Here is a 69,917-nt window from a genome sequence, read left to right as displayed (position 1 = left end):
TTCTTGGCTTGTATCATTTGTGTTCTCCTTGTGTGCACCTGAAACCCCTAGGGATCAAAATATCTATGTGTGCTTCTGTGCCTTGAGTCAAGAGAATTACATCACCTCTAACAGGAACCAATATCTAGGAATAGACAGTGGCAGATTTGAGAGAAACTCAGATAATTACTGCCTAATTGAACCTTGCACTGGTAACTTGATAAAGGCTATGATAAATGACAGATGTGAGACCGGCCTTAGGGTATAGAGAGAAAATGAGAAAACAAACGGCAGTCACACCAGGAAGTAGAGAATGAGGTGGTGGCTGGTATCTATCTGCAGATCAGGTGTAAACAGGTGACTTGGTCTAGGTCATTTGTAATAACTCATGCCCCCTGCCCTAAAGTCATTGACTCGGTGGGTAGGGACTTAACTCACGACAGGAACTCAGTCCTTCCATAAAAATTTTCCAAGCTGGAGTTGGGAGACAAAGATTCCTTTTCTCCCTGGTCAGGGAATTAGTAAGAATGAGCCCAGAATGGAAAGGGGCCACAGTGTAAAGCATCATATGCCCAGTAGACACACCCAGCATGCAAGACAAGCAGAGATGAGAACCAGCAAAGATTCTGGTGACATCCATGGTCCTGGTTTCCATTGTCTCTAGAGTCAGTCCCACCTCTGCCCATCTTGTGTTTTGGTTGTATACTCACCTTTTATGGTCAAACTAGCTAGAGTTGAATTATAGCACTTGGAAACAAGAGTCCTAACTAACATAGGTTCAGAGAGAAGCTGCTATTTGTTGCCCAGTTTATTTAATTCAGGAGAAAACAACAAGAAGAGTTGGGATAGGTTTTTATCATAACCTGCAATGACCATTTTTTCTTGTTATGTTTATTATTTTTGCTTTGCATTCAAACTGGTGAAGTATTGGGTCATTTGGGAGTTCTTCCCAAGGGGCTAGCTTGTACTTGTCTTTCTCAGATGATCTACCAATGTTGTTGTGCTTACTAGATGCAGCCATGTGGCCTGGGGTGGAGTGTCTTCATTACGACGATTAAACACCTCACTTAAGTAGTCCCTGTTGGCTTGTGAGCCTTTTCATTTGCTTAATATCCCAGAAGGTCCAGCTTCACATTGGGTTAGGCATGTAAGCTGCCTATTATCTTAATGAGATATTCTCCTGAGGCAGCCACAGACTGACATTATTGGCCCAAGGAAGAAGTATCTTGGCTGTGCTTTATATAAAATAGGGTTTTTAGTGGCCCACATCCATATGTTGTGGTGGATGATAGTCCCATCTATGGTACCCATTGAAAGATGATATCCGTGGCATCTCCACACAGACATATTTGGGGTTGTCTCAGGGAATGACATAACCGTGTGCATCTGACCCTGTCGGTCAGTGAATAAAAAGTGGTTAGAGTACTACTGAGTACTTTCCATTTAGGAGGAAAGTCAAGATGCTCACTCACTCATGCAGACTCTTGGCTATGGATGACAAGAACTCTGAGCTTTTGGATCAAACTGCTATTTTGAACAGAAGAGCAAGAGGTAGGCTGATAGTTCCTTTGGAGAGCAGAGAAGGGAAAGTGGGGAGTAGAATGGGAGGATTGGTCACATATAAGCCAGGGAGAGTGGATGAGGATTTCTCAGAGCTTGGGTTAGGCATGTGCTGAAGGAAGCTCCCACAACCATGCAGGGAGAGTCTTGCATAGGCTGCCTGTGAGCCTCGAGGGAGGACTAGTCGTGCTTAGTTACCTTCAGCTTCCGGGTACTGGTTCTTCCTAGTGGGGATGTGGCTCCACTTTTACCACTTTTGGATGCTACATTAGGAAAGTTTGGGGGCTGTGCCTGACCACAGCCCTTTCTCAGGGTGTCTTCTCTTCATACAGCCATGATTAACTGGCAGCGGGCCTTGTCATCCCACCATGCTCACCTTGGTGCATTTATTAGATGAAATGTGGATGCCTGGGCCAAGTGGTGAGGCAGCCTAGCGATGGGTTGCTCGAAGCCAGTCAGCCGGCTCTAAGAATTTGAATTGAGAGACACAGAAACGTTCCAGCTGGTGCTGGCCTTCAGTCTGTGAGACGAGGAAGCTGAGCGGGGACTGGTGGTCACCTTGCAGTATGAGTACACAGACGAAGTGGGTTGAGAAAGAAATGCAGTGAGCATACAGAAATGGCGCTCCACTTCCTGGTTCCGGTTTCCAGGGGGCCTGAATGCACTGTTTCCGGTTCCTGATTCCCTGAAGTCTTTGTGTCCTTGCAGTCATGCCCCCTTTTGAGACCAAAGACGACTGATGAGAACAGACGTTAAGAACATGATCAGTGTGACAGCTACGAAGCACAGAATTCAGCCTGATGAACCACTTGGCAGGCCTGGGTGAACATAATTTGGTATGTGTGGGTTTGGGGAGAGGGGTTTTAATTTGCTAGAGATGAAAGGACCCCTCCCAACTCTGCTATCTTTCCCATCGGGGCTCCTTGATTATTCTCTATCTCTTAGCCCCAGCTACCGAGAGCTATTTCTGTCTCTAAGACTCTGAGCCCAATGTCCTCAGGAATGTCCCCTTTGTCCCCAGCCCTTCTTTCTCCCTTCCTCTGTACCACCTATCCACCTTGTGGAGTTGTTTGATTCCCCAGGTCCTTGACATTCTGAGATACTGAAGTTGAACATTAAACTGTGGCAGTGACTCTCTGGTGGGGCTGGGCCGGGGAGTGCAGCTTCCTGCAGGGGTTTTGACGTCCCCTCTGCTATCAAGCCCCCTAACTCTAGCAGGTCAGGTCTCTTCCCTGCATTTAGGGCAAGCTCTTTGTAACGCCAGGGTCTTCCCATGTTCAGAAAACTCACCTCAGGGTCACACAGTCTGTGACTGTGTGTGGCAATAGTAAAATGGGGACATGGGGTTAGAAGGTAGCAGAGGACTGGATTTCCTCACCTCGGCTAACACCCAGGAAATGTCCACTGTAATCCACTTCATTAGCTCATTAAACATTCTCAAATATTTTACAAAAACAAACTTTTGGAGGTTTACTAGGTACAGTCACATGCATCTTTTTAGGGGGCACAGTTTGATAAATTTTGGCAAATTTTCACCTATTTATGCAATGTATAGAACATTTCCAGCACCCTTCCCCCAGATCTGCAATTAATCCTCGTCTCTTGCCCTCAGCAATCGATTAGTCTTTTACAGAATTTCAGGTGGACAATATCATACATTACATATTCTTTTGTGTCTGGCTTCTTTTGCTCAGAAAAATTGTTTTTGAGATTCGTGGGCATCATGGTGTGTCAGTAGTTCATTCATTTTTATTACTGAGTAGCATTCCATTGCATGTGTGATCACAGTTGGTTTATTCATTCACCTGTCAGTAAAAATGGTTGTTTCTCACATTTTAAAAAATGCTTTTATTAGTGCATTATAGTTATAAATAATAGTTAGGTTCGTTCTGACATAAACCTACATGCGTGGGATTTATTTATTTCACTTAAAAATTTTTTTTTGTAGTTGTAGATGGACAGAATGCCTCTTTTTTTGTTGTTGTTTATTTTTTTAATGTGCTAAGGATGGAACCTGGTGCCTCACACATGCTAGGCAAGTGTTTTGCCACTGAGCTACAGCCCCAGGCCCTGCATGGGATTTAATTTGCTCTATTTCAGTCCTTAATCCCCTTCTTTCCCCCCTGTCCTCCCTTCTTCTAGCCCTCTCCCTCTACTCTATTGGTGTTTCTAGTTTTTGACTATTATAAATAAAGCTTCTCTGAACACTTGTGGACAGTGAGTGCACACATACTTTTATTTCTCTTAGGAAAATACCTAGAAGTGGAAATGCTGGGTCATATGTGGTCCCTTGGTATCCACAGGGGATCAATACCAGGTTTCTCCTTAGACACCCAAATTTGTGGATGCCCAGGTCCCTTATGTAAAATGGAACCGTATTTGCGTGACCTATGAACAATCTCCCATATACTTTTCTTTTTTTGATAATGATGCTATTTATTATTTATTCATTTATTTTAGTTTTCTCTCATATATTTTAAGTCATCTCATCTCTAGATGACTTAAAATGCCCAATACAAAGTAAATTGTATATTATATTATTTAGGGAATAATGGCACAGAAAAAAGTCTACACTTGTTCAGCATAGACACAATTTTTTTTCCACAATTTTATTTGAATATTTATGGTTTGTGGCTGGTTGAATCCCTATGGCAGAACCCATGGATGCAGAGGGTTGACTATACTTATGTTTATTAGAAACTGTCAAATTGCTTTCCAAAGTGTTTCCAGATTTTACACTTCAATCAGTAATGTATGAGTGTTTCCCTTACTCCACATTCTTGCCAACACCTTGATAGGATCAGTCTTTAATTTTATTTTTTAGTTGGGGAAGGAATTTATTGACAGCCCATTGGGTAGTTGGGGAAATTCTAGGGATGACTGGTGTTATGGTTTGGATGTGAGTTGTCCCCCAAAAGCTCACATGAGAGATAATACAGGAAGGTTCAGAGGAGAAATGATTGGGTTGTAAGAGTCTTAACCCAATCAGTCAATTAATCCCTGATGGGACTAATTGAAGTGGTAGGGTGCGGCTGGAGGAGGTGGGAATTGCGGCGTGGCTATGAGGTATATATTTTGTATCTGGAGAGTGGAGTCTCTCCTTCTCTCTGCTTCCTGATAATGCAAGCTGCTTCCCTCTGCCACAGTCTTCCGCCATGATGTTCTGCCTCACCTCGAGTCCCCAAGAATGCAGCCAGCCTTCTATAGACTAAGACCTCTGAAACCATAAGCCCTCTAATAAGCCTTTCCTCCTTTGTAATTGTGCTGGTCAGATCATTTAATCAAAGCAGTGAAAAAGCCAAATAAAACAACTGGCAAACCTGGCTTTGAATGGTGTGACCCACCAACTTGTCTGGTGAAGACACTTGTCTACAGCTGAACTGTGGACCCATTGCCATGGGGATTCTCTGCTGGGCCTCATCTGTGAATCACTGACTCCTAGGTGAAGTCCGGGGTGGTTATGTCTCTCTGGCCGAGCCTTGGTATGTGCCTGCATCTTGGTCACATGGAATTCTAGACCGGAAGTCCAAAGTCAAGGGTTATATCTGGTGAGAGTCTTTTTGCTGCTGGGGACTCTGTAGAGTCCCAAGGTGGCACAGGGCATCACAATGTGAGATAGAACTAGGTCTTTTAAGTTTTAGCCATTTGCACGGATATGAAGTGGTATCTCATTGTGGTTAATTTGCATTTTTCTGATGACTAATGACTGAGCGTCTTTTCTTATGCTTATTGGATAGTCATGTATCTTCTGCAGTGAAGTGTGTGTTCAAAATTTTTGCCTAGTTTTAAATTGACTTCTTTTTATTGAGTGGTAGGGGTTCTTTTTATGTTCTACAGACTTGTGGACCTCCATGCTTGCATAGATTTCTCCTTTGTAGAAATTTTACATATCTCTTTTTTGTTCTGTAAATTCTATTTGCCTTGGCCACTCTGAACTTCTCTTTTGTTCTCTTCTGCTCCATGAGATTGCCAGGCTCTGTTTGGCTCTCACTTCTGAACTGTAGGATCCAAAAAGAGCCAAGCTGCTCCCAGGAAGAAAGTGTGGGCAGTGGTAGGACTCACCTAGTTTGTTTCTCTTCTCTCAGAAATTAGTCCTGTACTGCCAGTTGTCTGAAAGTTGTTTCCCACATTTCATTCAGTTTTCTAGTTGTTTGTAGTGGGGGAGTTACTTTGGACCCTGTTATTCCCTGAAAATTGTTTTTTTTTTTTTTTTTTTTAAATTGTGAATTGAACCCAGGGATGCTCAATTACTGAACCACGTACCCAGCCCTTTTTATATTTTATTTAGAGACAGGGTCTCACTGAGTTGCTTTAAAACCTCCCTAAGTTGTTGAGGCTGGTTTTGAACTTGCCATTCTCCTGCCTCAGCTTCTAAAGCTGCTGGGATTGCAGGTGTGTATCACCATGGCTGACTGATAACTGGAAATTTTTCTTTTCCATTCTTAAAGGTTTTAAAACAACATGCCTCCTTCTGTAACTGAAAGTAGACAACTAGAATAGATGTAGGTAGCTCTGAGATTGGTTAGATTAGTGCCTCAATGACATCATCAAACCCAGAGGAAAGTCCATCTTTTCTTTCTTGTGTGTGTTTGTAGCACTGGGGATTGAACCTAGGAGTATTCTACCTCTGAGCTACATCCCGAGTCCTTTTAAATTAAAAAGAAAATTTGGAACAGGGTTTAAGTTGTCCAGGCTGACCTCTTTTTTTTCAGTGCTGGGGTTTAGAACCCAAGGTCTTGTGCTTGGGAGGCAAATACTCTACCAACTAAGCCATATCCCCAGCCCTTGGGCTGGCCTTGAACTTGTGATCTTTCTGCCTCAGCTCCTGAGATGCTGGGATTATAGGTATGTACCACCATGCCTGGCCACCCAGTCCACTCCATTTTTAAATTTAATAACACCAAATGTGTTTATTTGGTTGAAAATGATCAGAAGTTATTTTAGCTTGTCAACAGTTAACTGAGGTTTATGGTATTGATCCTGACTTGAACTTATTGTGGTTCCTCATGGCATTATTCCAGCCTCTTGCTTCTGTTGCCACATCTCCAACTGCCCACTCTGATCTGCCTCTCTCTTAAAAGTACTTAGAATCACGATTCCATCGGGCCAACCCAGATAGTCCAGGATAGTCTCCTCATCTCAAAATCCTTAATTTAATCATATCTGCAAAATTCCTTTTATCACGGAAGGTATCCTGGGATGAGGCTGTGGACATCTTGAAGGTCCATTGTTCAGCCTACCGCATGATGTGAAAGCCTACCTGGTGGGACATTTGCTCTCTAAGGGGTCCCACGAGAAGGGGGATAAAAGAACCCAAGGGTGGGCTTTGGAGTAGACTGAAGCCTGGGTTGTAGAGGTGGGACCTGGTGAGCACTCTACCAGATCTGGTGAGGATCTCTTCTTGAGGATCCTCTTAAGTGCTTTCTCCTGGTCAGGAAACAGAGTGGTCACAAAGTCCCTGCCACACTGGCTGAGAGTAGGACCTTGTGGTTCAGACTGGGGATAACGTCTATGGCCCTGGGGTTGGGGCAGGACAATGTCAGAACTCAGGTTCAGGGCCAAGGCTGGAGAATGGGATCTGAGCCTGTATTCAGATGTGTGTGTGTGTGTGTGTGTGTGTGTGTGTGTGTGTGTGTGTGTGACTTCTTGGGGAGGCAGGGTCAGAAGTCACCTCCTAGTGACATAGAAGTGGGAGGAAGGCCGGGTTCTACTGTGCTTTGTATATAGCTTGAGTGTATTCCCCAAGAATTCATGTGTTGAAGTTTAATTTCCACTGTGCAGTATTAGGAGGGTGAAGACTTAATTTGACGATGGTGTTTAGAGGTGGGACCTTTGGGAGGTCTCAAACTGTGACCAGATCAGCTATCATAAGGTCATTATGATTGAATACTGTCAGCTGTCTCTTACTGTCAGGAAGAGAGAAGGCTGAAGGAGACATATGTGCTCCCTGTCTCTTGCCACGTGATGTCCCGTGTTGTCCCGTGTTGTCAGTAAGAGGGCCATCACCAACCAGATACAGGCCTTCAACCTTTGAACGAACCGTGAGCGAAAATAAACATCTATGTTTTATAAAGTTAGCCTGCCTCAAGTTTTGCATTATAGCAGTTAAAACCAGACTAATACAGGCTCTATTTACTCAGGGGTACAGGATGAGTATAGGTCAGGAGCTAGGGGAGTATATTCTGTATACATGGTCTGAACTATCTAAGTCAGCATCCACGACTTGTACCAGTGAGGAAGCAGCTAGGCAGGCCAGGGGCTAGCTCCGGGCAGCCTCATTGAGGACAGTGCAGTACCAGGTGATCTGAGCACAGAGATGAGAGACCCATAGGAGGAATCAGAGCATGTCAGAGTTGTTGACAGGATTTTGAGGGGTAGGGAAACCGACTGGTCTCAAGAATCCCAGATCTGTAGAAGCATGGCTAGATCCAGGTGTCTCGTCAGGTGTCTACCTCCCAGTCTCAGTCCCAGCTCCCTGCTCCAGGCTGGTGAAGACTCCTGGTGCCCCATGGGGCTCAGAGCTGTCTGAGAAATCTCAGCAAGCATGGGATCAATGGTCCTCAGCCATCTAGCGGGACCATGATGACCACAATATCCTCAGGGAGCCTGGGATTGGCAGCACCATGGGCCATGCCAAGTCTCCAGAGGCTCCAGGAGGAGTGGGTGAGGAGGACTTCAGGTCTACCAGATTTGTCCTGAGAGTCCTGCTGTGAGCTCTCCCACAGCCTTGGGATTTTCCAGGCCTCCTGTCCGCTTCAGATGGCTCAGACTCCACTTGAACCCCAGGGTCTCAATCAGTGTGTATGGCCCGAGGCATGTGGACTTTCCCTGGGGGATGAGGGTCTGGGTTGTCTTCTGGGGAAGGGGTCACAGGCAGTGTGCCACCAGAGAGCATGGCTGAGCAAGCACATTTATGGCAGGGCATTGTACGTCCCCTCACTACTGCCACCGAAAGGGCTGCCTTTCCCCATGCCACCCCAGGCTCTCCTGAAGCAGGGTCCCTTGCTGACACAGATGTGGCACATCCTGGTATTTTCCTGACTGTAGACTCTAAATTGCTTTCCATTGCTCCCTTCGCATGGTTTCTCCCATGATCCCCTCCATCCTTCCCCTTCTCCTTCTCTTTTTCTTTTCATCCTACGGGGAAGGAGGAGAAACTAGGCCTTGTGGGTGGAAAGCTAGAGTCTCAGTGCCTCATGGCTCCAGGCCGTAGAAGGATTAAGCAGACATATTCTGGTGCAATCGTCTGGATTCTAATCCTGACTCCACGATTAGTTACTTGGTCTCTCTGTGCCTTGATTTCCTTATCTGTAAAGTGGGGAATATAAAGGAATCTACCTCCTGGGAGGAGGAAATGAGGTAGTATATGCAAATTGATTAGGACAGTGCCTGGCACATAATTAACAGTCCTACTGGTTCTCCCTGCTGGAAATCTAGACTCTTCCTCCCTCCTCTTTCCCCTCCATCTGCCCTGGGCCCACAGGAGGCAGAACAATAAAGAGAGACCAGCAAGTGCAGGGGGAAAGATCAGGTTAGCTAGGGTGCTAAACTTCTAACCTCGGCACTGGGAGAGGCTGACTGGTGTTGTCTGGACACGCTGCGGTAATCTAGAGAATTCCGGCATCTGACCGTGCTCCTGGAAGGTCTGTCCCCTTTCTCCTCCTTTGCAGCTAGAAGTTCCCACCTGAGCTCACAGAGAGGGGAGGAGCTTGAGACAAACCCTCTGATTGGCTGCTTTCATTTCAACTTCTTGTCAAATTCTGGGAGGGGGTGGGGCATAAGATAGTCTCTAAACCTCACAGGTTAGAGCAGGAGGGAAGGAGGGAGAAGAGAGTGAGCGGGGCCGAGGTAGGAGGAGAGAGTCTTGTCTAATCACCCGAGCTCGTCCGTGAAGTCCTGGGGGTAGAAGAGGTGGCGGTGGAGGGGCGCCGTGAGACCCCGGGGGCTAGAAGCTGGCGGTCGTGGATTGGCGATTCCATTCGAGATGCTGCACACAGTCAGACCGTTTAATGATGTGGTCTTAGTGTGGTCTACTTGGGGAGGGGGACCCCTGGGAGGTGCTTCTCTGAACCACAGTCCCCACACTCAGGCTGTCACCCCCTCCCCCTCCTTGTGTGGGGAGCTGGAGGGACCATGGGACCCTCACTCCATTTAGGGCTGTGTGAGGCCTTTTTGGTCCTCAGAGTCCGTTCTGTGCTGAGGCCTGGAGTGGCACCATCTGCTTCTGCTGCTCTTGCTGCTGTTGTCGCGGCTTCCTTCTTCTCCTGGGGGCAGGAAAAGGAATCTCTGTGTATTCAGCCTCCAGGCCTGCACTGGGAAGTCAGGGTGGGCTCTCCACTGGGCTTGCCTACCCATCTTCTCTCTGCCCCATGTGTCTACTGCCCCCTGGAGCTGGGAGCCCCAGGGATTCCAGGAGAATCTTTGGAGACAAAGGGACAAAGAGCCCTATGCCACCCCAGTGTGGGCGTGTGACCTGGGTAAGTCCCTGTTCCTCTGAGAGAGGACCCACCTGCCCTCCAGGTCCTGCACAGTATCTGGCAGTGGCTGGCCCAGGGTCTCTGGCAGGAGTGCAGTGGCAGCACTGGCAACCACAGGGACAGCGCCGTAGATGAAGAGAGGAATGGTGGGGGAGAGCTCCGCTGTCATGCTCACCAGGGGGCTCACGATGCTGCCCACTCGGGCCATTGTGCTGCCCATTCCCAAGCCTGTCTGCCTGTGGGATCCGGGTAGGACATTTGTTAGCGTAAGTGCTGAAATGCTGGCCACATCTGGAACAGGGCAGCTCAGGCCCAGCCCAGGGCCAGCCCCGGGTGTCTCCTCTGTTCCTCAGCAGATTAGCAAAGGAATTTGACAGTTCTTTTGGTGATTTTTTTTTTTTTTTTTTTTTTTGAAGGGAAGTTGGGAGACCTCTGGCCAGAGAATCAGGAGACTTGTGATTAAATTTTACCTCCGCCCTTAACTTTCTGTGTGACCTTGGGCAGGTCCCTGTTCTCTCTGGTCCTCAGTTTCCTTATTTGTCAAATGAGACAGTTGCATTAGACTAGCGATTCTCAGATGACTTGAAGAAGTTTTGAGTTACCGTGGCCTTGGTCCCATCCAGATCTTTTGGAGTAGGATCCCCAGGGAAGGGACCTGGACTCTGCATATTTAAGAATGTGCTAAGAAAATTCTCTCTGAGAAAAGAGCTTAAAAACATTGACTCAGAAGGCAGACTGCTTGGGGATGAAATTTAAATGAAAGCTCCATTTCTTACTTGCTGTGTGATCTTGGAGCAACAACTTCTCTGTGCCTGTTTTCATTTTTTTTTTTTTTTTTTTGTGGTGCTGGGGATTAAACCCAGGGCCTTGTGCATGGGAGGCAAGCACTCTACCAACTGAGCTATATCCACAGCCCTGTTTTCATCTTGTAAAATGGAAATAATGATCATACCAGCCTCAGTGACTTGCTATGAGGATTGAGTTAATATTTGTAAAAAGTTTAAGACAGTGCCTGGCACAGAGTAGAGCTTTGTGCTATGTTCTTTTCACTGAAGTCCCATAAGGGCACAGATGGTATCTATGATCCCTCCAGTTTCTCATCTCAAGTGGCCAAGGGAAGCCAGAAATTTCTCTGACATCTGGTGATGTCTATTCTGGAAATAGATAGGTATTTCTTGTTTCTTAAGGAAACAATACCCTTCTTGCCTAATCTTGGCACTCGAAAAAGCAGTGCTTGTTTATGTGTGCTGCTGGCATGTCATCAGGTGTAACTACTAGGGCAGGAAATGACCTTCAAGTGTCATTTTTGGTTTCAGATGGGCCACTTCGTTTTTAGGTGGGATTTAGATTTAATGGCAGCTTCTAACTCGTGTTTTGAAGATTCTTCAATTCATTCAGTCTTTCTTCCTTCATGAGTCTCTAGGGCTCCCTATCCTGCCCATGCGGCTGACTCTTTTGAGATCTTCTTCTAGGGTCAGGTCAGGGTTGGGCAGCCACACTAAGTGTGAGTGAGACTGCAGAGGTGTTTTGAGTGACTACTCTGTGCCTTGACCTGAGAGCGCTGGAGGGGGATTGGACTGATTGTGGACTGTGTGCAGGAGAATGTCCTTCCCCAAGCCCTCCCTGCATGAGGCTCCCACTCACCGGATCACTGTGGGGTACAGCTCCCCAGTGTACAGGAAGATGCAGTTGAAGGAAGCAGCCAGGCAGCCTTTCCCCAGCACAGCAAGGGAGGTACGGACAATTGTCTGGTCTGGAGAGAAAGGGGGAGGGGAACAGCGGAAGCTTGGAAGTGGGGGATTGGAGGAATTGGCCTCTCCTTCTTCTGAGAAGTCGGGTTATGTCTGGGGATGGGGCTGAAGATGAAGGGTCAAGGTGCTTATGGGTGCTCACCCTGGGGCATCACCCCATTCACCAGGATGCAGATGCCTGCCAGCAATAGTGAGGCCATCTGTGCAGGCCGGCGACCCAGGGAGTTGATGACAAGAAAGCACACAAATTTAGCCGGCAAGTCCACGGCTCCAAAGATCACCTGGATGAGGTAGATGCTGACCCCAAAGCCCTGCAGGTCCATGACCAGCCCATAGTAGGCAAAGCTGGTGGCAAACCTAGGGGAAAGAGAGGAGGGGAGTGGAGTTTTTAGGGAGGCTCAAGGGAGGGTGCTCTTTTAAATAATGGGGTGGGCTGCATTTGGGACCCTGCTTAAGGCCTGGAATTACATCTTGGCTAATATTTCTTCAGATACTTAGCTGCATATTTAAGCCGCTGTTTCAGTGTTGGGGCAGACCTCCAATACTCCAAATTTTCTTATCTTCTGATAAGGATGTTCTTCAGTGTACTGAGGAATTTTCATTTAGTTGTTATGTAGGATTTATGTAGTTTTAGTCTTTATCTTGTCTAGTGATGCTGGGTCAAGGGAGGACAGGTGGATGTCCAAGCCACCTCTTTAGGCCCAAGGTGTGGGGAGAAGCCAGGACAGCCTGGGACCTGTCCATGGTCCTGGGATGGATGTTGTAAAGATGTTAGGAGCCCACAAAATGAAGCTCAGGTTTTTGGATAGAACCCACAACGGAGAGTAAATCCCAGAGTGGAAGCCAGTAATTCCTTGTTCCTCCTGACCAGGCTCTTCTAACTGTGATGGGATTGCCATGGTGATGGGAAAGAGGGTACCACATATGAAGGACAGTGGGGACTGGTGCAAAGGGAAAGGAAGATTTTTGGTTTATATCATCTTTGACCGAAATGTCCTTGTGGAGATGGGTGTTGGTTCTCTTCCTGCCTCTGTCAGTACTTCTGGAAGCCACTACCAGGCCCGTAAAGTCTCTGAGTATTTTGCAAGATACACCAGCCTCTAACTGCAGGCTGTGATTCTGTTGACTCTGGAGGTCAGTGGTCCTGGTGAGATGCTTTTGTTTTTGAAGAGAGTTGGAGAGAGAAGCAGCTGGGGAGACTGGTATCCAGGTTGGGCGCTGCGGCTGAGTTGAAGTGGGCCCTGTCTGGGTGTTCAGGACTCCCTGGTGCGGGAAAACTGCCCCACAGAGCAGGTCCACTGACTTTCCCTTCCTCTCATCTGTCACTCCCATTCATAGCATCCCCTCCCTCCCCAGCCTGCTTTTTGTCTCTTGGCCAGTCTGTCTGTCCGTCTGTCAGTGCGTCTGTCTGGGCCTACCACAACATGGAGAGGCAGAGGAAGAGGCGGCGAAGGGTAGGGCAGCGCAGCAACTCCATGGCCGAAGCCTGGCTCTTGCCCATGGTCAGCTCCTTCTGTAGACTGGCCCGGAGCACCTGAGGGATGGGAAGGGCCCAGGGCCTGAGCTCCTCCCAGGGATCCTCTCTCAGAGAATCCCTCTGGGTCCTGGGTCCTGAGTCCTGGGTTTGGGATTTGGGGTGTTGTGGGAGGTCCCAGGGGGTCTCACCTCCATACTCAGCTTGGCCCCTTCTTCTTGCTTCCCATTAATCTGGGCCACTCTCTGCAGGGCCTTCAGGGTAAGGTCCAGTCTCCCAGAGGAGGAGTACCAGCGGGCAGACTCAATGAAGAACCTGGGTGTGGGGATGGGGTTGGGTGTTGGTGTGGCTTTGGTTCCAGTCAGCTGGGCTGCGCTTTCCAGAGGCCTTCCTTGGGATTTTATTTGAGGTTGGGAGCCCAAAAAGTCTTGCCAAACCCCTCTCTATGATCACAGGGCAGTGTCCTGCTTTGTGATGATCCATTCCCCAACCCAGAAGCCCAGCTCTTGGGTGCTAGGCAGTGGGTGCAGAGCAGGCAGGCTGGAGGACCGGGGAAGCCAGAGAACTGGATAACCTGGCAAAACCTTCTCCCGACAGCCTTGGTTTCAGCATCTGTCACATGATGCGATGGACTGGGTTTGGCCTTCTGGTTGTGACTGACTCTGTGGGGTAGGGTGTGTGCCCAGCTCTGGGAGATATTCTGTCTCTTGCAACCCTCTGGACTCCTGTGGCACAGCCTCCCACCCCAGGCCCCACGAACCAGGAGTAGATGAAGAAGACAAAAAAAGGTGCAGAGACCAGCAGCTGCAGGTGGCGCCAGTGGGGCACAGCATAGGCCAGGCCGGCCAGGAGGAACTGGCCCAGGCTGTAGACATAGCCAATCACGGTGCCCACATAGGCGCGCGTGTGGATGGGCATCCACTCCACATCTGCAAAGAGGGCGAGAACAGGCTGCTGGGTGGGAAAAGGCCACCCCTCCTCCCAACCTTGGTCTTTCCCAAGGCTCCGTGGACGATGCAGCAAATGAGTTTGGGTGCCCGGGTGAGTGGCGTGGGGGACTTTGGGTAGAGGTAAGGATGGGGACGTGGGCTCCCCAAGAACTGCCCTCCTCCACTCCTGCCACCTTCCCCTCCCCCACTAACCAGCCTAGAGCCCTCTTTCCCTTCCGAGCATCTCTGCCCACTCAGTTTATCCTCAATAGCAACTCCTCTCCTCTTCCTCAGCCCTGGGCTGGGTTTCCCTTTGAGTGGCCAGAGCAGTGGGTTTTCTCCAACTTGGAGCTGAGTTGAGGTGGGAGTGGGGCTACCTCTCTGCTGTGGCCCACAGAGACTCCTGGTGGGCTCCTGACTTGACCATGGGTCCTACCCTTGGACTTTGGAGCCGGATCCTTAGGTGGCACGTCCTAGCCCTAGCCCAGTCTGCTAATTTTTTTAGTCCAGAGAATTCTACATTTTTGAATTTCTTTCTGGGCTTGAGGGATGACTGTGGCAAGTCCCTTCCCTTCTCCCCAGCCTCAGGTTCCTCCTTGGAGAAGCAATGTGTGCTTCTGACCTATCAGAGGAAGCACACTGGTGACCCATGACAGACCATTCTCAGTGCACATATGTGTTTGGTCTGTATGATGTTGGTTTGTTTGTCCTATGTTTAGAGTGACTAGATCTAATGCAACATTAAAGATCAGGAATATTTCACATTATCAAAAAGGAGGGGTAGGATCTGATGCCCCTAGGACCTCTTGGCTGGAGCAGCGCGTCTGTGGTGTCTCTGGAGGGGATGTACATGACCTGCTGGCTCTAACAGTGGAATCTACAATCTCATTTCTAAATGAGGGGTGGGGATGGCCCAGCCTGGAAAGGAGGCTGTCGTACTAGCTGCAGGGGCAGACCCAAGGGAGGGACAGGAGTGCAGGCAGGTCTCAGGAGTGGGGGCCTGGAAGGGGTCTGGACAGAGGGGAATGGGTGGGGGAGAATCCTCACTCAGCGTCATGCAGTTGAGAGAGATGCTAGCCAGAGACATGCCCGAGAGGAGCCGGAAGGCACAGTAGACAGGGAAGTTGGGCGCGTAGGCGGCACAGGTCCCAGACACGGCTGTTTGTAGGTAGTTCAAGATCAGCACCTTCCGCCTGCCCAGCCTGTCATGGGAGGGAAGAGCTGTAGCGGAGGCCTGGAGAGGAGAGCCTGCCCTGGGTCAGGGTCTTTGGAGGGCCTCATGATGTGCAGTGAATCTAGTGCTCTATAGGTCCTAAAACCAGCCCCAGCTGGGGATGCAGGCCTGCCGTCCAGGGACCCTGAGTCCAACCAAGGGGCTATTGATCCCAGCCCAGTGTTTCGGCCTTACCCAGGACTGACCTGTCCGCCAGGTAGCCGAACACCATGGCTCCCAGCAGCACCCCCACCATGAACAAGGACTGGGCCAGCTGGCGTAGGGCCCTGTGGGAGCACACGAGGTTCCACTGTGGAGAGAGGGTGGCGAGATCAGGCAGGGACGAGCCGGGAGCCCTACCCTCCTCCGGGCTAGCGCTCTGGGCCCCACGTCACCCTCCTCCCCCGACACTTCCCTGTCCTGTTTGCCCCTCTGGTCCTGGTTGCTGAGAGCGATTTTTTAAAATTTAGAAGTTCTCACATCTATTTTTTATTTTATTTTTTACAAATAAAAATCCCTTTCTTGAATCCCTTTCTCCATCTTTCAATTTTGGCCCCTGGAGAAGTTGAGTGTGTCTGTCTGTCTGTCTGTCTGTCTGTCTCAGAGGGGAAGGCAGAGCGTGGAAGGTGCACGGATCCGGGACTCACCTCACTTACGATGGTTGAAGGGAAGGTGCTGTTGTCATAGATCCAGCCGTCAGTGCAGGGCTCCGTGACCTCCGTGCCGTTGGCTTCCGTGCCACTGGGAAATGGCAGTCCTCGCTGCGGGGAGGTGAAGCGGAGGCAGGACTCAGGCCGCCCCTGCCTGTCCCGGGGGAGCCAGGCCTCCAGTCCCTCATCTTCACTGAGGTTGGCGTGGGCAGGTGGGCGGCAGTGGTGGGTGGGGATGGCGGCGGTGAAGTTCTGCAGAGTGTTGTGGGAGGCCATCAGGAACAGGGGGAGGACCACCAGCGTGACCTGGATCAGCTGGAAGCGGCCGACGCCCCCCACCTGCTTCAGGAGGTCATTGAAGGCCATGGGGCCAAGCCAGGCCAAGTGACTGGAGGCTGAGGACTTCCAGAACCAAGACTCGGTCTGTCTGTCTGCCGCCTGCCTGTGGTTCTCTGCCTGAGAAGCGGGGCTGCCACTGCTTCCACAGCGGAGCAGCTCCTGGAGCTGAAACTGAGCTGGCTCTGTGGGGGCACTGCGGCCTGGGGGCTGCCCCTCCTTCTCTTGCCCTCTCCCTGTTCTGTCCCTCCCTTTCTCTGGCGGCTTCTTCTCACTTTCAGGGGTCCGGATGGCTCAGCTCTCAGGGTCTGCTGGAGCCTTGACCCCTTACACCGGCAGCTTTTAATCCTTGGCCTGGACAGAATGAGTTAAAGTGTGACTTGGTATCAGAAGGATTAACCCTCTGAGTATTCCTTGTGTCAGTGGAATTTCTCCAAGTGGGTATAAAGGGCAGGAGAGGGTGGATGGAAGTGGGAGTGGAAAGAGGAGATGGGAGGGTCCATCTGGGCGTCTGGGAGCAAAAGGGGAATAAGTGGGACGCTGTTGTCCTCTTTATAGGGAGAAGACTGGGCTCTGGGAAACGCGGTGGTCTCTTGAAGGGTTTTTGTCTTTTTTAGTGGACAGAATCCAAACAGTCTCTCTGGGAAGGGTTGCCAGAGAACATTCAGGAGGCTCAGTTGCGTGAACTTCAGATCGATGAATAATTCTAAAAAGCCTGAGTATATTCCTAATATCATAGAACATACTTATGCTAAACAATTATTCATTGATTTAAAATTCAAATTCAATGGGGCATCTTGTATTCTTATTTGCTAAATTGGGCAACCTCAGTCTGCTCTTCTAGGGACAGCTCATCTCTCTCTTTTTCTTCTTCTTCTCTGGACAGCCTACATCTTATAGGATCATAGCTTTGCTCAATTGGAAGAAACCACAGATGTCAAAGGCTGCTCTTGATGGAGTGAGACCCAAGACCAGCATCACACATCACGTGGGTGTGCTTTTCCAGAGTCCCAGCTTACACCTTCCTGACAGGATCTTCTCTCTGTGGGATTTTTTTAAAAAAAATGAGCATGAATTTATTTTATTTTTAGCCACCATTCTAAGACATCACTTGAATTCCGCCAACAGTTTTTGGCTCCCAGGTTCTGGTCACTCATGATCAGGGTAGTGCTGAGCTCTGATTGGTTGGTTTTCCATGGGATCTGATTGGTTAGATCGCGGATCAGGGATGCTGAGAGAGCAGGTTGCTGCATTCTGTTTTTGATTTGCACAGTGTATATTATGTAAAACATGGACTCTGGAGTTAGTCTGCTTGGATCCACGTCCTCACTTCACATTCGCTGGCTGTGTGACAAAGTGCAAGTTGTTAAACTCCTCTGAACTTCATTGTCTGCCTCATTGTTAAATGAGCTAATACAAGTAAAAAGAGCCTAAAAAACTTCTAGCCAGATGTGTGGTGGTGCACGTCTGTAGCCCCAGCTGCTTGGGAGACTGAGGTGGGAGGATCACTTGAGCCCAGGAGCTTGAGACTGGCTTGGGCAACAAGAAACAAAGAGAAAACAAAACAAATGAACAAAAAAGAAGTTTCTGCCCCATAGCTCAGTGATTTTTGAATGCTTTCTATTTGTTTCTGAAAGAAAGGTGAGATTATCACATTGATTTTAGAAAGAAAGTATGTCTAAGCATGTCTGACCTTATGAACAGCAATTCTCCACCAGGGACTATTCTGCATCTATTTTGGCAATGTCTGGAGATGTTTTTGGTTGCTACCACTGGGTGCTACTGGCTTGTGGTGGGTAGAAGCCAGGGATGCCGTGAAGCATCCAACAATGCCCAGGAGAGCCCCACAACCAAGAATCATCCTGACCTAAAGTGTCAATGGTGCTGGGGTTGAGAAACCCTATCCTCAATGATGTTTCTGAGCTTTTCTGTACAGTAACCAATCTCATACCTGTTTGGCCAAGGAAATTCCAAATGACTCTTATCAAACTATTTCTAAGAAAGTCGACACTCATTTGAGTAGGGAAGATGTCCTACAAGGTGAATAATAGAAATTCTCTTCCTTCTGTTCTGCAGAGTGGCCTCCATAGTACTGCAGCTCTGTCCCTTCCAGATGGACCCCACACTTTCTCCACTGTGGTGGCCACATCATGACCCCGATCTCTCTGGGTCCAGTCTAATGGTCTTCTCTGCTGTGTGTTAATTTCGTTGTTGGGCATTGGCTACCATTCTAGACTTTTCTTTGCCCTGTATGGTGTGTTTCTATTTTGTGTCTCTGGCTTTTCCTCTCCTTTGACTGACCCTCCATTACACTACATCAGCTATGGTGGCATATGTTTGGTCTAACACAAGGGATGATTAGGGTTCCCTAGTTTAATAGGAGAGAGCCCAGGCCCTCTACAAATCAACCAGTACAAAGTGTCATAAGAGGGAGGGTATGTCTCAATTCTTCTGGGCAGAAATCTCCAAGTCTTGCTGCTGATAGCAAGCAGTTTAAAGTCAAGATGCTGTGTTTATGCAAATTGTACGTTGGTGGAGTTCTGTTGTCCATTGAGACCCTGGGACACATGAGGTCTCACATTAGTTTACATCTTTTCTAATTTCAGAGCTGAGTTCTTAACTGCTGCTCCAGAGGTGTAGACAGCCCCACTGAAAGGATTTTTGCATTATCTGTTCCTGTATGTACAGAGAATAGGGGAGAACTGAAGGGGGATGTGGTTCAGCCAGCACCCCCTCCCTCGCACTGTTGTTTTTGGACTGGGCCCAATGGGTGTCCAGATGCCTGACAACACTCTCCAGGCCAAGGTATATAAGAGCCTGTGGCCTGTGGCTGCAAGGACAGCTGGACAAACAGCTTGGGGGCTGCAGGGCCAATCTCCTGCCAGGACTTGGTGCCCCTATGGGGGAGTGGGAGGAGTGCTGGGAGCAGCAGGGGTGATGGGCCCTTGCAAGCACCCTCCTTCTCCAAACCTGTGCCTGACCCTGTCTCGGAGAAGAACTCCCTGCTTAGCACCTGACCAGCTCCAAGCCTGGCTGAGTCCGGAAAGGCTCCAGGGACTGAATCGTGGTTAGGATCACTGTGATCAGTGCTCAGGATCATTAGGCAGCAGAGGGATTCCCCAGCAGCCTCCCAGTTCAAGGAGAGTTTCTGGATGCAGATGCGCCCATGGTTAAGGATTTGCAGAGCTGAGAATTATCCTGTGGGGACCCTCTTTTTTAATTATCATTTTTTTATTTGTTCTATTTGTTACACATGACGGTAGAATACATTTTGACACACTGTACACAAATGGAGCACAACTTCTCATTCCTCTGGCTGTACAAGGTGCTGAGTCACACCAGTAGTGTAATCACACATGTACGTAGGGTAATATTGTCTGTCTCCTTCTACTGTCCTTCCCATTGCTACTGCCCCACCCCTCCCCCACTCCCCTCTGCACAATCCAAAATTCCTCCATTCTCCCCCCTCCTTGGGTCAGCATCCACTTATCAGAGAAAATAGTTGGCCTTTGTTTTTATTAGGATTGGCTTATTTCACTTAGCATGATATTCTCCCTTTCCATCCATTCCATCTGTTTCCTGCAAATGCCATGATTTCATTCTTCTTTAAGACTAATATTCTATTGTGTATATGTACCACGTTTTCTTTATCCATTCATCTGTTGAAGGACATGTAGGTTGGTTTCATAGTTTAGCTATTGTGACTTGAGCTGTTAAACACTGATGTGGCGGTGTCACTGTAGTATGCTGATTTTAAGTCCTTTGCGTATAAACTGAGGAGTGGAATATCTAGGTCAAATGGTGGTTGCAGTCCTAGTTTTCTGAGGAATCTCCGTACTGCTTTCCATAGTGGTTGCACCAATTTTAAGTCCCACCAGCAACGTATGAGTGCACCTTTTGCCCTTGGGGACCTTCTGGGTCACTAAAAACTTAGAACTGGATTCCCCTGTGCTAACTGGAATGTGGACTTAGATTCTGGCTGTGTTCAGTGGGAAAGCATCAAACCTGGGAGTTTTCTGTTAGTCCAGAGCCACACACCATCAGAGCTGAAAGGTGTTACGCAGTTGAAACATCTCACAGTGCGGATAAGGAGACCAGGGCCCAGAACAGGCAAGAGGTTTGTCTGTGATCACACAGCAAGCAAGTCTAGAACCCAGCTCTCTCCACTCTGTTGTTCTTCCTACTGTGCTAGCTGCTATCACATATCTCAGATTTTCTGAGGTAAGTATTGACTTTGTACAACTTTATTCTGTTAAATATGGGATTTAAAGTGGGGACTACATGTGATTTTGATTACCTTGTAAAACTTTTCAAATAAATACTTTGTAGATCAAATAAAATGGTCTTGCTCAAACCCACCCAAGCAGGGGTTTGAAATGACCCTGAGAGTTCAGCAGACTCCATGTGACTGCTGACTCCACAGCAACTTTCTGAGCAAGGAATTCTGACCAAACTGAGCTTTGTGCCCTGTGCCTAGGCTATTCTGGCTGGCAGAGAGTGCAGACATTATAAGTCCATCTAAAGACTTCCACTTGAAGGCTAACATGAGACTTGTGACCAGTGGGGACAACTGCAATCACAATTCAGCATGTGGTAACCAGAGCACTAAACCAAGGCTCTGGGGAGCCACAGAAGACTTTTTGGAGCAAACAATCCAAACTCAGGTTTTGAGGATGGGTTGGGTGAGCCCAGTGCAGTGGGGTTGGTTGGGGAGAAGACCACTGCTGGTGAACTCGGGAATTTTGTTACAGCAACCGAAAACAGACTAATACACTCTATTTTAGATCCCAGACCAAAGAATTGAAGGAGGCTGGGTTTCAGGGTGCAAGGCAGAGGGTGTTAAGAACAGAAGTTGTTGAAGAGGGTTGGGGTCTGATCCTGATGGGCCTTCTAAGAGAGTTTAAACTTCATCCCAATGGGAAGTCACCAAAAGGTTGAAGCAGGGATGCAATATAATCTTTTCTATATTTATGAAACTCTCTTTCAAATCTCTAAATACAGATTTGAGAGTAGTCATTAGCTCTGTGGTTGACAATCAAAGCTCTAGAGTATGTTGAAATTGTCCATTATGGTAGCCAAGAGCCACCACTGGGTCCTTGAACTGGGCTGGTCTGAATCAAACTATGGTATTGGTGTAAGAGCGATACCAGATTTTGAAGGCTTAGGATGAACTGAAAACTACAAAATATTTCATTAATAACTTTTATATCAACAAATGGTGAAATGGTAGTATTTAGAATTGTTTGGCTAAATATGTATTTTCATATAATAGATTATTAAAATTATTTGCACCTTTTTCTTTTTGCTTTTTAAAAATGCCGACTAGGAAATTTAAGTTAGAATTTACACAGATGGCTTCCATTATATTTCCATTGGAATGTCAGAGGCAGAAGTCCTGGGGAAAGGTTTCTGAGGAACATCGTTCTTCAGAAATGGTAGAGGAAGGATTGCTGCTTTTGGAATGTTTAATAATAAGGAACAAAACCCCCTTGGCTTAAACAAGAAGGGAAATTCATTTGGAGAATTCAGGGCTACTTAATAGACTCAGTGGCAGAAAGTGCATCCTGGGCTGATGAGGAACAGAGGCTTGGAATTCATTAAAAACCATTGTAAGTGGTCTCATCAGCTTTTTTTTTTTCTTTTCTTTTCTTTTTTTTTTTTTTTTGTTTAATATCTGGAGTCTCTTATTCTCTTTTCCTCTGTGCATCTATGTTATTCTCTCTTTGCTACTGTCTTTCTCTGCTCTGGGCCAGCCCTGACTCATGCTAACCTGCCTTCCCAGAGCAAGCACCAAGAGATGGACTGGAACTTTCTGGTTTGGATGTGATTTATACCCCAAATTTGGATGTGATTTATACTTCCAAATGTGTTGGAAGATGGGTCCTTTGGAGGCGGTGAAGCCTTTAGGAGGTGGAACTGGAGTTGTTGTCTTCAGAAGGAATTAGTGTAGTTCTTGTAGGACCCCAGTTAGTTCCCACTGAAGCTGGTTTTTATAAAAAAGAGCAATTTTGGCCCCTGAATCTCTCTGGCTCCCCCTCTTACCAAGAGATCTCCTCTACATGAACTCCCACTATTGTGTTGTCATCTGTCTTGGGGTCCTTACCAGAGGCTAATAGATGGGGCCACCTGATCTTAGACTTCCAGCTTTCAAAGCCATTGAGATAAATAGGGCACTTTTCTTTATGAGGTATCCAGCCTTGGGAATTTTGTTACAGCCACAGAAAACAGACTAATATATTCTATCTCAGAACACAGAGCAAGAGGGAGCATGTGATCAATGAGATTTGGATCTAGAGTGCTTTCTGGTCTAGTTAGTGATGACAAGAAGTGGAGGGTTATGAAACTGTTGGATTAGCAGACCGGGATCAGGACAGACAAAGTGACCAAGTGACTCTCATTTACCAGAAACTCCAAAGAGAATAAGAAGGAGCAGCCAGTTCATGGGAGGGAGCTCCAAACATGTAGCATCTCAGAAACCAAGGCGGTGGGGCCAGCTGTGCATGGTGGTGCACGCCTGTAATCCCAGTGGCCCGGGAGGCTGAGGCAGGAGGATCACAAGTTCAAAGCCAGTCTCAGCAAAAGCGAGGTGCTAAGCAACTCAGTGAGACCCTGTCTCCAAATAAAATACAAAATAGGGCTGGGGATGTGGCTCAGTGGTTGAGTGGTTCAATCCCCGGTACCCACCCCCGAAAAGGAGGTGGGACTGAATCCACTGAGGTGTGGATTCAGCACAGGGAAGTGATGAGTGTCCTTCATGAAAGCAGTGTCAGAGAAGAGGGGGACAGGAGCTGGAGGGTAGTGAATGTAGTCAGGAAGGAGATGTGGAGGAGGCAGATGAGGAGGCACCTATGAGGTGTGGCTTCAGAGAAGAGAAAGAGACAGTGTGGCCCCTGGAGGGAGCCCCAGCATCCAGGGAGGCTTTTGGATCTTGTTAATGTGTAAGAAGCCTTAGGTCACTGAACTGGGGATGGAGAGAGGGAGTGACAGAGACCCACAGAGGAAAGGGAATGGTTGCTGGTGGGAGAGGCTGTATGCAGAGCCCCAGTAGGAGGCTCTGCGGGGACTAGAGAGAATCAGGGGACATTGTGTCAGATGTTGACAGCAGTCTGCTTTGGCTGTGGTGGTCTCAGTTAAAAAGAGATAAAGCTGACCATGGGGCATGAGGTTGGGAAGTGGATCAGATATTTGGGACACACAGGGAAGGAGGGCCAAGACCAGATGAGCCCCAGCTTCTGTTTGCAGCCCCTCTGGGTTTGTTTGGTCATCTGCTCACAGGCATGTGAGGAACACTGAGTTTCCCAGCACAGGTCAGATGGACACATACCTCAAAGCACTTGCACATCATGCTGCTATGCCCTGCATGTCCCCGAAACTCGTGTTGAAACTTAATCCCCGTTGTGATGGTATTAAGAGACAGGGCACTTGGGGGAGGGAAGAAGTATAGGGACGCTGTTATGGTTTAGATTTTAAATGTCCCCCAAATGCTCATGTGCTGCAGGCTGGGACCTCCCTGGGACCCCAAGATGGAACCCTTAGGAGGCGGAGCCTAGAGGAGATAAGTTGGGTCACAGGGTCGTGCCCTTGAAGGAATCCCAGACCCTTGCTCTCTCTCCGCTTCCTGGTCTCCATGAGGTGAGCTTTGCTCAACCATGTGTTTCCAACCATGATGTTCCACCTTGCCCCCAAAGCAAGGGGACCAAGTGACCATGGACTGAAACCTCTGAACTATGAGTCAAAAATAAATCTTTCTTTCTTTTAAGTTGTTCATCTCAGGCATTTGGGCACAGAGATGGAAAGCTGGCAGCTCTATTCCCAGGTCTGGATTTCTGCTCTGGCATTATTTTGTCACTTGGGGATGCAGCAAGAAGGGCCTCACTAGACATTGAATACTGGTGCATTGACCTTGGATTTCCCAGCCTCCAGAACTGCAAGCAATAACTTCTATTGTTTATAAATTACCCAGCCTCTGGCAGTCTGTTATAATAGCACACACAGACTAGGCACATGTATATGTTCACACCTACCCAACTTGAATTTATCTGGGTGTCCATATGTGTATGTACATTCATATACAGATGGACAGATAGTGCACCCTCATATTCACATGGTGATTGGTTCCCTTCCTCACCTCTATTTCTGAGCAACGAGATTTAAGTTCTTTACTGCTGTTTATTGAAATTTCCCATTGAAGAAAAGAGTTGGGGACGAGAAGGGGAAACTATAAGGACTGATTCAGGGGATCTCAGGGGAACAAGGCTGGAACACAGAGGGAAGGCTGGGACACAGTAGAGAAGTGATAGACAGAAGAATGGCAGGGCCTGGGTTGCAGGAAGAATGAGTTCAGGGGTGGGTATGGGAAGGGCTGTGGCCAGAACTTTGAACTGGCCAGGGATGGGCTGGGGACTCTGGCGGAGGAGGTGGAGATGCCTTCACTGGGTTCTTAGAAGGCTTAGTCCTGGGAGCGTGGACCCATCCAGGACTTCCCCCCAACCTCCAGGGTGCCCAAGAAGCCCAGAGGCAGGCAGCATTCTGGCTGGGATCAGTCTGGAGGACTGGGAAAGGGGGATCTGTTTTCCTCAGCTGGGGTCCTGGCCTGATTCACAAGGCTTCAGAGGGATCCTCTGGGCTGCCTTTTCTGCTTCTGGTTCCTGCTTTGTCTCCTTTCCTTGATGGCGCCTAGAGACAGAAAGTGCAGGAAAAGACTTGAGCCCTGACCTGTTTTTCCACAAAGGAGCCCTGGTGGGGGCCAGAGGCAGAGAACTCACCAGTTTTGCACATCTTCAATGGTCTCTGGCAGGGGTCGATTGAGAGTCTCAGGCAGGAAGAAGGCCGTACTGCCTCCCAGTAGGGCCATGGTCCCATAGATGACATTGGGGACGAAAGGCTTCACCTCACCCGTGATTTTCACCAGTGGGGCTAGCATGCTTCCCACACGGGCCCACAGGTTATTAATGCCCATACCTGTTTGCCTGGGAGGGTTCAGAGGAGGGATTGGCTGCCTGTGTATGCGGTTCTTAAAGGATGGCCCTGGGACACCTGGGTGGGGGTGGGAGGATGCCACACTCCCAACTTGCCCCATATGCTTTGGCTGGGCCTATCCCAGGTCCAGCACCTACCGGACAACTGTGGGGTAGAGTTCACTCGTGTAGAGGAAGAGGCAGCTGAAGGAGCCAGACAGGCATCCCTTTCCAAACACAGCCAGTGCTGTCTTCAGGATCTGCATGTCTGTAGGGAGAAGAAATTGTGGAGGATCTTGGTGATCAGGAGAACCTGAGTATTCTTATTCCTCAGCAGACATTGTGTCCCTTTTTGCTTTGGCTGCCAGGAAGCTCAGACCCAAACTTAAAGGTAGTAGTCCCTCTGCTATTCCTAATGCTTTGCATGCTTGACACATGTCCTGCTCTGTTTGTGTTTTCCCCAATTCTTATTCCCATTTAAATGTTGTTGTATATGTTCTTCTTCTAAAATGCCTCAAGTTCTTTTGGAAGGATATATGTGTATCAATAAACATCTAAATTAAAGGAAAGCGGTTCTTCCATAGTTATAGTAGAATAGGTTGTGGGATCTTTCTCATGGATTGGACTCTGTTGTTTCCCCATTTCAGATCTTTCTCTGCAGTGATGTTGCCTAGGACACCCTTGGTCCCTAACAATTCCTCACACTGTTCAGATATCATCATATTTTGCCCAGTCCAAGTTACATCTGGAAAAGAGCTTTGTTATCACCTAGTCCAACTGAATTATTTTCAGCTGGAGAGACCTGACCTCAAAGAGTGTAGCAACACAGTGAATAAGAGGCAGAGCCAACAGAGTTGGAGTCTCAGTCACCCACTTTCTAGGCTGAGGCATCTTCTCCTAGAGTGTTTCTGGGGTAGCCTCAGCCTCTCACCTGAAGGCACAAAGATGAGAGCTAAGATGGCCCCTCCTGCCAGGAGCAGGAGAAAGGCCTGAGTGATGTGCCGGCCCAGATAACTTATGGAGAGGATGGTGATGAACTTGGCTGGAATGTCGACCCCTCCGAAGATGACCTGGAGGATGTAGAGGTTGACGCCAAATTCTTCCACCCCCATAGCCAAGCTGTAGTAGGCAAAACCAGTGGAAAACCTGAGGGACAGAGAGCGATTGGTTAACATCTGCAGCCAGGCTGAGGCCTCTTCGCCTACTGGTCACTGTGTCACCAGAATGATGAATAGTTTCATTTCTTGTGCATCTGCAACTGGTTGGCAGGGAAGGAATGCTTGCGTGAATTTTGAGGTTTCTGAGACTGTGTCTGCACTCAGTGAGAATGTGTGGGATTGATTGGCCATGTCTGACGTGGGCATGGTCAAGGGTGTCATGGCACAGGTGCCCATATTATTCTCTAGGGAATAGAGGGATGGGAGGGACTCTCAGAGACCAAAGGAGGCAATCAATGCTCTTTCTTGGTAGGCAGCTATTGAACATCTGGATTGGGGGAGATAAAAGTCAAACTCTGCACAGAGGTCAAGTACTTCTTCCCCTCTCAGAACTGTGGGACCCCCTTTGCAGGTTGCTGAACTGGTCTGATACTATTCATATGAGAATGGTCAGGCTGGAGCGTGGTCTCACCACTGGGTCGGAGAAAGGGCTTCGAGGAAGTTGAGAAAGTCAGACAGAAGAGACGACTTGGGAGACACGTAATTTCTGCCTGCCAGCCAGAGGGGTTCCAGAGGGCAAATTCAATGACAGAGTCAGAGCTTGGGGAAACTGCCATTGCTGGGATGTACTCTGGTGTAGGGGTCGGAAGCACCTGCCCTGTGGTGGAGGGGGTTTGTGTGACCTCGGAGGGAGCATACCCTGTTGGGTGAACCTGGATGTGGGGCAGGGAGGCAGCAGATATCTGGGACTGAGTCCGGACCGTGGTGCTCAGGGGAGGTGGCCCCTTGACCTCTCTTGAGGGTGCCCTAGGTCTTGCCCATATGTGAGACTACCAAAGGCCTGTTCATCATCCTGCCTTGGCAAGGTGTGGCTGGGGAATGATGGTGCCTTACCAGGCCAGGGAAAGACAGAGGGTCATGTGGCGCAGGATGGGTATCCGGAACAGGTCCGTTGTGCCATACTTGATCTTGGCCAAGGAGATGTCCTTCTGCAGATTGAATTTCAGCTCCTTGGGATAGAGGAGGAGGGGTGATGTTAATGGACCAGCTGGTGGACAGAAGAAAGGAAGGAAGGAAAGGAGGTGTAAACCTGGAGCCTCTGGAAGAATTAAATTGGGGGCTCAGATGGGATGTGGGCTGTGACCAGAGGAAACAGAGGCAAGTGGAGGGCCACCCTAGAGCAGAGCACAGGGTCCTGCCCCTGACTACAATCCCTCTCTGCCCCTACCTCCAAGCTGAGCTTTTCCCCCTCCTCCTTCTTGCCATTGAAGGCAGCCACGTGTTGGAGTGTCTTCAGGGCCTTGGAGAACTTTCCATTTAGGACCATCCAGCGTATAGACTCTGGTATCCACCTGGGGGCCAGAGTCAAGTCACAGTTGCTCCTCCCACTCCAGAGTCCCTTTTGAGAGGCTGGAAGAACATCAGCAGCCAGGGCCAAAGGGTAGGAGGTCTAGAAATCTGAGCTGCCAGATGGCAGCATCCATGGAATTTAAACTTGGCCCAACTTTGCACCTGGGCTGCCTGTAGCCAGCACAGATTCTGGTATTCTCTTCTTCCCCTTCCAGAAGAGACTTTCCTCTGCCCCCTCCCACCTGGGCTTCTTGTTGTTGGTGGGTGTCTTCCTTGGCTGAGAGCCCCAGGCCCTAGGCTAAGGCAGGTGGAGCCTGGGGACAGGGTGGCATGTTTGAGGCTGGACAGATGGAGGGCCCTGCACGTCCACCTCTCCAGCTTTCCTTGGGCTGAATTTCCTGACTCTTTATTGAAGAAGGGGCAGGGTTGCAGTCTCAGGACAGCTTGGGAAGGAGGTTGGAGGCCAAGGTGAGGGCTGAGGCCTAGGGATTGGGCTGAAGGATCCTTTGCCTCCACAAAGGACCAACTGTGTGTGTGTGTGTGTGTGTGTGTGTGTGTGCACACATGCGTGTGCAAGCAGCCTACTCTCCTGTGTCCCAGGCTAGGCTTTTGGGGCTGCCTCATGCTGAGCAGTCACCTGAGGGACTAGGTGAAGAGGAGAAGCCCCAGGTGAGGGGAGAAAGGAGTGGTATTGGAGAAGTCTGGTCCAAAGTAGGGTCATCTCCAGTTGTGACCTCCAAGGGTTCTCAAGGCCTGGCTCTGGTGAGGTCCTTGGGAGTGGATATTGGTCTGCTGGCCTCAGACCACTGCCCTCAGCTGATGGTGGTGGCTTCCTGGGCCTACTGCTATCCACTTTCGTGGTCTTGTGGTTTTGGTTTCTACTCTGGCCGTCTTCTGAGTCTGCTGTCCCCAAGGTCATCAAGGACCCACACACCACGGGCAGGACCTGAACTCTTCTTCTCTCCCTGAGAAGAATGGCAGCAATAGCTTCTAATTCGTGAAGCTCCCTGTGGACCAGGACCACAAAACTCTGACTAACAGTCAATTTCATTCCCATTTTATCTAAGAAATCTTGAGGCTCAGAGTAGGTAAGACTTGCCGCAAGTCACACAGTGAGGTGGTCTGAGCTCTTGACTTTTTTCTCTGCTGACACCTGCTCCTTTTTTCTCTCCCAATTCTGACTACTCTTACTCTGTTCCCATCCAAGGTTGGGGACATGCCTCTGGGCTCCACCCTGGGCCTCAGACCACCTCTCTTGCTCTCTTATCCCCAGATTGTCCATCCCCTCTAAAGGCTTCCATTTTGATTTCCAAGTTGAGATTCTATCTCAATTCTTCACCTTTTCACATAACCTTGGGAGATGTCATGAGAATCAGAGACGACATAGGCTGGTGTCTGGAATGAGGCCTTATACATAATAAACGTTCAATTAAAAAAAAAAAAACTGCTCCAAAAAATAACTTTTCCTGGGCTCCTTGGTGATTTTCAGTACTTTGGCTTCAACAATGAACCACAGAGGTTCATTTCCTGTCTCGGTGTGGGCTCAGGCTCCACGTGCTGATAGCGAGCTCTCTGTCCACTCCTATCCAGACACTTCAATTGTCCTATGTTCCCAGCTGGAGTTTCTCTTTGGACATTCCTACTCTTTGTACTTCAAATCTGGAAGTTCCCAAATTCTGCAGCTTCTTCCTTCAAAATGTTTCTCATATTTATCCCCCAGAGTCCTTCTGCATGCATAGTCCCTTCCTTTCTGTTGCTTGTCCCCACACATCTGGGGCCATTCTTTCACAAACAGAACATCGGCTAGGCTTGACAGCCCCATAGAAACCTTTCCATCTCCCTCCACATGCGGTCGAGGCCTCCTTGGACTTCTGTGCTCTTTAGAGTTTGGCCTCATCTCATTTGTCTCGACTCACCCACTTCTTCAGCTGCCTGCAGCCCCAAGTGCCCCTCCCCTGCTCCTTCCTGCAGTACACCTTGCTTATGTAACTACCCCACCCTGGGTACCCTTCCTTGCGTCTGGGAAGGGTGCTGAGGATGGACAGAGTTGGCCAGCCAGGTTAGGCATGGGCTCCCCCCGTTTGACCTTGGTAGGCCTAAGGAGGGAGGAGAAAAAGAGAGGACCACATACCAGGACAACAGGGAGAAGATGAAGTAGGGAACAGACACCGTTAACTGTAGCCAGCGCCACTGGGGGATGGCATAGGCCAGGCCGGACAGAATGAACTGGCCAGTGGTGTAGCAGTACCCAAATGCTGTCGACGAGATGGCCCGCATCCAGGTGGGCACCCATTCCACATCTGTGGGAGGAGCCCAGGGATCAGATTAGGGTCCTGTTAGGGCCCAGGCACCTCCCTGTGAAGGGCACCAGCTCCTGCCTTCCAATAGCTACCTGACCTGCTCCTGATCCCAAGGGTTCACCATCCCTGCTTGCAAATGCTGCACCTGAGGGCCAAGGAGGTAGGACCCAAACCATGGTCTGTCTGCTCCCAGTTCACACTTTTTTAAAAAAAATTTCATGTTTCTGCAGTGCTGGGAAGTGAATCCAGGGCCTTGCACGATCTAGGCAGGTGCTCTGTCACTGAGTCACACCTCCGGCCCCTCTGGCTCACACTCTTGACCACTGCCCCTCCAGTGGCAGGTGACTTCTCTTGTTTTGCCTCAGTTTTCTCTTCTGTACTATAGAAAGAACAGTATCTGTCACTCTTGCCTATGGGCACAATGAGACTGTACCTGGAGGAGTGCCAGGTTCAGGGTAAGTCCTCAGGATGGAGAGCTGCCATTATTATGCTTTTGGCAGTTATGTTCAGAGGGGGCCTCTGAGGTCCTGAGAGGGGCAGCACCTTTCCCAAGATCCCAGGGAGTCCTCTGGTTGAACCAGGCTCAGACCTGCTTTTTCAGCTTCTGGCTGGTGCCCTCCACCCCCAAACCCTGTTCCTTGGCCCCACTGTGGCTCACTCAAGATGACTGTGCTCAGGGTAATGCCTGAGATGCTGAAGCCGGACAGGAAGCGGAAGACCATGTAGATGGGGAGGGAGGGGCTGAAGGCTGTGCCTGAGCCACTGGCGGCCAGCAGTAGGTAGCTGCATGTCAGGATGGGCTTCCGGCCAAACCTGCAGCTCAAAGGAGAGGAAGGGCCTGGTTAGCCACTGTGTGCCTGCCAAGATGAGTGACTCTGCAGGCTTTGGGGCAAAGGGCTGGACCCCTCCTTGGCCTCCCCACTGCTGCTCAAGGACCAGGTAGAGCACATAACTCCCTCCCCAGACAAATCCTTGCAGTAATTGTTGTTTTTCAACAAGTTTGCGGTTAAAGGGTTGAGTTAATGAGTTATCTCCTCTACCCCAACTTAGCTGACTGAGCAGGGGTCAAAGGACCACTTATCTCTAAGCTGTCCATCTGTCCTGCCTTCATGTGGTCATGATGCTGTGTCCAGAAACCTGGAGGCTTTGCCTCTGGGTATGGGGAGGCCCCAAGATTTAAATGGTCAGGCTGTGGGGCAGACAGGAGGCTGGGATCTAGAAGGGGGATGGAACCTGCCCAAGGTCCCCCAGAGAGGCCCACCCTCCTCTCTCTCCCAGATCTATTCCTTTTTAAGGGTGTGTGGGTGGAACATCGAGGGGAGAGGCTATCCCCGTGGGCTATGCCCCAGGCCTCACCTGTCAGACAGTTCTCCAAGCACGAGCCCTCCAATCAGGATGCCAGCCATGAAGATAGACTGGGCCATCTCCTTCAGTTTGCTGGAGCTGCACACCAGATTCCACTGCACGGGAACGAGGCAGGGCCAGGCCAGCTCAGCGCAGACCCAGCCCTGACTCTCGCTCCCTCTCCCGCCACCCTGAACCTGGCCCCTACCTCCCAAGCACCAACTCTTCCTTCCACCTGGTTGGGGGGGCTCCTTGGGTCTGCCTGTGGCTTGTGGGTCCCTGATCCACACTTGTGCAATGACAACATCCCTCAAGCCATGTGTGGCCTGTCACATGGCTGAGAGTCTTCTCAACTCTCCATTCAGATCTGTCCCAACCTCCTTCCTTCTCCCCTCAAGCTCACCGGTGTCTCCTTGACTCTGTTTGCCTTCTCCCCTCCCACTGACACCCAGGGCCAGTGCCTCTGCCGGCACCCTTGACCTCATCCTGGGCTGTAGCCTGGCCACTCCCCCACCCCCATCCCCATTCCTCTCCCTCTCACCTGACTCCTTCCCCGCTTTCCTGTGTCTTCAAATCTCTGCCACTTAACAACCTCTTTCCTTCCTGCGTCCACTCCATTTCTCTTCTCTCTTGTACCTCTCTGTCCTCATCTCCACTTGTTTCTCAATTCTGCCCCCACTAGCCACTGAAGCTGCACTCGCCAAAGCCCCTGTGATTCCTTTTTCACTAACAAAATGGGACCTTCTGTGTCTTGAACTGGCTTGGCCCTTGGCAGCCATGGACACTGCTGACCTCTCCCTCCACCCTCCACCCTCCTGCTCTTCACCATTCCCCCTACCCCTCCCTGGATGCCTTTCCTTCTGCCTGGCTCCTAGGTCCTCCTCTCTGTCTGCTTTCCCCAGGCAATGCTGTCTTTCCAGTGACTTCCATTACTATTTACACCAAAGTCTCCAAATCCGTCTCTCCAGCCCAACCTCTCTTCTGGCTTCCAGACCAAGAGATTCTGCTGCCTTCTTGAAACCACCACCAGTATGATGCCAACCACATCTCAGACTCAGGAGGACTTGTCACCTCACCCTTTGGAAGGTCCCAATCTCAGTGACTGGCAACTTTCTCTCTTAAAAACAGCTATTTTATAAATTTATAGTATTTTAAATTGATGAATTATAATGGTGTTACCTTTATGGAGAGCCGTGTGATGTTTTGATATATGTGGAGACATTAGATCAAGATCATGAACCTATCCATCACCTCACTGACTTATTTTGAAATATACAATGTGTTATTATTGACCGTTGTCACCTTGCTGTGCAGTAGATCTTTTTTTTTTTTTTTTTTTTTTTTTGTGGTGCTGGGGATTGAACCCAGGGCCTTGTGCTTACGAGGCAAGCACTCTACCAACTGAGCTATATCCCCAGCCCTGTGCAGTAGATCTTAACACCTACTCCTCTGTCTAGCATTGCTATCTCTTCACCACTGCTCCACTTACTCTCCTCCATGTCCCCCAAGGCCCCTGCCAACCATTACTTTATTCTCATTTCTAGAAATTCGACAGAAAAATACTGCGATTGAAATATATCCCTAGCCCTTTTTTATTTTTATTTTCTGAGACAGGGTCTCAGTAAGTTGCCTAGGCTGGCCTGGAACTTGCTATCCTCCTGCCTCAGCCTCCCAAGTAGATGGAGTTATAGGCACACATCACCTAAAATGGCTAGGAATTTAACTACTTTTAGATTTCACATACAAGTGAGATGATGATGGTAAACCTCTCTTGACTCCTCCTCCTCTCTCCCAACCCCACAATCGTCTGACTCTTAAGTTTCTCATTTAAAAAAAAATGTCCTAAATCTGGATTCTTCTCTCTCCCCTAAAACTGCCTTAGTGTGGGGCTCACCATCTTTCCTTGGATTAATAATAATAGCTGATGTTTACCAAGGGCTCACTAGCTATTTACTATCTAGGGACTAACATCATCCCTATTTTATAGACTGAGGCCCAGAGAGAATTATCGTGACAATCTTCTGGTCTCTCCTTTATTCTCATTCTCACTTTTCCATTCCTTCCATGAGAACCAGTCTCACTTTTTCCATTTCCAGTTGAGAAATGGCTTTCTACAACTCCAGCTCCAACCAGGTTTCTGCCTTGCCAGAGTACTCGCTGGCTTCCTCTTTCCCTTTGGCTGACGATGGAGCTCTATTGACAGGTTTCCAAGGCCCTCCATGCTCTGGCCCTGGCCTATCTGCTCTAATCTTCTGCTAATCCCCAGCACACACCCTTTGCCCCAGCCATCCTGAATTATTTGTATAATGAAGTGGAGAATTTTATTCACTAGAAATATCTCCCTAGAATGTTTTGGAAGTAGAACAGCGTGGGGGTAGGACCACATATCCTGGGGAACTCTTTTCTACTTTTCTCTGCTGGAAGTGAGGGAGGATGTGGCTGTATGACGATTCCAGGTCTTCCAGATGTCCCAGAGAGGCCCAGCATGGCCAGCAAGTCTGGCGGTCCCTTCTAGCAGGGAAGGAGCCTGAAGGTATGAGGGTGGGGGAAGGTAAACCATGAAGTGAGGGTGCATGGGAAAGAGCAGGCCAGTCGAGACAGACTCTGGTACTTTGTGACATGCTGTGTAAAGCCCTTTTAGGAAAATCTAAAGGCAAGGCCTACTGTCTATGTAAGTTCATTCACCCCTTCTTCCATACTATACAGTCCATTTCCCGGGTGACCCCGTAGCTGCATGCTGAGGCTGGCTTTGAACTCTCAATCCTCCTGCCTCAGCCTCCCGAGCTGCTGGGATTACAGGCATGCACCCCAGCACCTGCTGCCATGTGGTTCTTGACAGTGGAATGGGAGTGGAAGGTACGTGTTTCTTCCACCTCACTCAAGAGAGAATCCCTGGCGTGGGCTTCTATGCTTTCTCTCCTCTTTTCTGGGGGATGGCAACAGCTGGAATCACTTTGGAAGCCCAGTGTTGAAGATGGCAGAACTCTCAGTCTGGGTTCCACCAACAGCCTAAATTACAACTCTTTTTTTTTTTTTTCTTTCTTTCTTTTTTCTCCATCCTGCGGTACTGGGGATGCGAACCCTGGTCCTTCTGCATGCAAGTCAAGCGCCCTACGAGATGGGCTATATCGTCAGCACTGAGTCACAACTCTTAACATGAGAAAGAAAAATGCTTCTGTACTTTTTAAGCCACAAATTATTGTTCATTCTTTTGTAATAGCAACTTGGCCTATCCTGGTACGTACCACAAGAAGGTACAAATGGAAATTAGACTTTTATCTCAACCTTTACCATATTTAGTGTCTTAAGAAATCGAGGGTTTGGGGGCTGGAGTTGTGGCTCAGTGGTAGAGCACTTGCCTGGCATGTGCGAGGCCCTAGGTTCGATCCTCAGCACCACGTTAACAACAACAACAACAAAAAAATCCACTGACAATTAAAAAATATTTAAAAAAAAAAAAAAAAAAGAAGAAGTCAGGGGTCTGTTCAGATCATGGGAGAGTCAGTGTCAGACCTGCTTGTATTAGTTTGAGGCTGCTGCCTGCTTCACGGTCTAAGACCAGATTTGCTGGGTCTTGGTTTCTACTATGGGACTTATGATCTTGTGGGCTTTAGAATAATTGCCACATGCCAGTTTCTACCACAAAACTGAGAAATTTCCAAGAAATATTATTCCTGGAATGAACTTTGAGTCATGTTTAGGACACGTTTGAAAGGCCTACAAGGCCCTGTAGGATCTGCTCCCACCCCCAGCCCTCTTGCCTCTCTGCTCTCAGCTGCTGCTTCCTACTCCCTTGCACACTCTGCTGTAGATGCCTTGGTCACCTTGCTTTTCCATACACCTGTCACTCATGCTCCTACTTCAGAGTCTTGGCATATGTCTTTCTCTTTACCTGCAATGCTCTTCCCCTGGATCTTGGTCCAACACCACCTCCAGATCTTAGCTCAAATGTCATCTCAAAGAGACCTTCCTTTACCCTCCTATTTAAAATCTTAACCCCCCCAGAACACTCTTTCTCTCTACCTTACGTCATTTTTTTCTATGGTTTTTATACCACCAGACATACTACATATCTTTCCTTTTTTTGATTTATTGTCTAGTTCTTCCCCAAGAAGTCAGCTTGATGAGGGTAAGACTTCTAGACTGTTTTGTTCATTACTGAACTTTAATTGCCTGGAACAGTGCCTGACACATAGTAGGCACTCAGTAAATACTTACAGAACTGAATGAGTGAACATTCTACAGGAAGAACAGAAGGATGGTGAACCTTAGTGGTTAGAGATTTGCTAAAGTCTAAAGAAGAGGTCATCCGTACTACATTCCACATGCTGTGAGAACTGACTAACATTGTCAGAATGAGTATATAGTACTAATTACACAGCCACATGTCAGTGAGAAGTGTTCTTTCACAATCGCACTAGAAAAACTTCTATGGAAAATTGTCTACTGGAGGGTTATCACCTTTGGGTGAAGTCTTGAAGCTTAGGAGGAGGAGTGCTTCATGGTTAAAGATTAAAAATCTGAACTTCCATTGCACTCTAAATTGCTCCCAGAGATTTCATGGTTATTGAAGTTCATCAGAACTGATCAAAAAACGTGGTTATGGCTGCCCTGCAGAGCTGCACAGATCCTGGGGCTCAGATCTGAGGTGTGCAACTGTTATTATGGGTTGAATTATGTGCCCCAAAAGACACACTGAAGTTCCACCTTCTGTTGCCTCAGAATTTGACCTCATCTGCAAGGAGGGTTGCAAACATAATCAGCTGAGTTAAAGTGGGGTCATACTGGAGTAGGTTGGGTCCTTAGTCCACCATGACTGGTGTCCTTCTAAGAGGAGAAGAGACACACAGGAGAATGACAGGATGGAGGCTGAGCTTGGTGGGATGCATCTAGAAGGTGAGGAATGCCAAGGATTGCCAGGAACCACCTGAAGCCAGATGAGGCAAGGAAGCAGTCTCCCCCCGAGGCTTTGTAAAGAGCACAGGGACACCTTGATTTGGACTTCTAGTCTCCAGATCTGTGAGACAATAAAATCTCTGTTGTTGGAAGCCCCCAGTTGGTAGTACTTGGTCCTGGCAGCCTGAGAGGCGCTAGTGGGAAGGGGTTAGGGACAGAAGAGCATCAAACTGAGGGAACCAGAGATAGAGTGAATGGAAAAGGTCTTTAAAGACAGCCTGAGATTTGGGGGAGAGGAATATATTTAGAGAGGCTTTTGGCATGCTTCTTGGTAGTTAGCTGTGCAAAGCTCCTAAGAAGGCCCTATTAAGAAAAACCTGGGGGCTGGGGAAATAGCTCAGTTGGTAGAGTGCTTGCCTTGCAAGTATAAGGCCTTGGGTTCAATCTCCAGCATGGCAAAAAAAAAAAAAGAAAAACCTGGAGCAGAAAGCTTGATTAAAGAGAGTGATTTGTGACTCCATGCATAGGCTGGTGGCATCCTAGGGTTTAATCAGGTCATACTGTGATTCAACAGAGGCTCCAGAGCTACTGGGCTCCTCTTTGCTCTTTTACTTGCCTCACTCCAGTAAAGTGGCCAGACCTTTGAAACTCACTTCAAGATCATCCTTTCTGAGTGCCAGGAACTTCTCTTCTGGATGCCTGGCACACGTAGGTGGTCAGGACTCCCAGTGTGGTCAGTGTCCCTACGCTCTCCTTCCACTCCAGTCTCCCATGTTCACCTCCAGAAGGCTGCATATCACACAGCATTCCAGACGCTTATTTACTTGTTTTCCTCTCCTGTAAGTTGCAACCTCTCCGAGGACAGAGAACATCTCATTTGACTTTTTATCCCTGGCAGCTATCAGAGTTGTTAGTAATAGTAAATATTAATGTTTGTCTAATGAATAATTAATGGGTGAACAGGGCTGGGTTATTATGCATATTTTCTGATGAGGCCAGAGAGGGAAAGATAACTTGCTGGTTGGAGGGATCTAGTTACGAGCTGCCTGGTGCTTCTATCTGGCCCTTGGCATGGCCTTTGTTCATTCTTCTATCAACTTTGGGCAACTGTAATAGAATTCTTGCCGCCCCACCCCGCCTCCTAGTCCAATGTCAGTATTGTTTTTTTTTTTTTTTTTTCTTGGAATTTTATCTGAGCCCCAAAGGGAACGGGGTTCTGGGAGCAATGGATAGGAAGCTCACTATCTTCCTGCATGGTCTGATGCACCAGGAAGGTGGCAGGGAAGAGAGATAAGGGCTACTATGCCCAGGAGAAAGCTTTGTGAGTAATGTCATAATAATGTTATGAAATAGGTACTATTATTATCTCCATTTTTTGAAGAACCAGAGGCTCAGAAGATAAGTGATGTGTGCAAGCATTGCTTGGTTTATTTCAAGGCAGAGACTCAAAGTCAGGTCTGCTGGATTCCTGATTGATGTCCTCAATCATGGCTACAGCTCCCTGATGGCCCACCGTGTGCTGCGTCTTGAGCCCTGGACTACCATAAGAAAGGCAAAAGACATGGCAGCTGTTGTTCTGAGCTACTACCAAACAGCGTAGCCCAGGACGGAATCACAGTTGGAGGAGGTGGTCAAGGTCAGAGCCAGGTGAACTGGTCAAAGTCTAAAGTGTGAGGTGTAGAGAGGTTCAGAAGCTGAAGCAGCAGCAAGAAGAGTGGCCAGGAGACCCCTTCAGAAGGTAAGGCAGAAAGTAGGCAGAAGGTCAGGTCAAGCCATTCACCATGATCAGCAGGATAAGTGGGCAAGCTAACTGCCAAGGACCTCACATGTCCTCTCTTCCTCTTAGATCTAGGGCAAGGAAACAGCCTGTCTTAACTTTGGGGCCTTGTGGAGAAAAGGTCAGACCTTGGGGAGAACAGCTGCTGCCCTTAGTAGGTCCCTGATGAAAATGGACTGGGAATAAGGGCCAAAGGGGATAAGCCAGGGTTTTTTTTTTTTTTTTTTTTTTGGTATCAGGGATTGAACCCAGGGACACTTAACCACTGAGCCTCATCCCCAGCCCTTTTTGGTATTTTATTTAGAGACAGGGTCTCACTGAGTTGCTTATGGCCTTGCTGAGTTGCTGAGGCTGGCTTTGAACTCATGAGCCTCCTGCCTCAGCCTTCTGAGCTGCCGGAATTACAGGCATGCTGGAATTACTGCTCCTGACTGAGCCAAGTGTCTTGGGGAGCGTCAAAAGGACTTGAGCTCCAGCTCTGTCCCCTAAGAGCTGTGTGTTCCTCAGCCAGCTACTTAACTTCTCTGTAGTTCAGCTACTTCATCTGTACCTGTCGGTACATGGTACCTGCTTCTCAGGATTGTAAATGATTATAAATGATGTACTCAGTGATGAGCACCCAGCACTACACTTGGAGAACAGTGGACACTCAATTCACAATAGACCTTTTATTATTATTGTCTCTACCATTGTGAACCTGTTATGCAGTAGATGGGGTGGGTTCTGGAGTCAGAACCCCCTGGGTCACCATCATGTCTGGAAAGTCTCCCTTCTGGATCTAGCCCAGTGTATTTCTCTGCAAAGTGGGGACTGTAATGCCTGACTTGCAGGGTCATGAGAGAAGGAATGCAAAGCTACAGCTCAGGGCCCTGCATACAGCAGGTGCTCACCGAGTGAGTTCTTGACCCTGGAGATCCCACTCCTGAGCATGTGATCAGGAGTCTTCTAGGTCAGGGATGTCACTGGGAGTCATGCTGCCAGAAAGGTGGTCAGGGAGGGACTCCCAGTCCTTATCCAGGATTCAGATGGGAGGTTAGGAAAGAGGTGGAAGGAGGGATGCCCGGGGCAGGGCTGAGGGCCACCAGTGGGGATTGAAGCAGGAATGGAACTGGAGACAAGAGATGGATCCATGCTCTGGAACTGGGTAGCCTGGGATTTGGTGATGGGGACGGAGAGAAGTCAGAAGTGGTTGACCTGGGACTCTGCAGGGGAGCCTCCAGGGCAGAGACCTACTTCTGGGAGGACCTCTTGGGTGGGCGTCTTCCTTCTTTAGCAGCTGACCAGGGCCTCCAGTATAGTATGTGGGGGGTGGGTTTCTTGTGGCCCTAGAAATAGGATGGTGCGGCTCAAGGCTCACATAGGAATCTTGGGGGCTTAAAGGGCTGCACCTTGCTCATGCAAAGCCAGACCCAGGCCCAGACCCACAAGGATAACAGGGCTGAGGTTCCATGGGGTGGTTGCTGTGGACTACACTCTGCTCCAGGGAACCCAGGGCCCAGCAACTAGCCTTCCATGCTTTCCAGACATAATAGAAAGGCCTTTGTTTCCTCTTAATGTCCCAGTAAAGCTCCTTCTGAAAAATCCTGACCTCGTCTCTGCTGCACCAAGAGAAAGGAATTCGTGGTCACCCCTGCCAGGAAAGCTTAGGGGATCAGAAGGGGGAGGGAGACCACCTCCATTCCCCTGTCCAGACCCTGTGCTGAGCCTGCCCTCTCCACCAGATCAAGTCCTCTCACCCCATCCTACAGATGAGGGGACTGCAGTGGGAGAGGGGAGGTGACCCACCAAGTCCACCAGAGGATATCTAGGCGGGGGTCATCGAGACTGGCAAAATCTGGGAACTTGGGTGAGCCATGAAGTGCTGAGACAGCAGACTCCCCCTTTTACCAGAGGATCCCCCTACTGTCTGTGGGGATTAATCCTCTAGTTCTCAGACATCTCTGTTAACAACATCAACAAAGCAGCAACAGCCGCTGACATTAATGGAATGCTTCGAAGGCACCAGGCCCCGTGCTGAGTGCTGTCCTTGGTTATTTTCTTTAATCTCCACTCTTGCTTTCTTGTTCCTTTTCATGGCTCAGGACACCAAGACTTCTGGGAGTTGTGACATTCCTGGTGGGCCGTAGAGTCAGGTGATTTCTAGCTGCCTGACTCTAGTCCACTATCCCAAGCTCATCAGGGTCAGGTGGACCCAGCTTGCTCATTACCAAATACCCTGCCTTCTTTGTTACCACCCTCCCCATCCAGTCCCCTGCCTCCATCGCAAGGTAAGGTCCAGCCGCTGCTCTACTTCCACCACATGGGGGCCAGAACCGCATTTCACCCCACCCCAAGCAGATGGAGCCCCGTTCATATTCATAGCTGAATGAACAGAACAATCGGAGGGCTCTGGCCTTGCTGTGCAGATACCCGCAGCTGGCTGGGTCTGCCCATGTGGACCTGTCCTGTGGGAGCTCATTGAGAGTCCCTAGGGAGTGAGATTCTGATACAGAGCTAAATGAGATCTGACCTGGAGCAGGACACAGTACCCTGAGGACTGGGACCCTGGTATCTCTTTGGGATGCAGGTTCACACTGGTCCAGTCGCTGGAACAGTGACTAGGAACTTGGTGGGCACAGAGATGAATTGACACTTGACTGAGTGTTCTTGGTGAGGCTTCCCTGCCAAGGAGCCTGCCTGGGGCATGACCTGGGAAGGAAGCTACTTCCCAGCTGTGTCTGTGTCCCCGCGGATGCCAGGGAGCATGTCTTCCACTTAGCACTGACTGAGCACTAATTTCACATCGAGAACCGTGATGACAGAGATGGGCGGCAGACTCCTTGACCCGGAGGGGCCACTATAAAGTATGTTGGGGGGCTGACCTCTGGGCAGGCCTGTCCACCCAGTAGCCTCTCGGGGTGCAGCCACGTGGCTGGTCTCACAGATTGTGGGCTGGGGACTGTGCAGCACCAGGAGTGTGGCTCAGGAGCCTGACCCCAGTGGGCTGACTCCCCCTCCACCCTTTATGAATCTGGTGCCTGGGCCAGTGACCTGTCCCTCAGTTCTCCTTGTCTGTGGAAACAGCAGGGTGGTTGCGAGGCCATCTGAGCAGAGCGTGCACCCAGGTGGCACCTGGTGTGCGTGCTGGAGATGTTAGTGATGGGGCTCCTTAATGGTTCCCCGTAGGTTCTTTCTTTGCTAGGTCACATGTTTGAAGGACAGGGATGGTGGCTTTGATTCCTTCTCTTTGTTTCCCCAGATGCACAGCAAGTCACCCAGACATAGGGAAACTTACAGACATATCTTCCACTCCTTCCTCGCTCCTCACACTCACGCCCACTCAGTGGCCAGGTCCCGCGGACTCCAACTCCCTAACCTCTCCGGCGTCTACCTCAGCCATTCCTTCTACTGTCATCTCTCTCCTGCATTCCTGTGCAACTTGCTAATGCATCACCCCGGGTGCTTGACTAAAAAGGTCTACGAGTCACTCTCTGACCTGCAGCCAAAGTGACAATTCTGAGAGGGAGATTTGAGCATGCCACTCTCCTGCTTAGCAGCACCACTTTCAATGGCTCCTTATTGCCCTTGTCTCAGAGGTCCTCCTACAGCCCTTTCGGGTCGCCTGCTCCCAGCACTTGCGACCCTGACCATTCTGCACTCTTCACGCGTCTGTGACTTTGCCTTTGACCCCCAACACCATGCCTCGTGCCTGGAGTGCGCCTGCCCTCTTCAGCCGGCTTCCTCACTGGTCCCCTCCTTCACACGCAGGGCCAGCACTGCCGACTCCAGCAAGCCCTCTGAAATGCCCCCTCTGGGCTCCCAGAGCCCTCTGGGTTTACAAAGCACATATTCATTCATTCCACAAATATTTATTCCGCAGAGCGCCTCCTCTGCGCCAGGCATTAGTCCAGGTGCCGGGGATAGAGCAGTGAGAAGCAGCTGAAAATCCCTGCCGCGGAAGCATGGCACGTCCCACAAAGCTACCCGTGAGGCGTGGGCCCGCGTCCCCACTAGAGGTGGGCTTCCGGAGAGCAGGCGGGGCTGCCTCAGTACTCAGCACTAGGTGTTGTTCCTAAGTGTTTTGGATACTTGGTGCATGTCAGGAGCTATGCTTGACGCTGAGGAGGAAAAGGGAACATAGGAAGAAATGTCATCTAGGAGATGCAAGAGCAGCCAATGCAATGGTTAGAAGCACAGCTCTGGGGCCAGGTGCCCGAGTGCAGAGCCTCAATCTGCCACTAACTGACAATGCAACAATACAACCTTCAGCAAGCTACTTAACCTCTCTGTGCCTCAGTTTTCCCATCTGAAAAATGGGTCAGAATACTCACTATCCTATAGTGTTGTCAAGAAGATTCAAAGTGTTAATATTTGTTCAGAGCTTAGAATAGTGCCTGGCACACAGTAAGCGCTTTATATATAAGTAAACATGTAGCCAGGTGCAGTGGCACATGCCTGTAATCCCAGTGGCTCAGGAGGCTGAGGCAGGAGGATTGCAAGTTCAAAACCAGCCTCAGCAACTCAGTGAGGCCCTAAACAACTCTCAAAATAAAAAAAATTAAAAGAGGGCTGGGAATGTGACTCAGTGTTTAAGCACCCCTGGTTCAATTCATGTTTTATAAAAAATTATTAAACAAAGGAATTAGAATACAAAGACTCAATATAGATAGTACTGAACTCAAATCCTACCTCTGTCAGCAAAGGAAACTCAGGGAGCCAGGCTGAACCTCTCTGTTTCCTCATCTGAGAACTGGAGATAATAACATTTCTCTCTAAGAGATTACATCTCCTGGGATTCTAAGAGTCCACATCCATAGGGTGGTACCGGGCTTTTACCAGGTAGTTCTTTTACAGAGGCAAAATCTGGATCCTGCCTTCGAGGAATCTACTCCTCCGTGAAGCATCCCTTGAATCCTGTGGTTTTGCCCTCATTGAACTCTCATAAACCCCTGTACCTCTCATGGGTTTTTGCTTTAAGTCCTAGTTCTGAAACCAACTGGCTGTGTGGCAATGAGCAATCACTTCCCTTCTCTGAATCTTAGTGTGTGTGTACGTGTGTGTATGTGTGTGTCTTTTAAATCTGTGAAGGGAAATAGAAATCACCCTCAACAGAAAATTGTTGCTGGAATCAAACAACAGTGTCTGCAAAGCACCAAAATGTGCCTGGCAGTTAGTAGATGCTCAATAAATGCCAGTTCCCATTTTCTCATCTTCATCTGATCATAGCCTCCTGATTGGCCTGTTAGTTCACTGAGGAATCTGATTTAACTCAGCAGTTCCTGGACATGGCAGGTGAGAAAGTCAGCAAACCCATGGAGAGACGAGTGCGGGAGAACCCAGACCTCTTGGTTGGCCTGCGTCTGCCCCCAGCCCCCTCCTCCTGCATCCCAGTGCCCTGTTCGGAAGTCCTGGTGAACCTCAGCCTCCTGCTTTTTCTCCTGTCCACGAGTGGCTCGGGATATGTGGGAGACCCGAGGTGAGTTGAGGGAGAGGGGGTGCCAGGCATACCTCTGTCACAATGGTGTCCCTGGTGCTGTTGTAGACCCAGCCGTCCAGGCATGGCTCGGTAGCCCCCTGGGTGTCATTGGGCAGGCTGGTGTTGGGCAGATGTACGAAACGGAGGCACTTCTCAGGCTCCCCATTCGGGCCCATGGGGAGTACCCAGGGCCCTGCGGAGGTGTTGGGAGGCGGGCGACAGTGGTGGACAGGGGTGGTTGCTGTGAAGATCTGCAGCAGGTTGTGGTTGGCCATGCCGAGGATGGGGAGGGCGAGCAAGGTCACGTGCAGGTACTGGAAGGGGCCCATGCTGCCCACTCGGTCCAGAATCTCGGAGAAGGTCATGGTGCCAGGCAAGATGAGCCAGAACTGCAGGCAAGGCAACAGGCCAGGGGGAGGGGCATGTGGGTGTGTGCACGCCAGCCTCGGGGACAGGAAAGGAGCACGTGCACGTGGACGTGCCCAGGCGTGTGTGCGAGCACGCGTGTCCATGTGTGCCGAGATGTGGGGGCTCGGGCGTGTGCGTAGACGCATGTGTGGATGTACAAGGATGTGCCAGGTGCATGGGGAGATGGGGGCTAGCAGGTGTGGGCATGTGTCCAGGTGTGTGGACACAGTGGTGTCTATAGGTATGTGTGCATTGAGGCTGGAGCATAAAGGCACAGCTGGGTGACTTGTGTGCATGTTGTGTGTGACCTTAGCTAGACTGGTCATACAGGCTGCAGGCGTGGGACAGCGCAGTCCACATAGAAGAGACCAAGAGGCCCATTCTTGGATGTTGGCTACACAGGACGGATGGTGGGGATGGGTGGGGACATCCTGATTGCTCTAGGCAGACACAGGGCTAGCGGACTCAGTTGCCTGTCAGGAAGGGCCTCCCTAAGCCTAAGCTCTCAGCCTCCTGACTTTTGGTTGTTCCCCCATACTGGAATATCTAAAAGAGCCCACGTAGATTCCAGACCCTCTGGGAGTCAAGTTAGAGACTTGAACACAAGTGTTGGAAAAGTAGGGTCTGGCCTTGTGGGGGGTGGGGGTGGGGTCCTGGGTGTTGGGTTTGGGGGCCCTCCAACCCTCTCACCTGGTGGCTGAGTCTGGCTCTGGAGGAGCTGGAGGTGGATGGAGATGAGGCCCCAGCTCTGTCCTAGGGTCCGGCAGCTGCTGTGGCTGGACAGCTCAGCTCCAGCAAGCCCTGTTTGTGCCTCCCTCAGGGGGGCCTTATATAAGGCATAAGCTGCTTCCTGGGCTAATGTTTGACTTTCTTGGGAGGATTAACATCACTGGCAGGGAGAGTGCTGTTGGACCCACCATATCCAGCTTTCCAGAAAGGGCTGCCTCAGCAAAGCCTGATGGGAGGAGGGGGTGGGGGAGTGACTGAGCCTAGCAGGGGTGCTGGCTGGAAGAGGGCTGGGCAGCCCAGGCAGGTTCACCTAATGGAGAGTCTGGGAAGGGGTCTGGCCTGAGCCCTGATAGTCCAGGGTCCAGGGTTCCTCAACTCTGATGTTCTGAGAACGACCAATGGGGAGCAGCTATTGCCTGTGAGCAGACAGCTTTCTCTACCAGATCACCTATTTCTGCCTGGTGCCTCCCGGGTAGGTGCATGGAGATTGCCTCCCAGGAAGTATCAGGACATATTCAGACAGAATGTGTCCCTGACATCTGTCCTTGGGCCCAGGGCTGCCATGCACTGACCTGCTGGAACAATCAGGGCCTCCCCTGCCTGAGACTCTGACCCAAGAAACCCCTTCCATCCTACTCTCAATGGACACAAGTGGGTGCTTCCCTCTGAGGACCAACTATAGTCTCTATAGTTTTTGTTTCCCTGAATATAATTTAAATTAGATAACAATGTGCTTCCTGCACAAAATGTAGGGCGTACAGACAAGTCAAATCAAACCAAACCACATAGCCAGTGTTCACTGGAGAGTCAACTGGGAAGAGTTTAGGTATGTTCTTCTAGCTCTTTCCTCCACAGATACTTTCATCTAAGACCCTGTCTTCAAGCAGCCCATTTTAGGGTCAATTAACCCTCACATCATCCTTGTTACTCTTCTGGCATGATCAACGAGGAAAATGAGAGGTTAAGTCACTTGCCCAGGGTTCCCTGGCCAGGAAAAACAGCAGGGTAGGAGCACTGCGGCTCTGAACCCGTTTCTGATCCTCAGGGCCACTGTTTTCTGCGTCTGTGGGGCACTGTTGTCTTGCTTCTCCCTTAGCAAAGTCACCTAGCCTGGTCTCCATCATCACTCCTGCCTGACTTAAACTGTCTGTTCCTATGTCCAGGGACCCCTGGGAGCTGTCCCATCCTGCTGGCTCTGGGGCTAGGGAGTGGCCCACTGAGGGCTCACCTTCCCCTCTTTGTGGGCCCCCTTGTCCACCAAGGCGGCATCCAGCCTCAGTGCTCAGTGTTCCAGCTGAAGGGCCCGCAGCTCTTGCCCCCTACTGCAGAGCAGGCTCAGCGGCCACCCCGGGTCCAGCCCCTCCTCTCCACTTACCACCTGGGCTCAGCGGTTATTGATGTTCTCTCAGTGGCCCGAGGCAGGGCAAGATCCGGAGTCATCAAAGGAAGATTAAATCACGCTCCAAGGCAGCCGAGGAGTTGTTTTAGGAAGGTTTTCGACTGTGAGGCTTGCAGGGAGTTGGGCTGCAGCTCCCAGCCCCCCTGATCTGGGTATTCACCCTCTTAGAGATTTTCTGGTTCTTAATTGGCCTGGGTTATCCGTCTGTTCCTGACCTGGTGGAATGTTGTTTAAAAGCGCCTGGAGACTTCCCTGAGGCTGCTGGGGTTGAGCCAGAGTATACATATCCCAACTGCCCAGTCGGGGGCGGCACCATCCGGGCAGCACCCCCAGCCCCCAACGGATGCGATTGGGTTCCTGATACCTGAGTCAAGGCTACTGGGAACCGTGTGATGCACTTGTGTGACCTTGGGGAAAATCACCTCTCCCTAGACCTCTGGCTTCTTTTCATGAGTTAAATGGCTTAAAAAAAAAAAAAAAAAAAAAAAAAAAAAAAAAAAAAAAAAGGCATCAGAAACCTCTTATTCAAACAATATATTGTAGGCTATCGCAGAGTGCAGCCGGGCTTCGAGAGAAGCGCGGCGGGAGCTGGGCACCTGCGCTGTCTGCACCTGCAGTACCGCGTCCGCCATGGCGTCGGGGGTACCGGCGGTGAGGAGCTCAGCCTCCGGGCACGTGAACGCTGTGTGCAGAAGCACAACACTCAGGCACTGCTCAAGGACTCTGTTGTGCAGTTGTGTACTCCTCGACCTGAGAGACCCACGGCATTCCTGAGGGGAGACTCTGAGAAACTGGAGAAGGAGGAGGCAAAACAGATTCAGAATCTGCAGAAAGTAGGCACCGCACAGACTCAAGGGAGGAGGAAATCTCTCCTCCGTGCCCCCAGTCCAGTGGTGAAGGGTTGGCAGCGACGTGGCAGCTCTTAGCACTGAAGTCTACCTGGAGGAAGATGCTGCGTCTTATGTTAGAAAGGTTATACCAAAAGATTAGAAGACAATGACTGCTTTAGCTAAAGCCATTGAAAAGAATGTGCTGCTTTCACATCTTTTTTAAAAAATTCATATTTATTGTAAACAAATGGGATACATCTTGTTTCTCTGTACATGAAGTAGAGGCATACCATTTTTGTAATCATACATTTACCTAGGGTAATAATTTTTGATTCATTCTGTTATTTTTTTCTTCCCCCCACCCCTCCCACCCCTCTTATCCCTCTATACAGTCCCTCCTTCCTCCATTCTTGCCCCCCTCCCACCCGCCCCATTATGTGTCATCATCCGCTTATCAGCGAGATCATTCCTCCTTTAGTTTTTTGAGATTGGCTTATCTCACTTAGCATGATATTCTACAGTTTCATCCATTTGTGTTTTCACATCTTAATGATAATAAGAGAAGCGGTATTTTTGATGCCATGTTTCCAGTCTCTTTTATTGCTGGAGAGACAGTTATTCAGCAAGGTGATGAAGGGGATAACTTCTGTGTGATTGATCAAGGAGAGATGGATGTCTGTGTTAACAATGAACCGACAACCAGTGTTGGGGAAGGAGGGAGCTTTGGAGAACTCGCTTTGACTTATGGAACACCTGGAGTAGCCTCTGTCAAAGCAAAGACAAATGTGAAACTGTGGGGCATTGACCGAGACAGCTATAGAAGAATCCTTATGGGAAGCACACTGAGAAAGAGAAAGAGGTATGAAGAGTTCCTTGTAGACGGGTCAGCTGCTGTCCTGCAACGTCGGCCAGAAAATGAAGAATTGGTTGAAGTGGGAAGACTGGGACCTTCTGATTATTTGGGCGAAATTGCACTGCTGATGAATTCCCTTGTGCTGCCACAGTGGTTGCACGCGGCTCCTTGAAGGTGTGAAGCTGGATCGACCTCGATTTGAACGTGTCCTTGGCCCATGCTCAGATATCCTCAAACAAAACATCTAGCAGTACAACAGTTTTGTGTCACTGTCTGTCTGAAACCTGCCTCCTGTGCCTTCCTTTTTTCCCGGTTCATGCTTCACTTATGCAGACTACTTAATTTTCCCTATTTGTAGCGCCAAGTGGCCACTGGCATTGCAGCTTCTTGTCTCTTTATATTAAAAGTTGCTTTTATTGTACCGTTCTCAATTTTGAGCATTAACTGAATGCTCACACACAAATAGAGTTCTATGGACTTTGCTGTTGCTGCTTCTCTCTGTGCAGTGTTAGTATTCAAACTGGGCAGTGAGTGCCATGCTTTTCGGTGAGGGTGGATCCCAGCACCAATGAATTACCATAGAGTAATGATGTAACAGTGCAAGATTTTTTTTGTGACATAATTTTCCAGTCAAGCATATGTAGACTGTGGCCATATATGCTGTATTTCTTTATTGAATAAATGGTTTCTCATTGAGCTCTAAGGATTAGGAAAAATGGATACAGAGAAATCTTAGTAGAGTAGAATGATATCTGCCTGTAATTAAAACTAGTTTAAGGGTGAAAGAATGCCCGTTTTTGCTAATTATCAGATGGATATGGTTCATACCCCAACCCTTTACCTGAATTTTTGTTTGCCAAGCTAATTTTCCTGGTTTTGTTTGTATTTTGTTAACTCTTTCTTCTCCAACTCTGAAATATTCTTAGGTGTGGCTATCTATACCAGCCTTTTAAGTTTGAAACCAAATCATAGACTACAAATACTGGGTTATGATTGAACTTCATCTGCTCACAGATTTATTTATCCAGCTAGTGCCAAATACATCAGATACTGAACTGGAAATAAGAACTTGAGGCCTATACTTTAGAGCTTTCGATTAATATATATTCTTCATTTGACTCATGATCTCCTGTGTTCAGTAGACTGATTCCAGGAGATTGGATTTGCTGAGAGTAGATACAGGTGGAGTAAATGTCACACAGAAAAATGAAAGTGATGTTAAAAGGAGGAACCAGGTGGACAAATTTCAGTGTGGAGAATTATCCCTCACTAAATTCGTTGGGGCATGAGGTTTAGGAATAAATTTTGTACTTCGGTTTAACATTTCCCCCCTCCTTTTTATGTTAGCTAGAACTTCTGGTGGGGTGGGGTGAGGTAGGGTAGAGTGGGTTGGGATGGGATGGGATGGGTCTGTGTGTGTCTAAAAGGCCATCCTGTTGAAAGACCTGCTCTCTTGTCTGTCCTGTATTTCTCTGGCAGTCTTTTATTTTATTTTTTAAAGTCACCTTGTGTTTTGAGTCTTACCTATAACTCAGTATTTTTCTGCCTTATGTGTTATAATATTCCAATGATACCCAATGGTTTATTTTTATTATGATTTTTTAAAACAAAATTTCACAGTTCCATAATGTAGGCACTTTTATTTTCATTGTGATTTATGTATATTGTAGGGTAATATTTGGGAGTGACTGCAAGCATTTTTCCATCTGTGTGCAACTGGTTCTGATTAATAATCCTTTCTCCTATTCCCAGGTAATTTAAATTGGACATGATAGATTTTTTTTTTTTTTTTTTTGCAGATTTTAGGTTGTTACTAACTTTGGAAGATAAATCTGGGAAAGAAATTTTATTTACATGTTAGTGTGGGATAGAAAACCACCTTGTTAAAATTTTTTAATTTCCAAAATCTATATTAAATGAGGGTTTTCTGCTCTGTACTTCGTTTAGTTCTCTTTTTTATATTTAAAAAACTAAAAATAAAATCGTTATTCACTTAAAGCTTGATTTTGATCTTTGTTTAAAAGCCAGAAATGTACTTAAATGAATTATGTAGAATGCCATAAAATCAGTTTCTTATATGTGCATAATCATGTTCATGTATATTTAGGTATGGATACTGCTTTCTCAATGAGTTTTACTCAAATCATTTGGCTTGCTGTTTACTCCCTTTTGTAGTTTTGGATTAGACATTTTAAGATAAATCTGAATTGAAAAATTTCCACATTTAAAGCTTTATCTTTGTGCAATCTAAGTGTATGTGAGAAATCATAGTTGGCATAATTTTGTTGTAGTTGATATTCAGGATTTTAGGAGTCATTATTTCTGGATTTGATAAGTGAATTTATGAGATCTACTGCTCTAGAAGTATAGACGGCCAAAGGACCATTTCGTATTGCCTCCTGGTTTCCTGTCTGATGATACCGTGTGTGCTCATATATGCTATTCTTTTTGTTATAGATTGTCTTAACAGTAGGTCACGTAATAAAAAAGAGATTAAAAAATACAATATATTGTAAATTGGGTTCATAAAATCCATATACAAGTCAGACAACAGGAGAGGGGCTCTGGCTGAAGTGGAGAGAGGGTGGTCAGAAGGGCCCCCCTCCACCACCTTACTCCCCACACTCCCCAAGCTCTCCTTCCCCTCTGGTCCCTCTGTACCCAGGCTGCCCCTGCCAGAGGCATCTCCACTATATTAGGGGGTCTATCGCTTCTTACGTGCTGTGATCCTAAGGTGAATATGCTCAAATTGACTTTTGTTTTAAAAAGAAATTACGTGCTTGGGGAATCTTACATGCTAAACGCATTTTAATTTGAGATATAGAAGTCGATTTTCTGCTTCTTTTCCCTCTCTCCTCTCGTTTCCTCTGCCTTTCTCTCTTTTTCTTTCATCTTTGTCTGAACTCTTTCAGAGTCTCATTTATGCAGAGTTGGGTCCGGTCAGTTTCCCCTGTTACCAGTCAGTTTCTGCCAGAGCTCGGTAGGGATGTGTGCTCTGAGTTGAAGAAATCATCCAGTTGAATGTCCTCATCTTATCCTTGGGAAATTGGGGTCCAAGGAGAAGGGGCACAGGTCTGAGTCCCAGTTCCCCTGCACCTCCACAGCACACAGTCTTTCTAAGTCTTATATTCTCTGAGACAGGAAGAGGCCGAGGCAGAGGAATCTTGCTCCCTGGAAGCAGTAGGGGAGCAGGGAGCCACACTGAACTTTCTGTGGGCCACTATTCTTCCTCTTCTTCTTCTTTTTTTTTTTTTTTAATACTTTTTTAGTTGTCAATAGGGACTTTATTTCATTTATTTATTCATATGTGGTGCTGAGGATCGAACTCAGTGCCTCACACATGCTGGACAAGCATCCTACCACTGAGCCACAACCCCAGCCCCAGCTTGTTATTATTTTTTTAAATAATTTTTTTTTTTTAGTTGTACATGGACACAATACCTTTATTTTATTTTTTTATATGTGGTGCTGAGGATGGAACCCAGTGCCTCATACCATATGTTCCAAGCAAGTGCTCTACCACTGAGCCACAACCCCAGCCCCCTGGCTTATTATTATTCTGCTACTTATTCTTCTATCCATCCATCCAGCCCTCCATCTGTTTAATGTGGACCATGGGCTTGAACCTCTGAGGCCCTATGCTGGGCGTTACAGTGCCTGCCCTCTTCTTCCGTTTGCTTGTCCGAGCCGACAGCAGCCCAGAAGAACAGGAGCACAACGGAGACTGACCTCTACACCCGCCGGGTTCGAGGAACTGGACTGGAGTCAAAGACATAGCAGCCTGTGGTGACAGGGGGTGGACTGGGGTCAACAGGTAGAACTGGAGAAGGATGTGAGTGTAGGATGGACTGGAGAAATGGGAGATAAAAGGGATGAATTTGGGCAGAATCTTCTCTCCCCAGTTGGTGGCCTTAATCTCAGGGGCTGGACATCTCTGTGACGGCCTAAGGGGCTGGTGATTCACTGAGCTTCTCTGTCCCCCATGGGAAGAGAAGAGGGAGAGCTCCTGAGGTCTGTGACCAATGAGGCACCAGGGATTGACTGAGTGTCACTCAGTGGTACCCAGGCTCACTGTGCAGAGACTGGGTCTCTCAGTCCTTAGGAAGATTCCAGCAGGCAGGTTGTCTACTGCTGCCTGTGTGCTCTCCACCTCCTCAAGAGTTCAAGGCAGGACTGTAGTACCTGTGGCTCCTGTCCCGATGTTCAGAATGACCCCCCCGCCCCCCCCCCGGGGACAGTGAAGCCTTTGGTAAATTCCCAAGGGCCAGGAGCTCTTCTTCCATGGTAGCTGAGCAGGGGCCTCTCAGCCTGGAACTCATCACTGCCTTATTAGAGACCATAGACTCAGGCCTGGTCCATGGAATAGGTGGCCTGTGTGGGGAGACTTTAGGCTGGACCCAGGTAAGAGCAGGTCCTGTGCTCTCAAAGCCAAATCCCTGCCCCTCTCGATGGACTGATTCTAAAATTGCCTTTGTGGGAACCAGGTCATTCAGGGAAGGGGATTCCACAGGGCTGGATGTGAACCTTGACCCCTACCTGCTAGCTGGCCTTGGGCTGGTGATAACCCCCTCTTAAGCCCCGATTTTAGTATATAGGATTGTTGAGATTTTATTCATAAAGTATTAAAGCCTGAACAGAGAGCCAAGCACATAGTGTTTAATTTGAGGGTCAGCTCTGAGCCTCAGAAAGGCTGAGCATTCCTGGAAAAAGGAGGAAGAGAAGGCTGCTGGAAAAAGGGAGGCAGGAGGGTACTTTTGGTCCCTAGGGTACAGGCTGGATGGATTTTGAGGAGGCTGGACCTCTTGATACCTCCCTGGACACCTGGAATAGGCTCTGGTCCAAAATGACAGAGAGGCTGTGCTCCTGCAACTGGGACCTGGCAACTGAGCAAGGCTAGAAATGGCTGGCAGCAGCAGCTCTGAAGGAATGGCAGGGAGAGTCGCCCCCTTCTGGTTTGTATCGCAAACTGCATGTCTTTCCTCAAGATGGAGTGGTTGATTTGGAGCCCCCTCACCACCCTCAGTTCCCCAGCACAGGGAACAGATTTATGTGGATCTGGAAACCCCCGCACACTGGAAAACTGCCCTAAGAACTCGAGGGGGGGGGTTACCCCAGGCTGCTGCTCCTTAGCTGCAAGTTGATGGGACAGATGCCACAGTCCCTATGTCCCCAGCAAGGTTTTCTGCTCATCAACTGCCTTAAGCCAGGGCTGGCAGACCCCAGTACCCAGGGGACCAGGTGATGTGATGGGTAGGGTGGGCCAGATGTCACAACAGCAGGTGGCGGGTCTGCAGAGAAACGCAGAGCGCAGGTCCAGTCTGAAGGGGGCAGGGGCCGCTCAGCGCCAGCTGGTGTTGCCATGGGGATGCGCAGGCTCCGGGTTGCCAGATCTTCAGATATTTTAAAAATAGCTTGAAATCTGGACTTTTGTGTGAAAATTTTCCAATTGTGTAGGCGACCCCTCCTCCCACCTTCTGGAATCCCTTTGTCTTCTCTGCTTCTTCCACCCAGAGGGGACACAGGCTCCATCAAGTGGTTCCTTGTGGAGGAAGGTAGGATTGCCTTAGATTTGTCCTCACACCTCCTTCTCGCTGGCCGTTGGGAAATTTATTGATTTAGCAAACATTTATCTGCCCTGAGCTGGGCCTTGTGCAGAAATGGATGCGGGAGCTGGTGAAGTTGGGAGGAAGTGGAGAAGACACAGCCTTGCTTTGGAGCTTCACCGACCCAGGGAGGCAGCAGGGTGTGGACAGGAATCCATGGAACCCATGCCAGGGGTCAGGGGCCTGGGGACACCGTCCCACATACTTACTTCCTCGCCATCTGAGGTGACACTTTAGAGCTGTGTGGTGTCCTCCCTGTGATGCCACCCGCGCGGGGCTGGATGGATTTGGTACCACCCTGCACTCATTCTCCCTCAGCATCTCTATACTCATTTCCTTCAATGTCACCTCCTCAGAGGGGCCTTCCCAGACCATGTGAGCTGCAGCAGCACCCCACCTCTGGGAACGCTTTCTCTGCCTGACTTCACCCTCTTTACAGCAGTGATAGCCTGAAGCTGTGTGCCCATTTACTACCTGGCCCCTTGCAGCTGACTGGGAGGTTGTGAAGGGAGAGCCTGGTTCTGACTTTATTTAATTAATTAATTAATTAATTAATTTTTTAAGTTGTAGGTGGACACAATACCTTTATTCTATTTTTATGTGGTGCTGAGGATCGAACCCAGGGCCTCACACATGCTAGGCGAGCACCCTACCACTGAGCCACAACCCCAGCCCCTGGTTCTGACATACTGACTGCTATTTGGGCTTATGGTTGGAGCTTGGTTTCACGTTTAGCAGACGCACTCCATGGACAAAAACGAAACGGGAGGTTTTCTTTTTTTCTTTTTGGTACTGGGTATTGAACCCAGGGGTGCTTTACCACTAAGCTATGCCTCCGGCCCTTTTTATTTTTTATTTTGAGACAGGGTCTCACTAAGTTGCTTCGGGTCTTGCAAAATTGCTGAGGCTGGCCTTAAACTTGTGATCCTCCTACCTTAGTCTCCTGAGTCATTGGGATTACAGGTGTGTGCCACCAGCCTGGCTAAACTGAGAGTCTTAAGACTCTGGAATTGCCTCCCTCGTGTACAGTCCTTCCACCTCTGCTGGGTGTGTTCGTGGCAGGACCCTGCTTTCTGCCATTCTTTGGGGCCCTGGGCACTGCTGATCTGCTTTCCAGAAGCAGTCTTACCAGAGGTGGTGTCAGCCCTTGACCCTACTTTTGGGGCCTTGGTATCCTCGCTTACAAAATGGGAACAATGACAATAGTTCTAATCTTATAGGGCTGTGACAGGGGTGGTACATGTGATGTTGGGGGGTGGTAAGCCCAAAGCTTGTTACGGGGCCTGGCATCCCTGTGTCTCTGGCTCCTGGCTGGGAGCTTGGAGCCCACTTGATACCCTCTTCCTCCACAGACTGGTGCATGTTTTCTGCCCAAGGCCACTGTACAGACCTGCTCTGCTGGTTGGTTCCCTCAGCATAGAAGAGCTGAGTGATAAAGATGGGCTGAGCTCCCAGGAACGGACAGTATGGAAGAGAAGAAGCCCCAGACGCAAGGGGAGATGCTCAGTCTGTGGAAACCCAGCTCAACTGCCCTGTCCTTGTCCTTGGGCTTTAGGATTTCCCTCCTGGAGAGAGGGATTGGCAGAAGCAGCTTCACCTTAGTGGTAAAGGCACAGCTGGCCTCCTGCTCATGGAGGACTCAGCAGTGGGAACCAGTTTGATGGTAAAGACGCCAACAACTAGATAAATTGCTGCTCCCTCTGGGGAAGGGTGCCTGGGTCTGGGGTTGATAGTGGGAGAGGAGTCAGCTGGTTTGTACCCAGGTACCTTCCAACTGATAGGATGCAGAGTCATAGATGAGATGGGGCAGGGGGCACTTTGCCCACCTCGGGTTCTGGCCTCCTCTTAGTTTCATCATCACTGTTGATGAAATTTAGAGAAGTAAAATTTACCAGGTTTTCAGAGAACCCAGAGCTGGGCTGGAGGGTGGGCTAAGCAGAACAGGGTCAGGATCCAGAGCAGTTGGAGGTTTTCATGTTGAGCCTGCTACTTTGTAGCAAGGCCACATCATTTAAGTCACAAGAACTCTCCCCCTCCTGGGTGGGGGTTGTTGGGGATGGAACTGGGGGCCTCAGTCATGGGAAGTGAGTGTTCTGCCACTGAGCTACACCCCAACTTTCTGAATCTTAGTTTTCCCATCTGCAAAACAGGACCACCTGTCGTGTTGTGAGGGCTAACGAGACAACCCATGGTACCTCACCCAGACCCGCACCTGACACATGGTCAGCTCTTACTAACTGGCGGCTCCTCCTGTGACTAATGCCAGCATGAGCTTCTTAAGGACAGGGGACTTGTCTTTCATTTCGGTATCCCCAGTGCCTGGTACTGCGTGGGCACCGAACAAATGTTTGTCAGATGAATGAACAAGATGAATTTGACAGGGATAAATGTCAGTTCCTGGACCGGGATCCAAAGACCCAGCTGCACAAGGCTGCAGTGGGGGAGAGCCGGCTCCGCACCAGCACATGTGAGAAAAGCCGAGGAATTTACACTGGTGGAAATTCTGGGCAACACGCGGTGGCTGCCAAAGCAGCCGGGGCAAGCTTGGGTGGCATATTAGAGGCCCTGTGTTCAGAAAGCGGAGGCTCGGTGCCTAAGCCAGCCTCAAAACCCACATGCCATTCTGTTGTACCCCGTGGGGAGGCCAAACAGGACAAAGCCGCGGGGTGATCAGCGAGGCTGGGGACCACGTGTCAGGAGGTGCGGTGGAAGAAATCAGGGCCCAGAGAGGAGAAGTTCACAAAAGCCGCCAGGCGGCTTCCAGATTTTGCTCCTCCACTTGCTCTGGACCATCAATGAACAACTCCCGGCCTCAGTTTTCTCATCTGTAAAATGTGCCGGCCACCCGTTGGAGGTCACCCAGCTGCTGGAGAAGGGCAGGACTCGGAGCCCGAGCCTCCCTGGACTCAGTCCCCACGCTCCTCACTGAGCTCCCGCACAGGGCGGTTCACGCTGGCTGGGAAGCTGTGGGTGGCCGCGGGCGTCGGCTTCCACTCCGGGCGTTGCTCTGGGATTCCAGGGGTGGCCTCCCCGCTCGCCGGCGTCCCCGCTTGTCACCACCTGCGGCCCTTCCTGTCGTTCCAGTCGTTTTCCTGGGGTCGGCTTCCCTCTCATTTCCACGTTTCTGCGGAGGACGGGTGTGCGAAAGGCGAGGGTCGCTCGGCCTCGCTCAAACCGCCCTCGCTCGCAGCGCGCCCCGGTGTCCCTCTTCGCCCTCTGGTGGCCGCAGGGGGCACTGCGCTGGGCTCCGCGGGCGTTCTTGGGGCGGCCCCTACCAGGACCCGGTTAGAATCAGACTTCTTGGAAAAATCCCGGACCTCCAACAACAATATGGAATGTTATTCAGCCTTAAAAAGGAAGGAATTGCTGACGGAGGCTACAATATGGAGGAGCCTGAAAACATGCTTAAGTGAAATACACCAGACACAAAGGCAAATGCTGCATCATCTCATTGATAGGAGGTACCTAGAGTAGGAAATTCAAACGCTCAGAAATTAGAATGGAGGTTGTCACAGGCTTGAGGGGGGAGGAGTTAATGATAATGGGTATAGATTTGTTCAAGATCATGAAAATGTTCTGGAAGTGGAGGGTGGTGATGGCTCTCCAGCACTGTGGATGTACTTAACAATTGTACATATAAACGTCGTTAAAACGGTAAACTTTATGTTTTGTATATTTTACTACAGTGAAAAAAATATATAAAAAAGCTACATGACTTCTGTCAAAGTAACTCAACTTCTCTGCACCTCCGTCTCCTCCTCTGTAAAATAGGGAGCAATAATGCCTACCTCATTGCCACCACCTGATCCAAACCACCATCCTCCCTCCCCTGAGGATTGCAGACAGCATCCTCGATGGTCTCCCAGCTTTACTTTGACCTTCCCACCAAGACTTTTTCAACTCAGCAGCCAGAGTACCTAAAAAGCTAAGTCAGATCAAGTCACTCTCCTGCTTAAAATTCTCCCCACACTCTTCCCCTTGGCCGAAGAATCTGGCTCCTGATCACCTTTCCTCTCTCAGGACTTTTTGCCATCCCTCGCCCATCAAGCTATCGTTCCATGCTCCTTTCTGCCTCCAAGCCTTTGACCTTGAAGATTACACTTCCTTGAACACTGTTCTCTGGGTTCTCCTCATTTCTGGGCTCAAATGTCACCTCCTCTCGCAGGGGGCTTCACTCCTTACCATCCTCTCCAGTCTAATCGCTTCTGCCCTGTTTTAGTTCCTTCATAGCATCTGACCCGATCTGAAACGATCTTCATGACACCGTTTCGTTCAATTGGCTGGACTTTGTAGGACACAAAACAGGAGGTAGCCTTATTTTCTCCTATTTGTACTTGCTCTGTCTGCCTCTCTTTCCCTTCTTCTCGACAATGTTTCAGATACCTGTTTCTTTCAGGTATTAGAGGAATTTTGATTTCAGGCATTAAAAAGTCTGATTTTTAAAAAGATGCACATCAAAGGATTTAGGAGTGACATGTAATGATATCTTAAGTTTGTTTTCAAGTGTTACAGCAAAACCATATAGGAGCCCTTCTGTATCCCTGGGTTCCACATCCTAGAATTCAACTAACCTCACACTGAAACATTAGAAAAGAAGGCACCTATGCTGAACAGGGACAGACTTTTTCCTTGACACCACTTCCTAAACAATACAGTGTAACAACTGCCGGCATAGCATTTATATGAAGGGAGATGTACTCATCAGATGTTTGCATGGGTCATGTATAAATACCATCCCATTTTACATAAAGGACTTGAACACCCATGGATTTTAGTATCTGAAGCCAGTCCCCTATGGACACCAAGGGACAACTGTATACATATACACGCATACACTCTTGAAGATGGATGTTGACGATCTTTGACTGTAAGAGATGAATATGTGGGTGTTTGTTGTACTATTCGTTTACATTTTCTGTATGTTTGAAAATTCTCATAAATAGTTGGGCGAAAAAAGGAAACTTTTTGCCAAATTAAAACCCATAATCAATCCCATTTAAATAAAAACATTTGTCTTCCATCCAATATACAGCTTCTCTTCGAGTGGGCTGGGGCCTGGCTTTCTGTGTGGTGGTGGGTATTGGGTGTGGGGCCTGTGTTCTTACTGTCTTGGATTCACCGCCTCTGCCACTTGCTGGCAGCTGCTTCCAGCGCCATCAGGGTCTGGGAGGGGAGGAGAGATGGAAGGAAAGGGGGAGGCCTCCTCTACTTACTATTGCTGTGGGTGTGTTAGGATGAATACAAATTAAAGCTAAGGAGAAAAAGTGTTTAATTGGAAATGACTTTGCTCACTCCCTTAGAGCATTAACTTAGAACCCTTGTAATTACAAGCTTTTGTTTGTGAAATGCACACCAATCTTTTCAAATGCTAAATAAATCTCTCCCCAGCTTCCCATCCCAGGAATGTTTCCTGTAAGGCATCTCCTTGAAATGCAACCATCAAGGAAGTTAGTGCCCTCTGGCCTCATTTCTACGGGAGGTAGGAGACTAACTTCAGCTGGTGTCTGCCTCAAGTTACCAACCTATATCCTGTCATAAAGATAGAAGAAAGGCGTTTTCCTGTGCACGAAGGCAATTGGCAGACACAGGTGGCCACTCTAATAAGCAGTACATTTTGGAAGAACCCGTGTGGCCGCTGGTGCTGTCAAATCCTCATCGCTGTTTATTTTATAACGTGCATGCAGTGGGCCGTTTTCTAGTTGGCTGGATAGAAGGGCGAGAGTTCTTCCTGTCTTAGCACACTCTTCGGGATTGTCTACCATGCACATCACATTCTGGTTTAAAGCTTTTTTTTTTTTTTTTTTTTTTCAACTAATAACCGGCCATTTCTTTCACTTTTGCACATGGGTTGGCAGATTTTGTCTAATTTGCATTTCCCTGGCAGGTCCCCTCCAGAGATTTTTTGTGGGTGAGGGTCATCTTTTCTCTATATTTAGAGAGGCGGTAGCAAGTCCCCTCCTTTTCGCTCCGAGTTGGGCGCGGGCCTCTCTGACCACTGTGTCCTCCGGGGGAAGGGCCAGCGATCCTGCAGTCATGGCCCAGCCTCTCCGAGGATGGGGCGGGAGCAGGGAAAGGGCGCACTGTGAGTGACTGGGGAGGGAAGGGCACTGGTTAGGAACTCGGGAGCCGCAGAGCCTGGCGGGGCTGGGGCTCCCCACTCAGGAGCCCTGTGCGAGTCCCAGCGGCACAGTGGCGGGTGCAGCAGCCCCGGGGCGACGCTGGCCCTGGGGAGGGCGCGGGAGCGGGGCTGGCTCGACAGCGACCTCGTGTGGCGGCGCCGGGCTGCTGCCGCGGAACTGTGACCTCCTTCCCTGCAGCGAGCAAGGAAGCCAGACTGACTGCCGCCCTGGATCGATGCAGCGGCTTGGGGCTTGATCGGCCGCCTGGGGAGCGGGAGAAATATAGGAGCTGTCACGTAACATCTCCTGACCGCCAAGGGATGGTGCTAGCGGCGTTCCTGAGCGCTGCTTCTTTCCTGGAGGGTGAGGGTGAGGACTAGGAATAGGGGTCCTCGGGGCGCATCCCTGGACGTTGGAGGGAACAATCAGTTCTTTGCTTCTTCCAGCTCGGGGTGGCTCCTGGAATTTCCTGACCCCGTGGCCGCATCACCCCGGTCTCTACTTGGTGGTTACATTGTCTCTTTCTCCTGGGTCAGTGGAATCACCCTCTCATGTTTGTTGAGGACATTTGCCACTGGATTTAAGGCCAACTCAGATACCCAGGACAAGCTCCTCCTTTCAAAGTCCTTAATCACATCTTTCCCCACACCGGGCAATGCTGGTGGGCACTGAAGGAGGAGGACTTAGATTCAGGGACTTTCCTTAATGGAGGAAAGCACACAGACCCAAATGTGCCATTCATCCTTCAGTTCGAATGAGCCCCGAGCCTCCGTCCACTCTCTGAATTTCCATATCGTTCGAGGAAAATCCAAACTCTGGTCTCTGAAACACACATTCCAAGCCATTCCATAAACGCCGATTATTCTGGAATACTTATTAGTTGACTATTACTGTGCAACAAATATTCCCTAAACTTAAGAGACTTAAAACAGCCCACATTTATTAGCTCAGTTTCTTTGGATCAGGATTTCAGCCAGGCTTAGCGGGGTGCCTCTGGCTCAAGGTGTCTGTCTTTTGAGGTTGAAGTCTGACCAGTGGCTCTGACTGGATCTTTGGAAGGCTGTGTTGTGGGCAGCCAGTTCCTTGTGGCCGTGGTCAGACTGCAGTTCCTTCCTGCTGGACCTCCTATGGCTCCTTCAAAGCATGGCAGCAGGCTTCCTCCAGAGTGAGTGATGGAGAGGAAGGAAAGGGGAGTGAGACTCAAGAGGGAAGCCAGCCTAATCTTGGAAATGCTAGCTTAGCACTTTGAATGCTTTCATTTGTTGGTCACACATCAATCAATGCAGCCCACACTTCAGGGGAGGAATTACACCAGAGTTCCAATACCAGGAGCTGGGTGTCACTGCAGGCATCTTCAAAGCTGCCTCCCACAGTTTCCAAAATCTAATAGACAGAAGACTCAGCATGAATCAAATTACCTTTAAGGTTAATAGTGGATTTGCTTCCTAATTTATGATAACCAGCCCAAAGATCTTAAAACTAACGTTTATATTCCCGAATCATTAACTAAACCACTATCAAATGCCTCAGCAGGATTTTGAGCTGGATAATAGCAGCATTCCCTCCTCCCTTTGTTTTTCTAGAAGGGCTTAGAGAAGTTCATAATGTTTCTGGGTATATACAGCATTAGGACAGCCCTGAAACCCAGGTCTGCTGAGTTCCACCTCTTAGCTGTGATCTTTCTGTTGGGCCACACTGCTTTCTGAGGGGAGAGTGGATTTGATGGGGAATTCTTGCTGTGGTTTGAATTTGTCCCCCAAGAGTTCATGGGTGGGAGCTTGGTCCCCGGGGGGTGATGTTGAGAGATGGCACTGAACCTTTGAGATTTGGGGCCTCGTGGAAGGTCTTTAAGTTAGTTAGGAATGTGACCTCGGGGGGGACCCTGGGACCCCAGTGACACACAGGCTTCTTCTTCTTTTTTTTAAATTTTAATTTATTTTTATTGTAAACAAATGGGATACATGTTGTTTCTGATTGTACATGGAGTAACAGCATACCATTTGCATAGTCATACATTTACATAGGGTAATGATGTTTGATCATTCTGTTATATTTTCCTTCCCCCCCACCCCTCCCACCCCTCTTTTCCCTCTATACAGTCCCTCCTTCCTCCATTCTTGCCCCCCTCCCACCCCCCATTATGTGTCATCATCCGCTTATCAGTGAGCTCATTCATCTTTTGGATTTTTGAGATTGGCTTATCTCACTTAGCATGATATTCTCCAATTTCATCCATTTGCCTGCAAATGCCATAATTTTATTATTCTTTATAGCTGAGTAATATTCCATTGTGTGTGTGTGTGTGTGTGTGTGTGTGTGTGTGTGTGTGATATATATATATATATATCACAGTTTCTTTATCCATTCATCAATTGAAGGACATCTAGGTTGGTTCCACAGTCTGGCTATTGTGAATTGAGCAGCTATGAACATTGATGTGGCTGTATCTCTGTAGTATGCTGATTTTAAGTCCTTTGGGTATAGGCCAAGGAGTGGGATAGCTGGGTCAAATGGTGGGTCCATTCCAAGTTTTCTAAGGAATCTCCACACTGCTTTTCACAGTGGCTGCACTAATTTGCAGCCCCACCAGCATTGTATGAGTGTACCCTTTTCCCCACATCCTCTCCAACATCTATTGTTGCTTGTATTCTTGATAATCGCCATTCTAATTGGGGTGAGATGGAATCTTAGTGTAGTTTTGATTTGCATTTCTCTTATTACTAAAGATGGTGAACATTCTTTCATATGTTTGTTGATTGCTTGTAGATCTTCTGTGAAGTGTCTGTTCATATCCTTAGCCCATTTGTTGATTGGGTTATTTGTATTCTTGGTGTAGTTTTTTGAGTTCTTTCTATATTCTGGAAATTAGTGCTCTATCTGAAGTATGAGTGGCAAAGATACTCTCCCACTCCGTAGGCTCTCCCTTCGCATTGCTGATAGTTTCCTTTGCTGAGAGAAAGCTATTTAGTTTGAATCTATCCCAGTTGTTGATTCTTGCTTTTATTTCTTGTGCTATGGGAGTCCTGATAAGGAAGTCTGATCCTAAGCCAACAAGGTGAAGATTTGGACCTACTTTTTGTTCTACAAGATGCAAGGTTTCTGGTCTGATTTCAAGGTCCTTGATCCATTGTGAGTTGATTTTTGTGCAGGGTGAGAGATAGGGGTTTAGTTTCATTCTATTGCATATGGATTTCCAGTTTTCCCAGCACCATTTGTTGAAAAGGCTATCTTTTCTCCATTGCATATTTTTGGCACCTCTGCCTAGTATGAGAAAATTGTATTTATTTGGGTTTGTGTCCGTGTCCTCTATTCTGTACCATTGATCTACCTATTTTGGTGCCAATAGCATGCCGTTTTTGTTACTATTGCTTTGTAGTATAGGTGAAGTTCTGGTATTGCGATATCCCCTGCTTCATTCTTCCTGTTAAGGATTGTTTTAGCTATTCTGGGTTTCTTATTCTTCCAGATGAATTTCATGATTGCTTGCTCTATTTCTTTAAGGTACATCATTGGGATTTTAATTGGAATTGCATCGAATCTGTATAGCACTTTTGGTAGTATGGCCATTTTGACCATATTAATTCTGCCTATCCAAGAACATGGGAGATCTTTCCATCTTCTAAGGTCTTCCTCAATTTCTTTCTTGAGAAATTACAATGTTGAAATTACATTGAGAACTACAATGTTTTGTAGTTTTCATTGTAGAGATCTTTTACCTCTTTGGTTAGATTGATTCCCAAGTATTTTATTTTTTTTTTTTTGCGGCTATTGCAAATGGAGTTGTTTTCCTTATTTCCCCTTCAGATGTTTCGTCGCTTGTGTATAAAAATGCTTTAGATTTATGTGTGTTGATTTTATAGCCTGCTATTTTGTTGAATTCATTGATGAGGTCTAGAAGTTTTCTGGAGGAGGTTTTTGGATCCTCTAAATATAGAATCATGTCATCAGCAAATAGTGACAACTTAAGTTCCTCTTTTCCTATTCATATCCCTTTAATTTCTTTAGTCTGTCTAATTGCTCTGGCTAGAGTTTCGAGGACAATGTTGAATAGAAGTGGTGAAAGAGGACATCCCTGTCTTGTTCCCATTTTTAAAGGAAATAGTTTCAGTTTTTCTCCATTAAGAATGATGTTGGCCATGGGCTTAGCATAAATAGCCTTTACAATGTTCAGGTATGTCCCTACTATCCCTATTTTTCTACTGTTTTGAGCATGAAGGGGTGTTGTATTTTGTCGAACGCTTTTTCTGCCTCAATTGAAATAACCATATGATTCTTATCCTTAAGCCTATTGACATGATGGATTACGTTTATTGATTTACGGATGTTAAACCATCCTTGCATTCCAGGGATGAACGCTACTTGATCATGGTGCACAATTTTCTTAATATGCTTTTGGATATGGTTTGGCAATATTTTGTTAAGGATCTTTGCCTCTATATTCATCAAGGATATTGGTCTCAAATATTCTTTCCTTGATGTGTCTTTTCCTGGTTTGGGTATGAGGGTGATATTAGCTTCATAGAATGAGTTTGGTAGGGTACCCTCTTTTTTCTATTTCCTGGAATACTTTGAGAAGTATTGGAATGAGATCTTCTTTGAAGGTCTTGTAGAACTCGGCTGAGAATCTGTCTGGTCCTGGGCTTTTCTTGGATGGTAGATTTTTAATGGCTTCTTCTATTTCATTGTTTGACACACAGGCTTCTTGTTTGGAGTTGTGATCTCTTCCTTACACACACACACTCCTGTTGTTGTGATACCATTTGACGTGAGAGTTGAAGCAATGCCCGTGTCATGCCCCTGAACTTCTGGAACTTTGAGCTAAATAAACCTCTTTATAAAGTTTTCTAGTCTCAGGTATTTCATTATATTACTGCAAACTGAACGAATACAACCTTCAATTGCATGCTAGCTCTCAGCTTCTCCCCTCAGTTGACTCTGTGTTCATTTCCGAGGGCTGTCATAACCAAGTATCCCGAGCCATGTGGCTTAAAATAGCAGAAATTTATCGTGTTACAGTTTGGAAAGTTAGAAGTTCAAAATTATGGGATTGGTAGGGTTGGTTCCTTCTGAGGGCTCTGGAGGAGAATCCGTTCCACGTCTCTCCCAGCTTCTAGGAGCCCCAGGCAAACTTTGGCTTGTCAGTGCATCATTTCAATCCTTGTCTCAGGACATTCCTCATGTGTGTCTGTGTCTCCTGTGAGGACACCAGTCACATTGGGTTAGGGGCCCACTGTATTCCGGTATGACTTTATTCTATCTAATTACATCTGCAACACTCTTATTTCTAAATACGTTCACATTCTGAGGTAAGGTGATGATTTCATTATATCTTTTTTTTGGGGGGGGGCTAAAATTCAACCCATATAAGAACCCCAATGAACTGAAAAGAGTAGGACTTAGCACACTACCTTTGAGCTCAGGTTCAAAGAAAGTCAGAGAAAACTACTCTTCTTTACCTAGTAAAGAAAGCATTTGAAGTGATTCCTTCAGCTTGAAGTTTTTTTAAAAAAACTTTTTATGCTGAGGTTTCCTGGACAGGTTAAAGGATGTTCCAGTTTTAGCCACAGGAGGTATTTAATTGGGCTGCTCCGTGGGGCAAACATTTCACCTGCACCCTGGTGTGGACCAAAGACTTTGAGGCTGGAGGGGTATTTCCTTTATAAGTACACCTATGACAGAATAGTGAGCTGTTGACAGATTGGCAAAAAGGGATGTCCCTGGGACTTCAGGGGAGGGCTTTTCCCCAAGCATTCTTTTTTCTGTGTGTGTATGTGTGTGGCCTAAACATTTTTTAATGTTGAACCAGGAGCAGTGGCGCATGCCAGCAATCCTAGCAACTTTGGAGGCTGAGGCAGGAGGATCACAAGTTTGAGGTCAACCTCATCAACTCAGAGAAACCCCTCATTAAAAAAAAAAAAAAAGACTGGGGGTGTAACTCAATGGTAAAATGCCCCTGGGTTGATTCAATCCCTGATACCAAAAAACAAGCAAACAAACAATACATAAATTAAAAAATTTAATGTTGATACAGTGTTATGAGGGAGAGGAAAACAAATACTATCATATCCTATTGGTCCCTTTTGCAGTTTTTTCCTTAAAAAGGAAAAGTAGCCATATATAAAATAAAAAATTTTCATTGGTGCATTATAATCATACACAGTGGTAGGAATTACTAGGCCATATGTGCACGTGCGTGTAACAGAGTTTGATCAGTCTCCTTCCCCAGGACCTTCCCTTCCTGCCCTTCTCCTTCCCCACTGCTCAGCTTGCTCTGCTCTACTGATCTCCCTTCTGTTATTATTTCAGGTGGTGCATTATATATCTATATCTACATCTGTATCTGTATCTATATATCTATATCTATCTGTATCTATATCCATATATCTATATCTGTATCTGTATCTATATATCTATATCTATATCTGTATCTATATCTATATATCTATATCTGTTTCTATATCTGTATCTGTATCTATATCTGTATCTATATCTATATCTGTATCTACATCTATATCTGTATATGGGATTCCTTGTGTTATATTCATACTTGGACTTTCCTAAGCATCTTGAAGTTCTCTCAGGTTCTGGGGTTGAGGATGAAAGACTACCAACCCCACATGCTTGGAGCAAGCTGAGGAACTGGCTCAACTTATTTTGCTCCAGGCCAGGAACTTACAAACTCAATGGGCAGTCGCATGGCAACACACCAGTTTTGCCCCTTCCTGAATCGAGAATCATCTTGGGCCAGATATGGTGGTGCACACCTGTAGTCCCAGTGACTCAGAAGGCTGACACAGGAGGATTGTACATTTGTGAAGACCAGCCTTAGCAACTTAGTTAGACTCTCAGTAACATAGGGAGACCTCAAAATAAAAGAATAAAAAGGACTGGGGGTGTGGTCAGTGGAAAAGCAACCCTGGCTTCAATCCCTGTTATCAGAAAAAAAATCACCCGGGTGTTTGGTGGAATCCATCCAGACCAGTCCCCAGATGGTTCTTTTATTTGGGATTCTGTTAAGGAAAGAAGAGGATGCACTGAGAAAGGTTGAACGTCTGGTCTCAAATGAGAGCTATATATAAATTACGAATTTTTCTTTTTCTTCAACTCCCCTACAATGGACTGGATGCTTGTGTCTCGTCGAAATCCCCACCCGCAACGTGATGGCATTACTAGGTGGGGCCTTTTCGAGGTGAGTAAGCTACTAGGTGGAGCCCTCTTATAAAAGAAACCTGAAGAGAACTTTCTAGAAGCTTTCCTACCATGTGAAAAGACGGCAATCTTCAACCACCCAAGAGAGTTTACCAGAATCTGATCTTGGACTTCTAGACTCCAGGACTGTGAGAATAAAGTTCTGTTATTTATAAGCCACCCAGTCTATGGTACTTTGTTATAGCAGCAGAAATGGACTAGACATCCCTCTTCCAGTCAGCAAGTCCTGCTGGCTTTCCCTCTGCCATGGAGACCAACTTTTTCATGTTTATCAATCTACTGCTTTCTTTCTAATCCAAGTCACTTTCCCCTTTCCACTGGACCTCAGCGGTCATCTTCCAAATGTTCTTCTCCTATTCTTGTTCCCTACGACCCATTTCTCACCAAGACGCTGAGTGGTGTTTTAGAAACCCGAATCCAAGCACAGGATCCTGTGTCAAAAACTTTCTGATTGGGGCTGGGGTTGTGGCTTAGTGGTAGAGCGCTTGCCCAGCACATGTGAGGCACTGGATTTGATTCTCAGCACTACATATAAATAAACCAATAAAAAAGCCCATCAACATCTAAAAATTAAAAAAAAAAAAAAAAACCCCAAAACTCTTTGATTGTCATTTCTCTGGCTTCTGTGCAGGATGGAGATGGCAGATGGAGAGATGGAGATCTGCATTGGCAGATCACTAGTGCTCGGGTGATGGGGCCTGGAGGTGACACGATCTTTGGGAAGATCATTCACCACAGAGTCCCAGCCAAAATCGCTTTTGAGGATGAATGTTGTCTTATTTTTTATGACATTTCCCTTCAAGCACCACTACATTTTCTGGTGATACCTAAAAAACATATCCTGGATTTCTGCAGCAGCAGATGATGATGAAAGTCCTGTTGGACATTTAATAGTTGGTGGCAAGACATGAAGAAATGATATAAAATGGTGGTGACTGAAGGTCCAGTGGGGGCCAGATTGTCCATCAGGTTCACCTCCATGCCCTTGGAGATCTGCTGATGATAACTGACCTCCTGGTTAAGCATGTTTTAAGAATAAAATTTCCTTCCCTAGCAGTCAACGATCATCAAGTTTGCAAGTTTCCAGTATATTAAACAGTGTACTATTTTTGCCTGTGTGTAGAGGGATTTAGGAAATGATTTTTAAAAGTCTATATATAATAAAAGACGTTGTTGCATGGATAAAGAAACAAAACCAAACCTTCCAATTGCTTCCCTTGACCTTCAAAGCACTACACAATCAAACTTTATTGGGTTGCTTTAATTCTTATTATTGTCTTTTCCTTCCCCTGACAGCGTCCTTCTTTTTCTCATTAGAAGGAGTATCTTTGAGAGCAGGGACCTTATTTTTCTTGATCACTAGAGATAGAGCCCTGCTTGGTACCCTTGGGTGCTCAACGAATATGTTTACAGTGCAAAGGACAGATTCAGACAAGGAGCTGTGGTTATTTTGGGCTCAGTTCTGGTAGAAACCTTTAGTCCTTTTTACTAAACAAGGGGTGTGAGTCTCCAGCCAGGTGATGGAAGAATGAGCCAGACTCCATCCGTAGCCTGTTGTGTCCGGACATTGTTCTTATCATGTAGTGACACCTGGTGGCCCTTTACACACACAGCTCTAAGCCTTCTGCACTTAATGACTAAAGTTCTGGTTGATTCCACTACAAAGCAGTACAGCATAGTGTCAGGAGTTGGGGATCTGACATCAGCTCCCTGGGGTGCATCTCTCCCCTTCCCAGTGAGCGGCGTGCTGGAGGGAGAGTGAATCAGTTTGGACCATGATGATGGAGGGGACACCCTAGGGACAGCAGAAGAGGAAGCTGGATCACATGGCAAAGTAGCATGTTGGGCAGGATGGTTGAGCGTTCAGCACGCCCACCCGCTTCTCCACTGGGGTTCGGGATGGGAGCCGGACATTGCACACATGACTTCTGCTCACACTCCACTCTCCAGAAGGTCCTGCGGCTGGGGAGTCCCTGGGCCACTCTTTTCTGCAAGAGGGTCTGTGAGATAAAGTCTTTTTTTTTTTTTTGGTGGTGGTGGGGGGAATGACCGAAATGAAAGAACGGGGAAAATGGATATTGGAAGTTAACCGTCACTTTCTGCCACAAATCCTTAAACCAGCTGAGGGTAAATAATCTGAATTACAAATGGCCTGTTTTTTAATTAGGGCAGGGAACTTGCAAGGTGATTCAGACCCGAGCCCACAGGTCCTTAGTCTTAGCTTCCTTCTTTGTACTTAAATATAACTGGTTACAGCAAGTAAATTTTTGGATTTTACAACTCAGAGACTCCTTGGGTGATATTCTTTTACAATCTTCTTTGGCTGGTCTCTTATTATTAAGATTTTGCTGAACTGGTCTGTTAGGATTATTAGAAAATTTGCTTGCCTTATTAGCATCTTATTATATTTAGCAGGGCCATCTGGAAGTTTCATTTGTCAGGAGACCAGCAGAGAAGTCTGGGTAGTCAGCTTTCTCTCTCTCTCTCTCTCTCTCTCTCTTTTTTTTTTTTTTTTGTATTTGATGAATCACTTTGGGACTCATTGTTGACTCCTACCCCTTCCACTGGGCCATTCTGTGTGAGCCCTGGGACTGCTTCACTGTTGGAGTTCTGATCTGCCTGATTTATCATCGATGCTGACGAATCCTTCCTGTTCTTTATACGTTTCCTGCTCTTTCCAGGCTATTCTCTACAGTTGCAAATGGAAAAAATGCATATTAATTGCTTACAGAGAGACATAAACTTACTGGAAGAAACAAAAGGCTGAAATATATAAATGTTCTTCAGTTGGGTGTGATGGCACGTGCCTGTAATCCCAGCAACACCGGAGGCTGAGCCAGGAGGATCACAAGTTCAAGACCAACCTCAGCAACTGAGGGAGACCCTGCCTCAAAATGAAAAATAGGAAAGACTGGGGATAGGGTGGTAAGAATGGAGGAAGGAAGGACTGTGTAGAGGGAAAAGAGGGGTGGGAGGGGTCGGGGGAAGGAAAAAAAATAACAGAATGAATCAAACAATATTGCCCTATGTAAATTTATGATTTTTAATTAAAATAAATAAATAAAAAATACTCTAAATACAAAAAAAAAAAAAAGAAAGAAAAGAAAAGAAAAGACTGGGGATGCAATTCAGAGGTAAGGTGGCCTTGGGTTCAATTCCTAG

The 69,917-nt window shown here is 48.1% G+C and overlaps 2 protein-coding genes and 1 pseudogene across 4 annotated transcripts; 1 reads left to right on the top strand and 2 right to left on the bottom strand.

Moving 5' to 3' along the window:
• Positions 1 to 9,524: 9,524 nt before the first annotated feature.
• On the bottom strand, positions 9,525 to 16,706 carry SLC22A6 (solute carrier family 22 member 6). The gene is made up of 10 exons (XM_079105121.1): positions 16,031 to 16,706; positions 15,590 to 15,693; positions 15,218 to 15,372; positions 14,002 to 14,170; positions 13,433 to 13,556; positions 13,186 to 13,301; positions 11,910 to 12,124; positions 11,661 to 11,769; positions 10,049 to 10,252; positions 9,525 to 9,803 (listed from the first exon to the last, which is right to left on the bottom strand). The coding sequence occupies exons 1-10, from the start codon at positions 16,397 to 16,399 to the stop codon at positions 9,719 to 9,721; spliced, it is 1,650 nt and encodes a 549-aa protein (XP_078961247.1). The 5' UTR covers positions 16,400 to 16,706; the 3' UTR covers positions 9,525 to 9,718.
• A 7,818-nt stretch (positions 16,707 to 24,524) lies between these two features.
• SLC22A8 (solute carrier family 22 member 8) lies at positions 24,525 to 44,825 on the bottom strand. Of its 2 annotated transcripts, XM_079102189.1 has the most exons (11): positions 44,704 to 44,825; positions 43,638 to 43,994; positions 31,490 to 31,593; positions 30,792 to 30,946; positions 29,965 to 30,133; positions 27,712 to 27,835; positions 27,378 to 27,493; positions 26,258 to 26,472; positions 25,486 to 25,594; positions 25,135 to 25,338; positions 24,525 to 25,045 (listed from the first exon to the last, which is right to left on the bottom strand). In XM_079102189.1, the coding sequence occupies exons 2-11, from the start codon at positions 43,968 to 43,970 to the stop codon at positions 24,946 to 24,948; spliced, it is 1,629 nt and encodes a 542-aa protein (XP_078958315.1). In that variant the 5' UTR covers positions 43,971 to 43,994; positions 44,704 to 44,825; the 3' UTR covers positions 24,525 to 24,945. The 2 variants fall into 2 exon arrangements, with proteins under 2 accessions (XP_078958315.1, XP_078958316.1); XM_079102190.1 differs by lacking the exons at positions 43,638 to 43,994; positions 44,704 to 44,825 and adding an exon at positions 31,686 to 31,930.
• Positions 44,826 to 47,040: 2,215 nt separating this feature from the next.
• LOC306638836 (cAMP-dependent protein kinase type I-alpha regulatory subunit-like) lies at positions 47,041 to 49,155 on the top strand (annotated as a pseudogene). Its single transcript has 2 exons — positions 47,041 to 47,170; positions 47,502 to 49,155. The product of its transcript is annotated as a cAMP-dependent protein kinase type I-alpha regulatory subunit-like (transcript).
• Positions 49,156 to 69,917: the final 20,762 nt, after the last annotated feature.

The sequence above is a fragment of the Sciurus vulgaris genome (assembly GCF_902686455.1).
Source record: "Sciurus vulgaris genome assembly, chromosome: 11".
In the NCBI taxonomy this organism is placed as follows: Eukaryota; Metazoa; Chordata; class Mammalia; order Rodentia; family Sciuridae; genus Sciurus; species Sciurus vulgaris.
This window is presented reverse-complemented; position numbering and strand designations above follow the sequence as displayed.

Bases quoted from the DNA above. Each gene is read 5' to 3' on its own strand.
- SLC22A6 (XM_079105121.1), bottom strand. From the start codon at position 16,399: ATGGCCTTCAATGACCTCCTGAAGCAGGTGGGGGGCGTCGGCCGCTTC. The intron at 14,171-15,217 runs GTGAGGATTCTC...CCCTCTTTGCAG, and splicing joins TCTCAACTGCATGACGCTGA to ATGTGGAGTGGATGCCCATC. The intron at 10,253-11,660 runs GTGAGTGGGAGC...CGGATCCCACAG, and splicing joins CTGTACCCCACAGTGATCCG to GCAGACAGGCTTGGGAATGG.
- SLC22A8 (XM_079102189.1), bottom strand. From the start codon at position 43,970: ATGACCTTCTCCGAGATTCTGGACCGAGTGGGCAGCATGGGCCCCTTC. The intron at 30,134-30,791 runs GTGAGCCACAGT...CTCCTCCCACAG, and splicing joins CCTGAGCACAGTCATCTTGA to ATGTGGAATGGGTGCCCACC. The intron at 25,595-26,257 runs GTGAGAGGCTGA...TTCTCCCTACAG, and splicing joins TCTCATCTTTGTGCCTTCAG to ACATGCAGATCCTGAAGACA.